This window comes from Odocoileus virginianus, chromosome 3, assembly GCF_023699985.2.
Source record: "Odocoileus virginianus isolate 20LAN1187 ecotype Illinois chromosome 3, Ovbor_1.2, whole genome shotgun sequence".
NCBI classification, from domain to species: domain Eukaryota; kingdom Metazoa; phylum Chordata; class Mammalia; order Artiodactyla; family Cervidae; genus Odocoileus; species Odocoileus virginianus.
In genome coordinates this window covers 61,347,767-61,419,855 of record NC_069676.1, presented here as the reverse complement: position 1 = coordinate 61,419,855, position 72,089 = coordinate 61,347,767, and positions in this window count along the sequence as shown.

The window sequence follows — 72,089 nt, the reverse complement described above, 5'->3', positions numbered from 1 at the left end:
TGTGCCAGTACCAAACTGTCTTGATGACTGTGGCTTTGTAGTATAGTCTGAAGTCAGGGAGGTTGATTCCTCCAGTTCCATTCTTCTTTCTCAAGGTTACTTTGGCTATTCGAGGTTTTTTTGTATTTCCATACAAATTGTGAAATTATTTGTTCTAGTTCTGTGAAAAATACCGTTGGTAGTTTCATAGGGATTGCACTGAATCTATAGATTGCTTTGTAGTATAGCCATTTTGACAATATTGATTCTTCCAATCCATGAACACGGTATATTTCTCCATCTGTTTGTGTCCTCTTTGATTTCTTTCATCAGTGTTTTATAGTTTTCTATGTATAGGTCTTTTGTTTCTTTAGGTAGATATACTCCTAAGTATTTTATTCTTTTTGTTGCAGTGGTGAATGGTATTGTTTCCTTAATTTCTCTTTCTGTTTTCTCGTTGTTAGTGTATAGGAATGCAAGAGATTTCTGTGTGTTAATTTTATATCCTGCAACTTGACTGTATTCATTGATTAGCTCTAGTAATTTTCTGGTAGAGTCTTTAGGGTTTTCTATGTAGAGGATCATGTCATCTGCAAACAGAGAGAGTTTCACTTCTTCTTTTCCCATCTGGATTCCTTTTACTTCTTTTTCTGCCCTGATTGCTGTGGCCAACACTTCCAACACTATGTTGAATAGTAGTGGTGAGAGTGGGCACCCTTGTCCTGTTCCTGATTTCAGGGAAAATGCTTTCAATTTTTCACCATTGAGGGTGATACTTGCTGTGGGTTTGTCATATATAGCTTTTATTATGTTGAGGTATGTTCCTTCGTTCCTGCTTTCTGGAGAGTTTTAATCATAAATGGATGTTGAATTTTGTCAAAGGCTTTTTCTGCATCTATTGAGATAATCATATGGTTTTTACCTTTCAATTTGTTAATGTGGTGTATTACATTGATTGATTTGTGGATATTAAAGAATCCTTGCATTCCTGAAGATAAAGCCCACTTGGTCATGGTGTATGATTTTTTTAATATGTTGTTGGATTCTGTTTGCTAGAATTTTGTTAAGGATTTTTGCATCTATGTTCATCAGTGATATTGGTCTGTAGTTTTCTTTTTTTGTGGCATCTTTGTCTGGTTTTGGAATTAGGGTGATGGTGGCCTCATAGGATGAGTTTGGAAGTTTACCTTCTTCTGCAATTTTCTGGAATAGATTGAGTAAGATAGGTTTTAGCTCTTCTCTAAATTTTTGGTAGAATTCAGCTGTGAAGCCATCTGGTCCTGGGCTTTTGTTTGCTGGAAAATTTCTGATTACAGTTTCGATTTCCTTGCTTGTGATGGGTTTGTTAAGATCTTCTATTTCTTCCTGGTTCAGTTTTGGAAAGTTATACTTCTCTAAGAACTTGTCCATTTCCTCCAAGTTGTCCATTTTATTGGCATAGAGCTGCTGGTAGTAGTCTCTTATGATCCTTTGTATTTCAGTGTTGTCTGTTGTGATCTCTCCATTTTCGTTTCTAATTTTGTTAATTTGGTTCTTCTCCCTTTGTTTCTTAATGAGTCTTGCTAATGGTTTGTCAGTTTTGCTTATTTTTTCAAAAACCACCTTTTAGCTTTGTTGATTTTTGCTATGGTCTCTTTAGTTTCTTTTGCATTTATTTCTGCCCTAATTTTTAAGATTTCTTTCCTTCTACTAACCCTGGGGTTCTTCATTTCTTTCTTCTCTAGTTGCTTTAGGTGTAGAGTTAGGTTATTTATTTGACTTTTTTCTTGTTTCTTGAGGTAGGCCTGTAATGCTATGAATCTTCCCCTTAGCACTGCTTTTACAGTGTCCCATAGGTTTTGGGTTGTTGTGTTTTCATTTTCATTCATTTCTATGCATATTTTGATTTCTTTTTTGATTTCTTCTATGATTTGTTGGTTATTCAGAAGCGTGTTGTTTAGCCTCCATATGTTTGAATTTTTAATAATTTTTTTCCTGTAATTGAGATCTAATCTTACTGCACTATGGTCAGAAAAGATGACTGGAATGATTTCAATTTTTTTGAATTTACCAAGACTAGATTTATGGCCCAGGATGTGATCTATTCTGGAGAAGGTTCTGTGTGCACTTGAGAAAAAGGTGAAGTTGATTGTTTTGGGGTGAAACGTCCTATAGATGTCAATTAGGTCTAGCTGGTCCATTGTGTCCTTTAAAGTTTGTGTTTCCTTGTTCATTTTCTGTTTAGTGGATCTATCCATAGTTGTGAGTGGGGTATTAAAGTCTCCTACTATTATTGTGTTACTATTAATTTCCTCTTTCATACTCGTTAGCGTTTGCCCTACATATTGCAGTGCTCCTATGTTGGATGCATATATATTTATAATTGTTATATCTTCTTCTTGGATTGATCTTTTGATCATTATGTAGTGTCCATCTTTGTCTCTTTTCACAGCCTTTATTTGAAAGTCTATTTTATCTGATATGAGTATTGCGACTCCTGCTTTCTTTTGGTCTCCGTTTGCGTGGAATATTTTTTTCCAGCCCTTCACTTTTAGTCTGTATGTGTCCCTTGTTTTGAGGTGGGTCTCTTGTAGGCAGCATATATAGGGGTCTTGCTTTTGTATCCATTCAGCCAGCCTTTGTCTTTTGGTTGGGGCATTCAACCCATTTACATTTAAGGTAATTATTGATAGGTATGGTCCAGTTGCCATTTATTTTGTTGTTTGGGGTTCACGTTTATACCACCTTTCTGTGTTTCCTGTCTAGAGAAGATCCTTTAGTATTTGCTGAAGAGCTGGTTTGGTGGTGCTGAATTCTCTCAGCTTTTGCTTGTCTGTAAAGCTTTTGAGTTCTCCTTCATATCTGAATGAGATCCTTGCTGGGTAGAGTAATCGAGGTTGTAGGTTATTCTCTTTCATTACTTTAAGTATGTCCTGCCATTCCCTTCTGGCCTGCAGGGTTTCTATTGATAGATCAGCTGTTATCCTTATGGGAATCCCTTTGTGTGTTATTTGTTGTTTCTCCCTTGCTGCTTTTAATATTTGTTCTTTGTGTTTGATCTTTGTTAATTTGATTAATATGTGTCTTGGGGTGTTTCGCCTTGGGTTTATCCTCTTTGGGACTCTCTGGGTTTCTTGGACTTGGGTGGCTATTTCCTTCCCCATTTTAGGGAAGTTTTCAGCTATTATCTCCTCGAGTAACTTCTCATGGCCTTTCTTTTTGTCTTCTTCTTCTGGGACTCCTATGATTCGAATGTTGGGGCGTTTCACATTGTCCCAGAGGTCCCTGAGGTTGTCCTCATTTCTTTTGATTCTTTTTTCTTTTTTCCTCTCTGCTTCATTTATTTCCACCATTTTATCTTCTAACTCACTTATCCTATCTTCTGTCTCTGTTATTCTACTCATGGTTCTCTCCAGAGTGTTTTTGATCTCATTTATTTCATTATTAATTTTTAATTGACTGTTAAAAATTTCTTCTAGGTCCTTGTTAAACATTTCTTGCATCTTCTCAATCTTTGTCTCCAGGCTATTTATTTGTAACTCCATTTTGTTTTCAAGATTTTGGATCATTTTTATTATCATTATTCTAAATTCTTTTTCAGGTAGATTCCCTATTTCCTCCTCTTTTGTTTGACTTGGTGGGCTTTTTTCATGTTCCTTTAGCTGTTGGGTATTTCTCTGCCTTTTCATCTTGTTTAGATTGCTGTGTCTGGAGTGGGCTTTCTGTATTCTTGTGGTCTGTGGTTCCTTTTTATTGTGGAGGTTTCACCCAGTGGGTGGGGTTGGACGATTGGTTTGTCAAGGTTTCCTGGTTAGGGAAGCTTGTGTCAGTGTTCTGGTGCGTGGAATTGGATTTCTTCTCTCTGGAGTGCAATGGAGTGTCCAGTAATGAGTTTTGCGATGGGTCTATGTGTTAGGTGTGACTTTGGACAGCCTGTATGTTGACACTCAGGTCTATGTTCCTGCGGTGCTAAAGAATTTGCGTGGTATGTCTTGTACTGGAGCTTATTGGCTCTTGGGTGGTGGTTGGTTTTGGTGTAGGTTTTGGAGGCTTTTGGATGGTCTCTTATTCCTTAATGTTCTGTGTAGTCAGGAGTTTTCTGGTTTTCTCAGGTTATGGGCTTAAGTCTCCTGCCTCTGGATTTCAGTTTTATTCTTCCAATAGTCTCAAGACTTCTCCAACTATACAGCACTGATAATAAAACTTCTAGGTTAATGGTAAAAAGATTCTCCACCGTGAGAGACAACCAGAGAGGTTCACAGAGTTACATGAAGAATAGGAGAGGGAGGAAGGAGATAGAGGTGAGCAGGAGGAGAAAAAGGGGACTCAAGAGGAGAGAGACAGATCTACGCAGTTATCTGTTCCCAAAGTGTTCTCTGTAGCCCAGACACCCACAGAGATTCACAGAATTGGATTGGGAAGAGAAGGGGAAAGGAGCAAATAGAGGTGTTCTGAGGTAGAAAACAGAGAGTCAAAAGTGGGAGAGTAATCACCACACTCCTGAATAGAAATGGGAACTGAATATTGGATTCTTAAATGTCCAAAATTTATATCATATACTGAAAAACAAAGATTAAAAATCTAGTGTAGAGGTTAGACTCTTTGAAATACAATATTTGAAAGCAAAAACAAAAACACACAAAAAATTTAGAAATATATATCAAGTTTGGTTTAAAAATAGGGTTTCTCTCTCTCTCTCTTTTTTTTTTTTGGCAAGGTTATAGTGAAACGAAAATGAAAATTAAGGAATAATAGAGGAGTATTAGAGGACTTTAAAAGGAAATAGGAGAGAAAAACAAGAAAAAGAAAAAAAAGAAAAAAAAATTTTTTTTCCCTAATTAAAAAAAATCGTAAAAATATATGAAAATGAAAGTTGAGTAATGGGGGAGTAATAGGGAATTTTAAAAGAAAATAAAAGAGAAAAATAAAAAGTAAAAAAAAAAGAAAGAAAAAAAAATTTTTTTTTTAAATTAAAAGAAAAACCATATATATCTAGGAATTTCTCTGGAGTTGTTGCGGTCAGTGTAGGTTCAGTTCAATTTCAGATAGCTCCTCTTTCCAGCTTACACTTCTCGATATCTATAGGCCCCTTCCGGTGTAGTCGGTGTTACCTTCAGGGATTTTAATCTGTTGCACAGGTCCTTTCTGAAGCGGTTCCCTTTGTTTATTTGGCTTCTGTTTGCCGTCTCTTTGGTGTCTAATTTCCGCCCTGACACAGGCGGGCGGAGGTGATCTCTTATTTAGGTTCGCCAGTTCGGTTCAGTCCTGCTACGGGGAGGGCGGGGCGCTGCAGACAGATACCGCTCTGTGTGGATAGCACTCACCGTGTTCCGGTCACACTGGGTTTGCCCCGCTCACAGGTGTGCTCTCCCCGTCTATGCTGCACAGGCTCCCGACTGCCCTATATGGAGCGTGCCCTGCATTGTGTGCGGTTCCAGTTTTCAGGTACTCCACAAAAGCGTGGACTCGGTTGCGCCTGCGTTTTGTGCCTTCCCCGGCCTGAGCGGCTCAGGCAGCCAGAGGCTTGGGCGCACTCTCCCCGGGTACGGCGCGCTTTTTCCCTCCGCGGCCCCAGCGCACGCCGCCAGTCGGGTCTCAGGAAGTCTTTAGATAGGAACCGGGGGCCTGTTTACAGTGTGGGAGGGGGTGGCTTCTCAGGGGCTAAGTTTGCCCTTTCCCCCTCCCCCCTGCCTCCTACCTCCAGCGGGGATGGGCCGGCTCTTCTCTGGAGTTTCTCAGTCCCTTTGTTTTGCGAACCGCCGGCAGTGTGTTCGGGCTGGTTAATTTTGTCCCTTGCTATCCCACAGTTTAAAAAAAGCTCCCTCGGATTGCTCTCAGGGTCTTCGGGCCAGTCCTTACCCTAAGCAATGCCGCCTGCTCCTCTCCGTTCCGCTCCCGCTTGTTGCTGGCGGGTGCGGGCGTCTGGGGTACTTTTATGCTGGGAGTTGCTTTTAGGCATGTAATCTATGGGCCTTATTTAATTTTCCCTCCCAGTTAGATTGCCGAAAACTTCCCCCAGTCCCGCCAATGCGAGGGTTTCCTGGTGATTGGAAACTTCCTCTATCAAGACCCCCTTCCTAGGACGGGTCTCCATCCGTAGCTCTTTTGACTCCCTTTTTGTCTTTTATATTTTGTCCTACCTCCCTTCGAAGACAATGGGCTGCTTTTCTGGGTGCCTGATGTCCTCTGCTAGCGATCAGAAGTTGTTCTGTGAAATTTGCTCAGCGTTCAAATGTTCTTTCGATGAATTTGTAGGAGAGAAAGTGGTCTCCCCGTCCTATTCCTCTGCCATCTTCTAAATAGTTGATTCTATCAGTTTTCATCCCTATGAATATTTTCTTTTTTTTTCTGATTAGATTTGGGTTATCTGAATTAGTTTTTGAATTACCTTTCTGAAATTTAGGGAAAACATGACTTTGTTGAAAGATGGAGGACGGTGGATAATTTGAAGATAACAATAGAAACAGTTGTGCTGTACATGGAGCTTAACAGGATTAGTCTCAACATTTTCTGATTTCTAGTTTTTTTTTTTTTTTTTTAAATGGCACCTCCATTCTCCTGGATAAAGGCCTTGAAAATAATTTCATCTGTATTTCCTCATTCCATACATTCAGTGGGTCAACTTCTTCAGTTTCTTCCTTTGAGTCATAGTTTGGATTAGAACTTGACTTTCTTTTTCCATCATCATCTGGGTCTGAATTACTGCCACCTTGTGCATGTCTGTGTGTGTGCACACATGTGTATGTATGTGTCTGTGCATGCATGTGGGTGAGTATATATGTATACAAACAATTCTAAGAGGGCAGATCTTTGGTAATCTACTGATTGCTGTGTCCCTGCACTTAAAACAGACCTCAAAACCAAGTAGGTGCTCAAGTGATGTGTTTTGAAATGAAGAGATGGTTTGGGGAAGGAGGATGGGTGCTTTATCTGCTTTGCCCATCAGAGACTGCCCTTTTAGGAGGGTATCAGTCTGTCTACCCTCTATCCATCTGATCATCCATTCTTTATTCATGGGTGCCTGAAACCCCTTGTGAAAAGAGACAGGTTTAAAAAAAAGGAATTAATTGCAGTTGTTAGCTAGAACTCTGTCCATAATATTGATAGAAACTGACTTGAACTAGATAAAATACAAGGGCGAAACTTATTATAAGGCTGTGGGTTGTTTCTGTGGAAATCACAGAGATGTAGCTGGACTTTAGGAAGGGGAATGAAAGGTTTTTGGGGTTTTTCTTCCTTTCTGAATGTCTGCTTTTGTCTATTATTTTGTATTAAACCTAAAGACCAGTTTGCTCTTCTTCTTGGACCATAGGAATGCAAGATAGTAGCCATGGGACAGTTCCTGAATTTGCATCTCCTCTATTCAAGTGCCCAGCCTAGACTGTATCAGAATCTCTCAGTCTTATTTCCGAATTTTCAGAAGTTCCAAGCAACTGTGACTTGGGGGCAGGTCCATGCTGGAGAAGCACAGCTTGTGGGGACCTGTGGCCTGTCGAGTAGTTAAGGGGACTTTGAAGTGTTTGCAGTCACCACGAAGGGGTCCGTAGTTACTATCATGAGCCAGGCTGTCGGCTGCTGCTTCTAACAGGCTGTCTTTATCAGTCAAACCCTACTAAACCTTTCACCTTAGGACTGTCTATCTGGACTCACTCCATGTTGTTTCAAGGATTTCACAAGACTATCCCAGAGAGGGAAATGTTTGTAGGACTAATGAAATTCCAAAGATATGGGAATATATGGGGAAGTGTGGAAAAATTAACACATGAGCATTGGGATTAATGGTAACTTTCATTAAGGACACAGCTCTCCACTGTGTTTAATTACTCTCCCTTCAACTGGGATTGATGGCCTTAGCTGTTCTGTGAGGTTATTTATGTTATATGCAGTATTTAGGATATACTTGAACAAAAGAATATTCATTGTTTGAAGTTATTATTTAACTGGATATCCATTATTTTATCTGCAATCCAGTATTTTATCCAACACCCTTAATTATACCTGGAGAGGAATGTTTGAGTGAATTGGAATTGATTAATCATATTTTTGATGTTCTGGTGTTTTGGCACATCTCAATAAATAAATGTGTTTGGCATCAAATTTTAAACCATTTATTTTAAACCATAGGTACATATTCCTGGAAGGCAGGGTTGAGGGCAATGCAAAAAAAGGGGTGATCCATGGGGTAAATATTAGATTTTGAGTTAAACATTTCAGTGTTCTCTTTTCTACCTAAAAGCTAAACAAATCAACCCTCAGAAACCCCACTCAGCTGTGTTTGTACCTTTGCCATTAGAGATTTATTCCTTTGGCTTAAATATCCTGCCTGCATTCTGAAAAGGTGAATAGCTACTTAGAACAGCAACAAATCTCATCTTTATACCTTATCAGAGCCTTTCAATGAATAAGTCATATAGTTCCAGGTGCTTGCTCTTCCATCTACAACCAGTCAAAATTAATTACTCCCCCTTCTGCATTCTGTTAGGTTCATTTATTCATTCTACAAACCTTTGTTGAGTACCTACTATTTATTGAGTATCAGGTTTTTTGTTAGACACTGGGTGGAGAGTGATGCCAAAGCATCCTTGTTCTTGCCTATCAGCATTCTCAGCACTGTACATGGGTATCTGTAGGCTTGGGGCTCCTTGGAATGGGGACCGTGATTTACCCATCTCTGTAAATTGGGCTTCTACCATAGAATTACATGGTTGTCAGATTAATGCCTGGTGCTTGAAGAGTTCAAGGACGGAAAGTTCCAGAAAGTGGCTAAATGAGCTGAAGATGCATTGGCTCCATACATGGTCTGCTGATAGGCTGTCCCTTTCTAGAGAGCTGGCTGCCAATCAGTCTCGAATCTCAGCCCATAATCCCTTTGAATGTTCCATGGTGATGTGGAATTCTCTTGCTCCACAAGTGGACTAGTGTTGGGAACAACAGTGTGGGGAGGGGCATGGAAGTGAAGAGAAGAGTCTTTAGGGAAGAAAAGCTATTTCATTTAATACAAGGCTTGGATTATTATTTCCTCTAGCCCAGCAGGTGTCTCAGAAATTGTCTGGCGGCTCAGACATGGCTTGGAGAGGCATTTTGCCAAGTATTACATTTGATATACTATAGGAAAAGGCAATTCACTTTTTCTGAAGGTGTTGATGACTGCTCTGATTTCTGGGGAGAGTTCTCTACATTCATGACAGTTTGACTCCTTCCCTCTGACTGTTCCCTTCTCCATCAAAAGCATCATAAACTTCCAGAGCCAGAGGGAACTTTGGACATCAGAAAGGTTACCCCTTTTATTTAGCTGATCAGGGTGAAAGGGTTTAGAGAGTTGAAGTTACTTGCTGGAGGCCGCTTAGGAAATTACACTTTTGATTCCTAGTCTGGTACTTCATTGTTTCCGTAAATGATTTATAAACTTTATTTTTATTGCAAGAGTCTTTTTTTAAAAATCAATCATATGAGGGATACATATACACACATGCATATACATACATATATACATGTGTGGACATACATACAGATAAGGGTGGAGTGACTCTGATTAAAGTAGGGATAATGGTCAATTCTACCATTTTGATTTTCCTTTCATCTCCTTTGGAACACCTCCAAAGACCAGGAAATATTGGGAGGGTGGACCCATTTGGATAACCACTACACTATCCTGTATTTCGTTCTACCTCTGACCCTGAAAGATTTTTTTTCCCACAAGAAATATAATAGATTTCTGGCCATAATGATTCTAGAATGTGAAAGTATGCTAGGCCTGCTTCATTTTGTCTCTAAAGCAACTCAGAAATCTGGTGCGGGGGAGAAATTACAGACAGCCAGGAAGATGTCTAATATGGTTTGGGAACCAAGAGGGTGATGGGAAAAACTGTCATCCCCCAGCCTTGTTGAAAGATGAAGATAACTTGATCAGTGTCTCTGCACCCACCCACTGCTTTCCAGCAGGAACACAATCTAGTTTCTTTCCTCCGTGTTTTGTGTTTTTACACTCAGATTTATGGTAGATAGAATCATTAAGTGCAGTTTAACATAACAAAACTTCCCCCCAAAGGTAAATGCCAAATAAAACTCTTTCTACAACTTGTTAGTGATAGGGAAGATGGAGGAAGACACAAGACACCTGCAATGATAAAAGCTTTGAGAGCTTCTTTCCCATGAGTACAGGACACAGAACTGTGTACTGGATGATTACGTCTCCAGACAGACCCCTTTATCACTCATAGACTGAGGCAGACTTTTCTTCTCTTTTTGGCAATTCCCTAGTTCCTGTCTAACCTAACAAAGATATTGACTCCCCTTGACTTCAGATATTCAACTTTTTAGTCTTTTTAAAAGCAAATTGCTAATAGATGATTATCAGTATAATAGAATCAGAGACAGTGAGTAAGATGTTCTTTAGAAACATTATTTATACCCTCCCAGACTGCAAGCCTTTGCTTTCAAGCTAACAGATGGGCCCATCTTGCTTTTCAATCTTTCCCTGGGGTTGGTATCTAAAGGATTTTTCTGATTATAAAAGATATTTACATGTTTAAAGGGAACATCCTTTTAGCTAAAATGCAAAGACCACTGGGGCATAAGCATACAAATCTCTTCAGTCCAAGATTAAGAGCTATCAGTGCCATCCAAGGCATTTTTGTATTTAGGTTTGTTTTATCCCTGAGATTATGCTCAGATGATGGCAAAAATGGTCAAGCAATCACTTTTCAATAATAATAATAATAATCACCTTTTAAATATACATATTTCCAATCCTAAAGCATGAGGGGCTTAATCTCATGACCAAACAAAACAAAGCTATTTCTGCAAATGCTCCTTCAATTACAGGTGAGTTTTTAATTTTATTTTCTGAATGACAAAAAGGAGAATATTTTACTGAGACCAAAGAAGCTCTAGTAGCAGCAAATTCTACTCTATTTAGCATCATTAAGACTTGGTGCCATGAATAATTCAGTAGTCATGTCCTGAAGATCAGTTCACTCAGTTGCAAGTGTTTGTTAGCTGTGTTCCTTTCTCCTGTTACAACCTGCAACATTTATCCATCTCCTTAACTCAGGCTGGGAGGCTCAGTTCTGCTCAACCCACTGCAGGCAGTCCATGCATGCTTTTAGGACGTGGCATTTCTGTTTGAAAGGGGATCACTAGTGTGAGTAGGACTTCTGGGTCTGCTCACTGAATTGCTCAGTGAGGACTTTGTGATCTCTGTCCATGTGGTCTGGCTAAGTGGTCATATTCTCTGGGAGCTGGTAAGGTCTGCCACCTTCCTTGTGTGACCATCAATGTGTCTGGCCACACTCTGACCCTCCACAGGCTTCTGCATTGGCAGCAGCGTAACTTGAAACTCCTTATACTGCGGCAGAGGGAAGTCCAGCACTTGGTGCAAACTTCTGTGACTGAATTTCATTTTTCCTACATCCCTTTCTGCCTTTTCTGCATCGTCATTTCATCACACACCCAGCAGGAAATCTTTGCTGCTTGTGCAGAAAAAGGTTAAAAAGCAGCTTGGGAGTGCTTTCCTTAGACAGGCCTTCTGACAAAGTTGACCCTTGGCCAGTGCCTGAGAACTTGGATTTTGGGAGGTTCCCATCATTTGCCATCTGATTCTCTCACTGTGCCTTAACTGTTTGTACAAATGATGCGGTTTATGCCGCACCCTTGTATAGGGGGAACAAAAGTCACAACTCCAGAATATCTCTTTGGCATTCAGATTATTTCTAGATGGAAAAAAACAAGGCCCAAAGACTGAGGAAGAAACTTGGACCTTCACCCTAACTGCCTAAAAGACTCTAGATAGGGGGCCTCTTCCCAGAATAGAGCTGTCTGCGGAGAATGTGGGCTAAGTGTGCTCCGGGAAACTCAGCAGGAGATCAGAGTCCACTCTGTGTCCCATTGTCTCCTCGTGGCCCAGCAGACATTTATTCACCAAACATTTGTTTTTCATCACCGTGTCAATTGCCTTCCTCTCTCTTTGAAATCCCAAACCCTTACCCTTCAACATTCTCTCTTTAGCTGAAGATGGTCTGGCCATGTTGGTGAGTAACTCAGCTTTTCTGGATCTCTATCATGTACATGTTGTTAAACTTTTTGTTTGTTTGTCTTCTGTTAATCTGTTTCATGTCAACTTAACTCTTAAACCAGCCAGGAAAATCTAGGAGAGAGGATTTCTTCCTCGTCTATACTAGCTTTCCTTCTGGGAGTCTGGAATTTTGGTGGCAGAGAGTACCAACATGAATAGTCCCCAATAAAAACTTTGGGTGCTGAGTCTCTAAAGAGCTTCCCTGTTAGACAACACCTCATACTTGTCACAATTTGCTATAGGGAGGACTGGGAGAGATTAAGTGCATCATATGTGACTCCTCTAGGAGGGCACTCTTGGAAGCTTGTTCCTGGTTTCCTCTGGACTTCATCCCATGTGACTTTTTTTCTTCACTCATATTGCTTTGTATCTTATAATAAATTTCACTGTAATAAATTCTAGCTGGGAATACAACTATATGCTGAATCCTATGAGTCATGCTAGTGAAAGATCAAACCTGAAGGTGATCTTGGGAACCCCACCTCCCTGGCATAGTGCTCCTCAACTTGGGGCTCTCAAGTCTCCAGCTGAGCGTCTGCTCAGGGCCCGCAGCTGTTCTAACAGATGTAGAAGTGCGGGGTCCAACTGTAGCCACAGCCAGTGTGGCAATAGCATTGCCCTCATTATACTTCTTTTTTAACTGAGGTGTGGTTTACGAAAGTGAGAGGTTCAGATCCCCTTGCTTAACTTTTGTGGTGAGTTCATACAAAAACCTCCAGTTCCTCCTGGGTAGGAGTTGATGATGCCGATGTTCTGAAGTGGAGTTCTGGGGTTGTAGCTGGAGATGCAGTTTGTAGCTGGCGCCAACGTGTGAGTGCATTGGTAACAGGTTGGAAGAAAGCCCTAGTTATGCTTCATTTTATGTGTCAACTTGATTGAGTCATGGGATGCTCAGACATTCTGGGTGTTTCTGTGTGAGATCAGCATTTGAACTGGTAGACTGAGTGAAGAGACTGGCCTTCATGATGTAGATGGGTCTCATTCAAACAGTTGAGAGTCTTGAATGGAACAAAAGGCTACCCTTGACTGCCTGACTGCCTTAAGCTAGAACATCAGTCTTATGTTGCCTTTAGACACGAACTGAAACATCAGCTCTTCCTGGTTCCTGATCTGCTCCTGTTTGGGCTGGAATTTACACCACTTTCCTGGGTCTGCAGCTTGCCCACTCACTCAGCACATCTTGGGGCTTTTCAATCTCTATAATCATGTGAAGCAATTCCTTGCAATAAGTCTCTATCTATCTGTCTTCTATTAGTTATTTTCTCTGGAGGACACTGATATGGTCCCCAAGCTAATCCTTCTTGCACAGGGTGTTGAGAGGACCAAGCCTGCAGGAGCTATGCTCACTGTCTTTGCAAGGTTCACGGGGATTTTGTGCACAGAAACACAGGGCCTCCAAAGTTAAATCTGCTCCTGACTCTGAATTCTCAGCTACAGCTGTTGTTCCCACTCCAGACCCCAAAATACAGATCAATTTCTTATAAGTAAGCTGAGTGTTTTTTTTCCTTCCCCTTTGCTTTGTGTCTCTATCTCTTCTTTAAATCTTGTTTCTTTTCTATTTTCTTTTATTTCCTCTTTGGATTCATATGTATATGTATGAGTTTCAGCTTGGCTGGTGTTCCCGTGTCTTTATGCCCAAGATTGTGATTCTTGCTCCTTATTATTTCCCTCCTTTACTTTTTACAAGAACCCATGGCCCCTTTTCTGTGGTTATTGTCTGCCTTTCTTTATTTTCTTTTCTTTAAACTTTTTTATTTTGTAACCAGGTGTAGCTGATTAACAAGGTTATGACAGTTTCTGATGAATAGTCATACATATACATGTATCCATTCTCCCCCAAACTCCCATCCAGGCTACTACATAACATTGAGCAGAGTTCCATGTGTTATACACTAGATTCTTGTTGGTTATCCATTTTAAATACAGCAGTGTGTACATCCCAAACTCCCTAACTATCCCTTCCTCTATTCCTCCCCGCCAGCAACCATAAATTTATTCTCTAACTCTGTGAATCTGTTTCTGTTTTGTATGTAAGTTCATTTGTATCATGTCTTTTTAGATTCCACATGTAAGGGATGTCATATAACATTTCTCCTTCTCTGACTTACGTCCCTCAGTATGACACTCTCTAGGTCCATCCATGTTGCTGCAAATGGCACTGTTTTGTTCTTTTTAATGTCCTTAGTTATTTTCTACAACTGTTGGTACAAAGCTCCGTTTGTCTTTCGTGGGGATGCGTTAGGAGACAACGTGCTCATGAGTGTTGTAGAGTGTGCAATGTGTTCTAAAGAAAAACACGGGATGTGGGAATTTACACAGTGATACAGAAATGGGGGTCCAGCTCATATGACATACCATCCTCTGGGGGGGGCTCAGGCTTGCCCTCCTCTGCTTCTCCCTCAGTCTTGTTGGGGAGGAAGAAATTTTCCTCTACCCTTCTATGTTCTTCTGACTCGCCTAACAGTCAAATTGACATGAGACAGATTAACAGAAGATCAAACAAAAGTTTAATAACACACACACACATATATATATATGGGAGAGACCCGGGAAAACTGAGCAAGTCACCCAAATGGCCAAAGACCTTACCTTAAATACCCTCTTCCGCCAAAGAGGAGGTTGGGGGTAGTGGTTTGGGACTTCACAGAGGAGGAAGGCAGTTTACATAGAGATGGAAAGGCAAATGTTTGGTGTATAAATGTTTGCTGGGCCCTTCTGAGGCCATGGGACACAGAGAAAAATTTTAACAAACAGGCTTTACTAGGTTCCTCCCCATCTACACACCTAGTTCATACTGTAATTATCTGTGATAATGGCTCCCTCCCTGGATCAGGTCTTCTATCTACATTCCTTTAGGGAATTGGAGGAAGGTCACAGATTCTTCCTGAGTCTTTTGGGCCTTGATTGTTTTCAGCTTGAAATAATCTGCAGAGATATTTTGGGGTGGCAAATTTTGCTTCCATACAGTATTCTCCCTATGTTTTCCTTTCCAGACCTTTGGTTATATTTTCCCCTGTTTCTCAAATGGTAGGGTGATCTCTATGTTTAATAACAAGATCTTGTGATTCTGAAGTGCCTGGTCTGAGGGCCACACTATCTGATCTCTCTGCCTCCCCCACTCCCACCCAGTCCTTTTATATTGAAATCTAGCCAGTGTACTTGGAATAAGAAAGCAGGGAAGGACCATGGGTAGCATCTAAACCTTGAACTGTGGGAAATCAGGGCTGTTCCTCTGGGTGCCTTTTGGTTTGAGAAATCAGCTGAATAATATTGATAAATTCTTGGGGACTTAGGTGAATTCATTCATTCATTCCAACTATTATCTACTGAGAACCAGGGCTGAAGCAAAGAATTAGAAGGCCTTGTCTCTGAGACTATTGCTAGGTCAGAGAGACAGGCGATGTGAACCCTAATGTTATTCCACTCTAAGAGATGAGATGTGAAACAAACAGCACCAAAAGAAGTTAAACAACAACAAAAAGGCTCTCTGTTAACATCACCAGATGAGAAAATATGAAGCTGATGAAAAATGAAATTGGAATCCCAGGAAGAGAACATTATGAACTGCCTTGTATCAGGAGAGTCTGGATTGAGAGAAGCCAATGTTTTCAAAGTTGCAGATTTAAGGCGGGATTTTTTTTTTTTTTTTTAAAGAGAGATATCAAACTGTCTCTAGCATAAAAATAAATGAATCACAAATTTCATGTACACAGGACATGTTGTCGATACCCTCTTGGCATTTGCTTTGTCAAGAATTCTACTACTGAAAGTCTTTGGCATAAAACAATTGTATCACTTTGTGAAGACTTTAAACAGTTGGCTCAAGAAAAGAAAAAAGAATGTAGCCAAAAAAACATTTTTATTATAATAATGACTTTTTTTTTTTTTTTAATAGTGATGACTTGATGCTTCCTGGAATGATCAAGCTAGAGGAGAGAAAGTAAATTGGAGGGTCTGTCACTCAACTATCTGGGTCTGAGTTTGCAAAACTTTCACCCAATAGTGAACTCACTAACAGAAGTAGGAGACGAGCCACAAATATAAGACAGAGATTTTCAATTTTCTGGCATAAGCCAGAAATGTGAGATACAAATTTTCAATTTTCTTAGAACAGGAAAGAAACAGAAGAAATTAATTAAAATATGTTTTATTTATTAAAAAAGTTATAATTTCTCTCTCTATATATATATACTTCATTGATTCAGTTTGTCAGGCTTTCATTAGTTGACTGAAACACAGCTCAAACTATCTAATCTTTAAAGGGGCATTTACTGGCTCTTATAACTGTGAAGTCTGGAATACATGGCTTCAGGCATACTGGATCCAGGAGCTCAGATGAAACCACTGGGACTGCGTTTTTCTCTACCTCTCAGCCTGGAGTCTTACTGTATTGCTTCACCCAGGCAGGAATTTTCCATGTGCTGGTGCTATGGCTTACAGCCTATCAGCTTAGCAACCCACGTGAAAATACTTTTTCCCCTATGGGTTCTCTAAGGATTTCAGGTGGCTCTCAGTGGCCCTGCTGGAGTTATATGCCTATCCATGAGAGATTCAGTGTTATGAATCTATCTTGAGTCACATGTTCACCTCTGAAACTATGGTAGAATTCATCCTATAATTGGCACGCAATCGGAAAGTAGAGGAGATATATGGAAGAAAGCAGACTGGTAGCTAAGAGGGAAAAAGTATTTACTCCAGGGACTAGCTATGAGAGGTGACATGATGTGCCCTAGCCAAAAAACTCAGGTCTGGGTGCTCTGTATTCTGTAAATTACTAAGGGACTACTCTGCATTCTTAAATGTCAGTGTCCTCACTTTTGGATTGGGGATAATATCTGTACTCTTCTTAATTTACATGGTTGCGGGGAGGATAAATTTTGTTCAAAGATGCATGAGAGATTTGCACATGTTAAAGAACAGCACAAATATTTTATAACCCATAATCACTGATTCCTTTATCAACCGATTGCAATTCAAGTGACTAGATGAGAAAGTACTTCCTGCTCAAACACTTTGAGTTATGGAAATTATAGTGATAGAGGAACTAAATTTTTAAGACACTTAAAATAGAATTTAGTAGGGTTTTAAACAAGGGATATAAAGTAGCTCCAATATAGTAAGAGATGGAACATAATTGAAGGAAGATTTTTCAGAATCTTCCTCCCAATTTCTCCCTCTTAATTTCCTTTTCTGTTTAGAAGCAGTTATTTGCCTGTCCTCTCCTTTGAATTCAGGGTTGCTTAATTTCTGCCTTGGAAGGAAGTGCATAAGAAGACAACACCAAAGTATTAAGATGTTGTTATTACCCAGCTTGGTTGATGGTACCGTGAGTCTTTCACATTAATCTGGGTCTTTCAAGAAGTAGAAGCTAAGATGGCATTAAATGTCTAAGCACTTCATTAGGTGAAACAGTTGGGAGAAAAAATGGGGAGGGAGGAAGGAAAGCCTGGGAGAGCTGTCAGACTGCAGCACAAATCTGACTCCTAATGCAGGAAAGAAAGAAGGAAGATGCTTGGCCGAAGCATCATAGACTGACAGGTAGTCAAAGGCAAGCTCGACAAGGCCATCTCCAGGAGTGGGTGGCCATATTATCTCTGTCATACTCAGTCTTGGTTGGGAGCAGAGTGGGTAAAACTTGGTGGATTTCATCAGCAGAGGCCCTTGGTGAATTATGTTCCCTGTAGTTGAAGATGTGTGAGATATATTTGTATGGCAGCCACATCTTCTGTTCATTTTTTTCCCACTTGTTTATTCAGTAGGTGTATGTGCATGTGTGCCAAGTCACTTCAGTTGCATCTGACTTTTTGCGACCCCATGGACTGTAACCCGCCAGGCTCCTCTGTCCATGGGATTCTCCAGGTAAGAATACTGGAGTGGGTTACCATGTCCTCCTCCAAGATGTCTTCCCAACCCTGGGATCAAATCCCCACATCTCTCATGTCACCTGCATTGGCAGGTGGGTTCTTTACTACTAGTGCCCTGGGAAGCCCTCAGTAGGTACATATTGTGTATGATCAGGCACCATGATGGATACAGGAGAGCTAGTAATAAAGGTGACTGAAAAAGTCCGTGATTTCATGAAGCTTACATTCTAATGATCGGATTATCAACTTTCCATTAGACTCTCCTGGGTTTTATGTTTGTCTCTCATGAACATATAAATTATCTACTCTTACCACTGTGTACTCCTTATACATATTTTCTCTGGCTTGATGGCTAAACCCAGTTTTAGATAGTCTGGTCTTTGGGATGAAGCTATAACTAGAGAAATCACAAGGTTGACTAGTTCCAAGGATTAAGGTTCAGGGTTAGTCCAGAGGAGGGGCAAAGCCCTCATTCCATCTGTAGGCCCTACCTGGAAAGTCCTTGTTAGCAGAGTTATTTCATCACATTTGGAAAGAACTGAGATCTCTTCCCTAGCTTAAAAAATCCTATTTTCATTATGCCTCTTCTTTCCTCCCTGATCTTGTTTCTTTCCCTCACCAAGCTGCACCTACACAGGTTATGTTTCTTTTCTTGAATATATCAATCTCATTCTCCCCCAGGGGGATTTATCTGCCTGGAACTGCTCTGAGTTTGTCTGGCAGATTCTTATCTCCATCTCAAATATTACTTTCTCAGAGAAGTCCTTCCGACTATCCAAACTGAAGTAGTCCCTTTTTCATCTACCTTGTCACCTTATTCTAATTCTTTAACTCTCTTATCTTTATCACAGTTGGGTATATCTTTTTCCTTTCTGTGTCTTCAATGTCTTTGTCTACAACTGGAATGTGAGGTCCAAGAGGTCAGAGTTATTATTTATCTCATTGACCACAGTGTTTCTCATCTAGAGCCTAGAACAATGCTATTATAGGAGTGAAATGAAGTGTTAGTCTCTAACTCATTGTGACTCCATGGACTGTAGCCCACCAGGTTCAGCTCCTTTGTCCATGGAATTTTCTAGGCAAGAATACTGGAGTGGGTACCCATTCCCTTCTCCAAGGAATTGTCCCAAACCAGGGATCAAACCTAGGTCTCCTTCATTACAGGCAAAATTTTTTACTGTCTGAGCTATCAGGGAAGTCCGCTATTGGACACCAGTAATTCCTTATTGGATGAGTGCAGAGAAATGGATAGATGAGAGTTGGTTTCAGGACCATAGGAATCTTCCATCAAGTCATGACTTAAAACTTCCATGAAAAAGATCCAGTTCCTGACTGTCGTCAGAGGGTAGAAACCATTGGAGAAGTTGACACCTTTAAGTACCTTGATTGGACGGGATGGCTCAAACATAGCAGCTGCCAGATATATTTTTTTTCCTTCTTTGGTCTGTCTTGTCACATTTTGTTTCCAGTATCAAGTCTGGCCAGGTCTCTTAGGGAGACTCAGTTCAGTTCAGTTCAGTTGCTCAGTCGTGTCCGACTCTTTGTGACCCCATGAATTGCAGCACGCCAGGCCTCCCTGTCCATCACCAACTCCTGGAGTTTACTCAAACTCATGTCCATCGAGTCAGTGATGCCATCCAGCCATCTCATCCTCTGTTGTCCTCTTCTCCTCCTGCCTCCAATCCCTCTCAACATCAGGGTCTTTTCAATGAGTCAACTCTTCGCAGGAGGTGGCCAAAGTATTGGAGTTTCAGCTTCAGCATCAGTCCTTCCAATGAACACCCAGGATGGATCTCCTTTAGGATGGACTGGTTGGATCTCCTTGCAGTCCAAGGGACTCTCAAGAGTCTTCTCCAACACCACAGTTCAAAAGCATCAATTCTTCAGTGCTCAGCTTTCTTCACAGTCCAACTCTCACATCCATACATGACCACTGGAAAAACCATAGCCTTGACCAGACGGACCTTTGTTGACAAAATAATGTCTCTGCTTTTTAACATGCTGTCTAGGTTGGTCATAACTTTCCTTCCAAGGAGTAAGCGACTTTTAATTTCATGGCTGCAATCACCATCTGTGGTGATTTTGGAGCCCCCCAAAATAAAGTCTGTCACTGTTTCCACTGTTTCCCCATCTATTTGCCATGAAGTGATGGGACCAGATGCCATGATCTTAGTTTTCTGAATGTTGAGCTTTAGGCCAACTTTTTCACTCTCCCCTTTCACTTTCATCATTACCTTGATCCAATTTTTCTTCTCTATGTCTTGTGCAGAGAGTGTCTTTCTTTTACTTAAAAGAACTACCAATTATTGAGTACCTCCTATGTGCCAGGAATTGTGCTTGCTTTTGGAAATTCATAATTGAATAAGCAAGGCCTTTGTAATTGAGAGTTTTACTCTCCTTTCAGAAAAACATGCTAGAAAAATGAAAGAATAGGCCATGAGGATAGGGAGTATAAAATGCCTACATCATGATTTCTCAGTAGAGAAACATTTGATCTGTGTTTTCAACAACTGACAGGAATTTAGAAAGAAGAATATATAGAACGGGCCTTCTAAAGAGGAAAACATACAAAAAGGAGGAAAGTGTGTGGTGAATTCGGGAACAGATTGGCTAGAATATGCATGGTGGTGAGAAGCAGAAGGAAATGGAGCTGTGATGGTAGGATGAGGCCTAATTACAAATGTTCTGAAGGTCATACTTTGGACATTTTTTCCTGAACTAGTGGATAGGCTTAGAAACAGTTTTGAGCAGGGGAGAGATAGTTTAAGATGGTGCTTTAAGAATGTCACTGTGTTGTAAAGGCTGAAGGAGATAGGGACCAAGAAGGGCTTTTAATACAAAACTACTCTCCTATGGTAAGGGGACATTGTTGCCAATCTCATTGTTGCAAATAAAACCCTGACTAGGGACTGTGCAGTGAAAATGTCTTTGAATCAGTTCAATTATAAAAAGCAACTTTTTTTTTTTTACACAAGTAATGCAAGTTTGTAATAGAAAAAAAAATACAGATGAGCAATAAGAAAACTAAATCCATCACTCGGAAATAACAACAGCTAGAACCGCGTGCGTGTGTGGAGGAGAGCTATTCTGAGTGTATGTTTTGTACATATCCTGTACACATGCTTTTTTGATTTATGCTATAGCATGGATTTAATTCTACATCATATCAATAATTATATATCTCCCTCATTATTTTAATGGCTACCTTACTTCCACTGAGCTTGCCTATTGGCTCAGTGGTAAAGAATCCACCTGCCAATGCAGGAGACATGGGTTTGATCCCTATCTTGGGAGGATGCACTGGAGAAGGAAATGGCAACCCATTCCAGTAGTCTTGCCTGAGAAATCCCATGGACAGAGGGGCCTGGTAGGCTACAGTCCATGGAGATGCAAAAGAGTCGGACACGACTTAGTGGCTAAAACAACAATACTTCCATTGGGCACCTCAAAGTCTTGAACCAATTTCCTCTTATAAAATTTATCCCATATTTTATAAGGAAAACCCAGTGGGAAATGAGCAAACTTTGGACAATGGGAAAATTCTGAAGATTTTTCAAGGAGAGGATTAACATGACTGGATACCAGCTTGGCACAAAATTTCAAACTCTGTGAAGCTTTCCAAATAGCCTATAGCCTGTTAGACTTGAGATAGGGCTGGAGGGTGACTCTTGGGGTTTTCTCTGGACTCAGGGAGCTCAGAAGTCTTAGTTGTTCTTATCTGTCTGCTGCCATAGCCAGAAGTTGGCACTTGAATCTGAGCTGCTCTGACTCTAGCAAGAAGAACTAGAGGCCAGGACTGCCACTGGGCCCTGGGTTTCTAAGCTTCTAGCTGTGAGTTTTAAGACCGGAAACCTCCAAACTTTTTGGGTCAGTTTGCTTCTCAGTAAATTGCTATTACATTTACTTTAAAATTATATTCAAACTCTACTGTACTAGGTATTTGGTACATTATAAAACATGCAATAAATAGAAACTTTAAAAACATGAGTGGAAATAAGCATTTAAAAATAAAAACAAAATCCACTTTGCTTTCAGTTAAATATTATTATTCATATGGCATATAGCATAGTTATGTATTATTAATATTTTGGGAGATCAATGTGGTTGATATGTTTCACTATGATTTTTTTTAAATTGGTTTCAGACTTTAATATTTATGAATTCTTGTCCAAGTTCAATTCATTTTGATACTTGAATTTTACTGACTATCAAAATCAAAAAGATACTGCCAGAGATGTGTTGATCCAAATAGAAGAAGAGTATAATTGGATGTACTTTGTAAATCATGATGTTCATTTTAAATTTCCATCCACCACTTTATGTAAAGATTTTGGTTGAAATTCAGCTAATAGATGTCTATCTCCTTAGATGTCAGTTAATTGGTTTATTTTTAAAGCTGTGGTGAAACCACTGAAACTCTTCATTTGAAAGAGTTTTGAACAGGTTAGGAAGTAGAGTTTTTATTCTACTTTATTTATTCATTTTAGAAAATACAGTAGAGAAAAATTTCTGACATCTGTTTTCAAAATGATCTCTCCATAGCAAAAGTTGTTGTTTTTAAAGCAAACTGGGAAGTTTCTAATTTTTTAAATAAAAAAAATTAGTAGCTTAGCTTTAATTTAGCAACTCTTAAATATTTTCCCGTAAAATAATCAGCTTATCTCAGTGGGGCACTCAAGATTTTCATGATTACTTCCTACCTCATTACAAAGTTGTATAAATATTCCATTATTTGACAGTCATTTCTTTTTTAAATTATCAATCTTAGTGACATTCTGAAGCATGCAAATTTCAATACGCTGTAATACTCTAAGACTGAGAAAGCAAGAGGGGTCCTGCTTTTGATTCTTCTGGGTTGTGTAATTCCATCCTTCTTTCTGGATCCATCACATACTTTCAATAATAAGTGACCTCTTGACCTCAGACAAAGGGAACCAGTGCCAGCTTGCACATTATGTAGTAACAAAGCAAAGCTTAATTTCCTTCTCTGTTTCAACATAAAAAAATGAATTTAAGAAGAGTTTCGAATTCATCTTCTTCCTCTACTGCAAGTCTGCACACTCCTTAAGATTCATGGACACTGTGAAGTTCCTTCTCTTCAATAGGACACTGTTTCTCATCTTTAAGTGAGGGGAATGGATAAGATTATGTATTCAAGACTTTCCTACTCTGACACTCTAGGAAGGATTCTTTCAATTTTTCAACTTAACAGGGTTTAACTAACTGAACCCTGTGGTGTTGGGATGCTGGATGGATCATTTGATGAGCAAGGTAGGTGTAGGAGAAGTATCATTGAACAAAGATGTGCTGTAATTGGCAATCCCAGGTGGAAGAGGATGGTGGAGGTGGCAGAAGAGACGTAGCTGTGAGGAAAGGATGGTCCTGAAGGCATTGCTCTTGCTTTTGACCTTTTTCAGTTGCTAAGTCATGTCCAACTTTTTGCAATCCCAGGACTGTAGCATGCCAGGCTTGTCTGTTCTCCATTCTCTCTCCCGGAGTTTGCTCAAATTCATGTCCATTGAGTTGGTGATGCTATCTAACCATCTCATACTCTTCTACTCCCTTCTCCTTTTGTCTTCTATCTTTCCCAGCATCAGAGTTTTTTCCAACGAGTTGGTGCTTCGCATTGGAAGTCTTGGAGCTTCAGCTTCAGCATCAGTCCTTCCAATTAATATTCAGGGTTGATTTCCTTTAGGGTTGACTGGTTTGATCCCCCTGCAGTCCAAGGGACTCTCAAGAGTCTTCTCCAGCACCATAATCTGAAAGCATCAGTTCTTTGGTGCTCAGCTTTCTATATGGTCTAATTCTCACATTTGTACATGAAAATTTTTGATCTTGGATAGGCTATTTTTGATTTTCTGGACCTCAGTGACCTCATGGTAATATGGAACGGGGAAGAGGAGTAGATTATCTTTCAGATCTCTTTCAGCCATAAAGGACCCTGATTTTGTGGGGTCCTTGGAAGAATAAGGAATAACAGAGCAGGCATCCTCACCCTGGAGCCCAAAAGCTCCTTTCCAGGGCTGGCACAGGTGATCTTGGTCAGGACTGTAGCTCTGGGGCCTAGGGGACTTTTCCACATGGCGTATCACACAGTGACTGGGAGGGTGGCCTCTGGGCTCAGAATGTCCCAGTTCTGCCACTTACTCTCTGTGTGACTTTGGGGAAGTTTTTTACTCTACCCATCTCTCATTTGCATCTTTTGTAAAATAATGGTAATAACAGGACTTTACTCCTGGGTTGCTTAGAGGATTAAAGCTAAATGAAATAACATTAATACAAATGAGAGAGTTTAACACAGTGCCTGGCATATGGTACATCTTTAACAAACATCTTTAATTGTCCTGTAGTTCTTATTTATTTTTCTACTTAAACCTGGAGGGAACAAGCAAACTTCTTTGGTCAAACCCAAACTCAGCCCTACCAAACAAAACAATAACAACCAACTAAATGTGCAGAAATAGAAAAGTGTTTCTTCCCATGGGATCTGTTCTGAAATCGCTGAACAATCAATCCTTCCAGGTTTTTATCCTTAAATATGCCTTCTTTCCTCATCCCTTCAAATACCACCTCCTTGCACCGAACAAATCTCAATGCCAAATACAACAAAGTCTTTTCTTCCTTTTTTTAAGAACAGCTTGAAGCTTGGTTGAAGCAGAAATATTACTCTGTTAGAGCTTAGAATTTGCAAGTGTAAATCTCTTCCACAGGCAGGTGCATGAGCCCCAAAAGATAAGGGTGTTAAGAGGTACATTTTCATGTTGGAAATATTCTCAGATTAATTTGAAGGCACTCGTTAATAGAATTCTATTTCTCCACTCTTAGGCATGGTTTTATTGCTCAATTCACCAACTTGATGTCTTAAAATCAAACTCTTGATTAAAAAATGAGAGAAGGAATTAGGTATTTCCACTTCTAAATCACTCCCAAATAAATAAGTGCATGAAATAATTCTGGACACCTTTTTGGAAGAAAAAAGGTATTTTGAGAAAGAAAACAGGGTTTGAAGCTAAGAGTTTGCTTCTGCAGCAAGTGCAGTCAGATTGCCCATAGCTGGGTGTGGACTCCTGAAGAGGAGTTTATGCCTGAGGTCACCAGCCTGGGGGAACTGGCAGTTTCAGGAAGCTACGCAATTGCTCTTGGAAAAGATGTCAGAATAGCCCTTCATGAATTATTTTTGATTGACCTGTTTGATATTCTGAGTTTCCAGCTGACACCAGGGCATCCTCAGGAGGCTATGGCACTGTGCCCTAAAGCATGTGCAGTTGTAGAATAGACATGACATATTCTGTTGTACTGATCAGTCTCAGAATCCCCCTCTTCCTTTAAAGGTTAAAATGAATGAGGATAAAATTTGGAGGTTGTTTTTGCAAATATGGAGATTAGGAACACAGGCCTGTGGTTAGGCCAAACTGTATCAAATCCTGGCTCTGACACTTACAAACCTGAGCAAGTGACATAACCTCTTTGGATCTCAGTTTCACCATGTGTGGAATGGAATGGAGGTAATGATACCTGCTTCATAGGATTACAATGGGGATTATATCAAATTAAGTCTAGCTCTTAGTACAGTGCCTGTACATGTAAGGGCTCAGTAAATGGTGACTCCAGTAGGCTCTTGGTAAGGGCAGAATTAATTTGGTCACAAACAACAGCAGTCCACTCAGTCTAACTCAGATAAAGGAAGGTTTGTTAAAGAATATTGAAGGCAATCTCAAGGCAACCAAAGATAGGAAATATAATCCAGTTGGCTTTGCAGGGGCTGACCTGATAAAGACCCTGTCATCATGCTTTTATCTGTATCTTCATTCTATTTGTCTGCTAAAAGTATGTGTTAGTTAATTCACTTCTGACATTTGGAATCCTTTGGAAAAATTTGATAAAATCTGATTGAATGTATTCCTAATATTGTGGATATAAAAGAAGAGAAATGATGAACTGTCAGAGCAGAAGAACCTCAGGTATCTTTTAGTCCATGGAGGGATACAGCATAGCAGAGAGGTTGCTTCTCACCCTGCTTATGCCCATGGCAGACATCACCAATCGATCTTGACAGTCCTTCCTAGCACTGCACTTCCAGACAGCCACTAGCAAAAGAATGGATGAAGCTCATGAGATAGAAACTGATCTTCCATTCTTTATACAGCCACTCTGTTACAGATGAACAACAGAGGTTCTTGGAGAAAAAGTGACTAGTCCAAGGTCATGCTGCTGAGTAGAATTAGAACCATACATTCTTTGGTAGAGGGGTAAAACTATTCTACAAGAGAATCAAATGCAATGAAGAGTTAAGCATGTGGGAGCTGTAAACTCTGGGAAGGTTTTACAGGAGGAATTGGAACTCTCTGGACCTCAGAGTACTTGGTCAGGTAGAGATAAGAGAGAGAGAGAGAGAGAGAGCAGCAAGTCATAATGATGTACAGGTTTTCCAAGGTGAGGGGAGGATGGGAAGACTAGCTCTCTAAGGCAAGATTCTTCCATTAGCTGCTCTCCTGTCCAAGTTGCTGCTATAGGAGTCATTACCATCAATCTGTCTCTGTTTAGAGGCAAGAAATGCAGTCTAATGTGCTGGTTTATTGATGGTCATCCTGATGGTCTTTATCATTGATTAGGCCAATCATGACATTGCACAAGACACTGGTACCCTTAAAAAATATTTCCATTTTTTTAGCACTTTTTTTTCCCTACAAGAAGATATAACACAAAGTGGAAGCCAGAATTACTTCTACCTTTGCTGGACCACTTCAGAAAGGAGCACACTACTTACCTCCCTTCTCTCTTTAATTGAGCTCAAGGCTATAGTTCTGATTTCCATTTCTAAGAGCGTGCGTATTTTAGAAATTATTCACTACTGCAGGTCTTCAGGAAGAGCCTGTAAAGTAGGATGTCTTGAGACAATTTCTGCTCTGGGTTGGACATTTGGGTGAGAAGATTTCTAAGAGATGTTTTGGAGTAAAGCCTGGTTGAATTCTAAGTCCAGCTTCACCATTTACTAGCTGTGTAGTTTTGAACAGATTACTTAACCACCCTGTGCTTCAGTTTTTTCCCTCTGTACAATGTGAATAATACAGCCCATATCTTACAGGGTTGTTTGAGGAATCAATGGAATATTATGCTGAATTCTCAGCAGAGTGTCTCCATAAGTGATAGCGTTACATTTTTAAAATAATCAACTTGTACCTAGAATATTCTCTGGGCTCTTTAGGATTCTGGGATTTCCTATTTCAAAATGTTTCAATCTCACTTAAGGATTTCTGAGAAGGGGCAACACTAGATATTTTTCACTTTTAGAATGTTATTTTTAATCCCCAAAAGGCAGAGTGGCATTTGGTCATTAGAGGAAGGAAGGTATCTGGTACTGGGATGTTGGGGTTGGAAAGGCACTTCAAGGGCACAGAGCTCCAGTTCAGCTATTCACTTCTAGAGATACAGAGACTCAGTCCAAGACAGACTAAGTGGTTTCCCCAAAGTTACACACACAGCAAGTTTCTTACAGAAGAAAAGAAATGAAGCATGTAGGAAGTCAAGGGCTGTCTACCCCAGGAATTATGATTCTTTTTTTTCCTGCCTGGTGGTTAGTTCAGGCTCTGGTGGGAGGAGGGAGGATAAGAGAGACTTACACTCACATTCAGACTTTGCTAAGTGGCAGCTTCGTGATCTTGCAGCTATCTCTGAGCTTCAGTTTTCTCACTGGTAAACAGAATGTATGGTGAAAGTGAAAGTCACTCAGTTGTGTCCGACTCTTTGCAACCCCATGGACTATACAGTTCATGAAATTCTCCAGGCTGGAGAATACTGGAGTGGGTAGCCTTTCCCTTCTCCAGGGGATCTTCCCGACCCAGAGATCGAACCTGGGTCTCCTGCATTGCAGGTACATTCGTTACCAGCTGAGCCACCCAGGAAGCCCAGACACACTTGTAGCTCTTTATGAAACTGCAGCCAGGCAGGCAGGCGCCGGTGGAGTGGAGTTCTGGCAGTATGGCACGGGATGCTGGAGTAGGGGTACCAGGTTAAGGAAGTGTTAAGAAGTTGGGTTCTGATCAACCTGAATTTTACTTGGATTGGTGCTTCTTCTCTTTGCCTTTCTGTTCCTTACTCTGTGAAAAGGATGTTCATCTAATTCATTTGTGAACTGCTGGGCACTGCACCTGGTGTGGGATACAGCAGACACCCTGGCTCCCTTTCCACGTCCAGTAGAACAGTCTCCGTGGTGCTCATCACGTGGGGATGTTGTGAGGATCAGAAGCGCACAGAGAGAGAAAGGATTAGCAATTTACATTATAATTACCAATTTAATTATAAATTCAAATTGTGTTCTAAAATGAACAATGACACTAGAAAAGATAACAGACATCTAACAAATACTTATTAGATAGAGGAGAGAGGGTGTGAATGGACCAAGTATTGAATGTGTGAAAAATGCTTAATAACAACTCTAATAACCTTTGTTTTCTGGGCATATCAAGATGGCACCCCCTTGAGGGGAGGAGCAGTGAGGTAGGAAAGAGGTTATGGATGCTATTAGAGGAAGTGGCAAGATGCCCAAGATAAAGTTCACCTCCTCACCTGCTTGTTCAGGGCTGTGTTAACCTCAGTGAAGTACATATTATTTGCCAGTCTCACAAGCCATCATTCTTCCCTTTTTCTTTTCTTTCCTGGCTTTTCATTCTTCTGTGTTGAGTAAAACCCTTCTGGCACTTTCTCTCATGGGAACATTGGCTGTTAGTCAAATCCTTCTTCCCTTCAGGGAAACAAAAGCAAATCAATAGATGATATTAAACAGCCTGGAAGACCCTAGTGATTTAACACTTCCCATAAATGTCAGCCAGCCCTGAAGCTATGGCTGGTCTTACTCTTCACATCTGTTATTTTCTCTCTCTTCTTTCAGCTGCCCCTGGATATCTCCCTTGGAGTAGCTTGGAGAGGCAGGGGGAAAATAAGCTTGGAAGAAATACTCAGAGATATAGTGGTCCCCGTCACTGAGGCTAATCAAGCAGAGGCCTGATAACCTTCCTGTGTGGGACTGTATGTCATGCAGGATTCTTTCAATTGTGAGTGACAGAAAATTCATCTTACAAGTAGCTAAAAAAGAAAATTTAATAATTCAGATCATTTAAAATCCAGGAATAGGGATGCTTCAGGGATGGTTTGATACTGAGGTTCATATAATGTCACTGGGGACCAGTTTATTCCCTCCATCTCTTGACTCCATTTTCTGCTGCTTAAGCTTGCATTCAGGGTCCAAAATGAGAGCAAAAACTCAAGACCTACTTCTCAGCTTTATATCCAGCAGGGAAGAGTGTACACTCTCATGCCAGCATTCCCAGCAAAATATAGTTTCTCTCACTGTCTCTTCTGGGGTAGATGTCCACTCCTGAACCTATCACTATATCAAAGGGGAATAGGAGGGTTTGATTGGGTTAGAGTGTGACTTCTATGTGGATCAGGAGTAGGATCCCCTCCAAAGCCTATTGGCTGAGAGTGAAGGAGACTGGTTTTCAGAGGGGAAATCAGGATATGACTCTCAGAAGAATGGGGAACCAATAAAGAAGATCACATGTCACAGATGGCCATGACCTGCTCTGTTGCTTTCTAGGACCTATGTTCAGGAGGACTATCTAGTGATAATTAGGTTATGTTGTGTGTATGACTCAGAGCTGTAAACCCCTGTTGGTGATATTTGTTGTAGAGGAAAGCCAGGACACTGTTATTTTATAACCTTGTGCTGAAGTGGAGGCCTAGGGAGGGTAGAGACGGGTCCAAGCTTACCCAGTGTGTGAATGGCAGGGCTGGCATGAGAATGCAGCCTTCTGGGCTCTTCTCTTTTTCTCATGCCTTTGTTTCCCCATCTCCCAGCCTGCTTCGAGGAGAGCTGTTCATCTGGCCGAGTCTTCCTACAAAGGGATAGATGCTTGTTTTGTAGAGTGGGTGATTCATGGTAACACTGGATGCACAGTGAGGGTGTGACAAGCATTGGAATAAACTGTACCCTTTTAGCACATGCTGATTGAAAGCCAGGGGAGATGGTGAAAGAAAGTGAGAGAAAAGTGGCCTTATTTCAAGGAAAGGAGCACAGGGAATTCTTTTCTCCTTTTCATTTGTTGATTCCATCTGTCCACTCTGCTCAAGGACATCCTTATGAAAGGAGATGGTATGGGGCAGAGGAATGAGCAGTGGCTTGGAGTCCAGAGATCTGAGTCCTCAGTCCCAATCTGCTCTGGACTTTAGACAACTCAAGCCCCATCTGTGGGCTTCTTTCTCTGTTGGGTAAATGAGGCAGCTGGACAACAGAGATCATCCTTGATGGAATATACTCTTATTCTATTTGGAGTGGTCACTGGTGCCAGTACAGCATGCCCATTCATGCTTTGTTACTCTTGTATCCCTCAGCTCTGGGGCCCACACCACGACTACAGGGGCACCACCTACCCTGGAGATGTGCAACAAGGCAGACTTTGATCCCTGGAACTTAGTAGGTGCTCAGAAAATATTTCTAAAATGACTGAATATAATTTGAGCAGAGACTTAAAAATGCTGGGCTGGATGAAGCACAAGCTGGAATCAAGACTGCCAGGAGAAATATCAATAACCTCAGATATACAGATGATGCCACCCTTATGGCAGAAAGTGAAGAAGGACTAAAGAGGAGAGTGAAAAACCTGGCTTGAAACTCAACATTCAAAAAGTGAAGATTATGGCATCCAATCCCATCACTTCATGGCAAATAGATGGGGAAACAATGGGAACAGTTTCAGACTTTATTTTTGGGGGCTCCAAAATCAGTGCAGATGGTGACTTTAGCCATTAAATTAAAAGATATTTGCTCCTTGGAAGAAAAGCTATGACCAACCTAGACAGCATACTAAAAAGCAGAGACATTACTGTGCCAACAAAGGTCCATCTAGTCAAGGCTATGGTTTTTCCAGTAGTCATGTATGGATGTGTGAGTTGGACTGTAAAGAAAGATGAGGGCCAAAGAATTGATGCTTTTGAACTGTAGTGTTGAGGAAAACTTTTGAGAGTCCCTTGGACTGCAAGGAGATTCACCCAGTCCATCCTAAAGGAGATCAGTCCTGAATATTCATTGGAAGGACTGATGCTGAAGCTGAAACTCCAAGACTTTGGCCACCTCATGTGAAGAACTGACTCATTGGAAAAGACCCTGATGCTGGGAGAGATTGAAGGCAGGAGGAGAAGGGGACGACAGAGGGTGAGATGGTTAGATGGCATCACTGACTCGATGGACATGAGTTTGACCAAGCTCCAGGAGTTGGTGATGGACAGGGAAGCCTGGTGTGCTACAGTCCATGGGGTCACAAAGAGTTGGACATGACTGAGCAACTGAACTGAACTGAATGGGAATCATTCCACCATTATAACCTTCTGTCTTCAGGTCTTAAAAGGCCTTCTTATTAGGGTCTTCTTTTAAAATGCAAGCCATCTGAGGATTATTTGCATTTTAAGCTTGAAGTAAATAGCATCTGTTTATTGAAAGGAAGCATGAGACTCAGACTAGGGGTTTGCGGGGGTGGGGGGGGGGGGGTGGGGGAGGGACAGGGAGAAATTGCTAACCAGAGGAAAGGCTGAAAGGCCGGATATGGTGTGGAAATTGAGTCTCCAAGGAACTAAAAAATAATGAAATCTTCCAAGTATCCTAAGTGAATTGACAATATAATGAACACCATGTGTTTACCACCAAGTTTTGGAAATTAAATATTACAAATAAATGCCAGACTCCTATGTGGTCTTTTCCATTCTCATCTAATCTCAGAGCTAACCATGATCATGACTGAAGTGTTTAATATTTCTGTAATATTTTTATTGGGTTGACCAAAAAGTTCATTTGGTATTCTCTGCGTATATATGTAAGCCTAAACAATGTGCAGAAAATTTTCATATTATATAACTTTTCAGAAATGGCATCATACTGTATGTATCATTCCACAATTTGCTTTTCCCCTTTAATACTGTTTTGATGCTTATCCATAGTGAAATATGTAGTTCATATTTGATCTAGTTGAGTTGATCTAGTTGACCTAGTTATAGTTTACTATATAGTAATGCCTTGAATGACAGTAATATACAGTCTATTTTTCCATTTTCCTGTTGATAGAGTTTGCTTCTTTGCATTTTGTTATAACCAACACTCTGTGATAAACTTCCATGTATGTCCCCCCTTGTTACATGTGCGTGAGTTTTTCTGGGGCATATTGCTGAGGAAAGAGATTGCTGGGACATGGTGAGGCTACATCTTGAGCATTATTAAATGTTGGGACAAGCCTCCAAAGGGTTGGTACCCATTTGCACACTCCATCCCCTGTCCCAAACAGTGTGTGAGAGCTCATTCCTGAGTGATGTCAACTCATCTCATGAAACACCCAGGCCTACTTCTTCAGGCCATGACAAAGAACTGTACTCTTATTCAAACACCAACGGCCCTCCTAACATGGATTGTCTAAGAGGAAGGAGGTAGAAGGAACAGTCTTTGGGTATTTAATTGGGTTACACATGAATACAGAATTTTTGGGAATCAGCATTTTGCAAACTTAGAAATTTGATGGATTTGAGTCCTGGTGCTGCCACTTATTAGTTGTACGGTTTTACACAACATAGTTTGTCCCTCTTGCCTCAGTTTTTCCCTCTGTTAAATGGGGGGTTTTGTGAAGGATTTGTGAAGGATCACCTCATGGGTTATGTGAAGGATTAGATGAGTTAATACTTGCAACACAGGTAGCCTAGCATGTAGCCTGACTCATTGTAAGTGGTCAATACATGGTAGCTATTAGCGTTATTACAAGTGGCACAGCCTAGGCATTACTGTTTTTTTCCATCCTTGAGGACTTCTTTTCAGCCAGGAAGTTCATGTTTTGAAATTTTTTTATGCTGAGCAAACTGCATGAATTAAGCAGCATTTAATTCTTTATTTCATTTCTAGCCATCAAGGCCATATGTGACTGCTAAATAGCTTCTGACTAGCAGAAGGGAACAGTGTTGACACACCAGGTTGTATCATGGCAGCCAAAAACAAGGGGAATTGGTTTTTAGCTATCTAGTGTGACTTTATCACAGGTAATTGTGCAGCTTCCATCAGCTTTTCCTCTAATATTTCTCTAATATTTTGAATTGGCTCCAAATATTGACTTCCATGATGACCTCTGGGCTATAACCCTGATCTAGCCCTACCTCTGTGTTTCATAGATGAAAAAACAGAGGCCCAAAGAAGAGCAAGAAATTTTTAATTGTGCCTTCATGGAGACTCATCACTAACTTAATGGACAAATCTCACCTTGGTTCACACATATGACTAATTCGAAGAGAGGTATCTGGTTATCTATTGCCACATAACAAACCTCCCCAAAGTCCCGTGTCTTTTTTTTTTTTTTTTAAACCATACATCCTTTTTATTGTTAAGTCATAAAGAGGTATCAAAATTAAAAGCAAAAATTACTAGGAGGGTCAAAGGAAGTGAAAATGGGACTAGGCGCCCGTGTCTTAAAACAAACACTTATCCACTCTCATGTTTCTGTGGGTTGAACGGGTTCAGCGGAGTGGTTCTTGCCTGAGGCTGCTTATGCTCACATGGCAGCTAGGACTGCAGGCATCTGAAGGCTGGAGTGGACAGGATATCCAAGACAGCTCTCTCACATGTTGGCACTTGAGGCTGGTTGTCAGCTAGAGTGCCCACACATGGTGTCTCTGATGGTTGGGTGTCTCACAGCATGGTGGCTGTATCCTGAGAGGGAGCATCTCAGGATGAGTGTTACAAGAGGAAGGAAGCAGAAGCTGCCAGGCCAGGTAAGGGCTGAGCCTACTTCCCTTCACTTTTACCATATTCTACTGGTCCACGCAGTCACAGGCCCACAAAGATTCAAGGAGATCAAGTAGATTCCACTTCTTAATGAGGGGGTGACAATGTCACATTGCAAGAGAGCATGTGGCATGGGAGATGTTTCAGTTATCTTTGGAAAGGAGTCAAAATTTCTGTCATGGCATTCCCATCCTGCACCCCCTGCCCCCCCGACCCTACCAAGGATTTGCAAACATCTGTGTCACCTGCCGAGGGAAGTAGATGAAACTGTGGCCTTTTCTCCCCAGCTCTGTCAATTCTGGGGGCAGGAGGAAGATACAACCTAATCTCAGTTGAAAGAACAGAAAGGGTGAAAATCTCTCCACTGCATGGCAAGGCAGGAATATTAAATATTTTTTAAAAAATACCTTCCTGGAGCAACTGAGTGCATATTAATAAGAATGGATTTTTCTTTAAAAACTTGGGTTTTGGGGAGTGCACATGATAAAACATCCTGTTCTTGAATTATTAAAAACAATGTTGAGTAAAGAATTGCTTAATTTAGTAAATAATTTTAAAGCAAGCCATTATTTTCTCCAAACTCAAATTTGCTGAAAGCACTCCAAGAATTTTATTACCAGCACGACTGCATAATGTAATTGTGTAATTAGTAATACATCTGACACTTTGGGAGAGATTTAGTTTTACTTAGGGCAAGAATGAAATGTAGTACTTTATTATTTTTTAAGATGGCATTATGGACACTGCCCTGTTTTGCTGATTGAAGTTTTGTTTTGTTTTAAATGGACATTGTATGGCTGAAGTCACAGAGGACCAACATTGACTGATACTGGATCTGTGGACAGAATATGTGGTCTAAAATTAGAGTGGTCTTGGGGAATTCGCAGGCAGGCTGGTAGTAAGGACTCTGCACCCTCACTGCTGGGGGCCTGGGTTCAATCCTTGGCCTGGGAACTAACATTTCATAAACAACACGGCATGGCAAAAAAAAAAAAAAAAAATGGAGTGATCTAAGTTTGAATCTTTGTGCTTCCTTTTGATATATATGTTTTTCTTGAGTAAGTTACATAAACAAAGTCTCAAGTTCTTTATTTATAAGATAGGAATAAGAATGTTTATTTATAAGGTTGCTTTGACTCTTATGTGGGATAATGCTCACTGAAGGCCTGAGATTTTACGTATAAGGGGCAACAGGGCTCAATTATCAGCCACATTTCACTGCAGCTTGAGGAGGCATAGGCAAGGTTACAAAGCACAGAAGAGGGAGAAGTGGAATCTGAACCCTGATCTCTATCTTTCCCAGCTGGGATCTTAACCACTAAGCATATTGTCTGGTGTGAAACACAGAGTCTATTTATTTCTGAAGTCTCAGAACACTGTTGAGCACGTGGTAGATGAATAAGAAACATATCTTGGTGATCAAATTCTTCCCCAGGTACCCCAGCTCCCCACTGAGTGCAGGCAGTTTTTGTGACAATGAAGAGGGAGAAGGGGGAAGCTGGTGAGGACCTTTTCCATGAAGAAGCTCTTTGTCCTCCCACACTTTCCATTGCATTTTGCCTCATTTGCTTTTTTTTTTTTTTAAATTTTATTGGAGTATAGTTGCAAGCTAAATGTCCCTCAGCAGAGGAATGGATAAAGGAGATGTACTGCATATACATAATGGAATATTACTTAGCCCTAAAAAGGAACACAATTGTGCCACTTGCAGAGACTTGGTTCCCTCAATTTGCTTTTTATTCAAAGGCCCAAACTGCCGAGGCTTGCCCCTCACTGAGGTTCTGCTTTGGTTCAGATATTTGGCTGAGATTGTCCCAGCTGAGCACCACACGGAATACACAGACGAGGAGATGCAGACTTTCAGAGCCGGGATTGAGGACAGGTGTGTATCGGCTGCCTGACTCTCCGCAGCGGCCGCCTCACGTGGGCTGAGCTCACCGCAGCCACGCGCGCCACACGGGACGCTGCTCCCTGGCTCTCGCTGCGAAAGCGTGGGCAGAGGGCTGGAATCCGGGAATGGAGAGACGGACCGGGTGGCTCCTGGAGCTGAGTTCCCATACTGGCCGCACTTTGGTAAGAAGGCCCCCAGGGCCCCCTGCCTTTTCTGATACTCTAGCATCTTTTCACTAAATTTCCTTTATGACTTATGACTCCAGAGTCAGATCCTGTTCTCGGTAATCCGAAGAACCTCTGCTAGTGGAGGAGCAGACTTTCAGAGCTGGAACGGGCCTGGAATGTCGTCCTTCTCACTGTGTGGCCTGGTTGAGCCCGGCAGGGCCCTGCAGGGATCCCTGATGCCCACAGACTCTAGGCTCACTCATGTCCTTCCGCACCGTCTGGGATAACCACCCTCCCCCAGCCTTCCCAAAGAACTCAACTGGAGAGGTCATACAGGCCCCATCTCCATGTCAAAGGCTTCAAAAAGTTGTGCCATAAATATTTAAAATATCTCTCCTCTTCTATTCCACCCCTTATCTTCTCTACCGTCAACTTTCACTGGCTATAAGTGTATTCTGAAGGTAAGATAAATGTTTTCTTTATGAATTGTTGCAAATTCCAACTTTGTGGCATTGTCATAATAGCTAATATTTTTGTGCTAATGGCTTAGAAGCCAGGATACTAAATATGTGTTAAGTGCTTCATGAAGTTTGGTTTGTTTACTTTAATCCTCTCAAAAAATTTATTGTGGTGTAGTTATTATTACTCTTTATTTCACAGATGAAGAGATTGAGGGTTTTAAGGGTTCTAAATGAATAAGGTTATATTTCAGAACTGTCTGCTTGAATAGTGATGGCAGAATCAAATTGTGAAACATCTCTATTTTTTCCTTCTATCATCATCTGTGCCATTATTTTGCACAGTAGAAAAAACACAAAGTGCTAAGAGGTTCAGAGTAGTGTGGATGCTGCAAGAAATTTGGACCCAAAGTGAGGGAATATAGCTTCTTGTGTTTGAAAGTCAGGGAAGACTATTTTAAGAGGTGGCACCTGGGAGGGGTGGTATGTTATATTTTCCAAAGAAGGCTGCAGTAATTCTCCCATCTTATGTGTTTTTTAGAATCTTAATTTTCTTCATCAAGAGGTAGAGTCTGTGTCCCCTCCCCTTGAACACTGGTGGGTCTTTGTGACTATGTAGACAGAGTGCAGAGCAAGTGATGGTCTGTGACTTTTTCTTTTTTTTTTTTTTTAATAATGTTAGTGTCTTTATGAACCAGGACTTTTTTTATTAATTTATTTTTGGCACAGACTTTAGTTGTGACTGTGGGGGTGGGGTGGGCTGCTCTTGTTGCGGTGAGCAGGCTTCTCATTGCAGTGGCTTCTCTTGTTGCGGAACACAGGCTGAAGGCACATGGGCTTCCACAGTTGCAGCTCCTGTCGCTCAGGGATTGTGGCTCATGGGCTCTAGAGCACTGACTCAGTAGTTGTGGCACTAGGAGCTTAGTTCCTCCGTGGCATGTGGGAACTTCCCAGACCAGAGATCAAACCCATGACCCCTGCTTTGGCAGGCAGATTCTCAACCACTAGACCACCAGGGAAGCCCCTGGTCTAAGTGACTTCTTAAGGCTAAGTCATATAAATGTCATCCTATCATATGTTCTTAAAATGTTCACTCTCCCTACCCAATCATTATGCTGCTAGGAAGCCCAGCCAACTCAGGGAGGGGAAGTGAGTCTATAGCTCTAGCTGAGTGCTAAGTCAATGGTCACACCAGTATTCTAGCAGTGTGAATGAGCTATTTTGAAAGTGGGTCCTTTAGTCCCTACTTGGGCTACCCCAGCTGATGCCACATGAAGCACAGGTGAATCATTTCCCGAGAGAATAAATGACTCTTGTTTTGGAACTCTAAGTTTTGGAGGGGTTTGTTAAATGACAGTGGATTAATGATAGAAAAGAGACTTTGAAAGATGGATATCTTTGCAAACAAGATTCTAAAGGTGCTGTGCTGATTATTGGCGATTGCTACTGCTGGGGTGGTGGTGGTGGAAATGGTAGTAATAATAAATAATAATAATAATGATGTTACTGTTAGTAATGGTAGCAGTAGGTAAGCCACTAAGTTTTTTTCTGTGCTAGCTCATGCTAATTGCTTTAAACTATATCTCATTTAATTCTAATGATGATTCAATGAAGTATTTACCAGTACCCTCATTTTACAGATAGGAATCTGGGTATTAGAGAATTTGAGTTTTCTTTAAGGTCATATCATACATTCTAAGGGATGTTGCTGGAAGAGTCATCCCCTTATCGAGGCAGGGCTCATGTGGCCCTTTCAAGGAAAACCATGCTTGTAATCAAATCCACACTAAAGTGAGAATGACTAGTAGCTAGCTAGCATTCTTTCACAAATCTGTTTATATTTTCAAAGTGGGATGCCTATTAATCAAAATGAATAGCTCTTCCATGGAGCTTGTCTACAGAAATATCTGGAGGCAGAAGACTTCTTTATAGCACTTATCAGGGCTTTCCTGGTGGCTCAGACAGTAAGGAATCTGCCTGCAATGCAGGAAACCTGGGTTCGATCCCAGGATCAGGAACATTCCCTGAAGGGGACGGTTCTGCACTCCAGTATGCTTGCCTGGAGAATCCCATGGACAGAGGAACCTGGCAGGGCTCCATGGGGTCACAAAGAGCTGGACACGACTGAGCGACTAACATTTCTCTTTAGCACTTGTGAAGTTATTGTGTCTTAGACAAAGGGAAAAGATCCAGCTGACATGGTCATGACAGCTGAGCAGACTGATAGATGTCATTCCCTCTAAGCTCTGTCCCATCCTGAGTGGCAACTTACTTGTGTTATGACCCTGTTGGGGCTCAGGAGGCCACCCCCAAGTATGTTCCAATGGCATATTGATTATTTTGAATTAAACTTAAGAAATGGCCAACACAAGAGGGATGGTCTGACCCTCTTCTCTGTTTCCCTGAAAGCAGGAGCTAAATCTCATGCATCTGGAGGTAGAAGAACACCTTTATAAGCAGAAATGGGGAATTCAGGCTGAGAAGCCTGGGTAAATAAACCTTGTTTAATTTGCTACCTCAAGTCCAAACTTTGTTTAGATTTTTCACTAAGTGAACCTTTAAAACCTAAGTTTCTTTGTCCTGTCAATTCCTCACAAATTTGTTGTTTGTCTAAAAAGTAAAAAAGCTGCTTGTTTTGGCCACGTAAAAAAGTTTATTGGCTGCATCTGATCTTAGTTGCAGCATGTGGGATCTCTGTGGTGCACAGGCTTAGTAGGTATGGCTCATGGGCTTAAATCCCCCATGACATGTGGAGTCTTGGGGCTTCCCTGGTCACTCAGATGGTAAAGAATCTGCCTGTGATGCAGGAGACCTGGTTTTGACCCCTGGGTTGGGATGATCCCCCGGAGGAGTACTTGGCAACCCAATCCAGTATTCTTGCCTGGAGAATCCCATGGACAGAGGAGCCTGGCAGGCTACGGTCCATGGGGTTGCAAAGAGTCGGACATGACTGAAGTGACTAAGCATCCCTGCATTGGAAATACTATTCTTAACCACTGGACTACCAGGGAAGTCCCTGGCCATTTTTAAAGTCTCATTTCTATGAGACTTCTGTGTGCACAATTTAAAAAAAATTTTAAAAAATTTCTCCTGTCAATCTATATATTGTTAACTTTAGTAATAGCGTGGCCACAAGAACTCACAAGGGGTAAAGGGAGACTGTTCCCCTCCCTGAAAACCTCTATTTACCCATGGGGAAACCACAGCTCAGAGAGGTCGATGGCTTGCCCTGGATCACACAGAACCAAGATGCAAGACTCTGGGTCTCCTGACTTCTGAAGATGGATCCAGCCTGGAACTTGACTCTTTCTGTATCCCCCACACCACATGAAAGAGTCAGGGAGGTGGGTGATAAAAAACCGCCGCTGGCAGAAGGAAAGCAGTCCTCTGAACACCTAAGGGAAATCCTAAACAGTGGAGAGAAGAACGCAAACATTAAAACACCCATGGATAGGAAAAAGAATAGGGAGAAAAAAAATCAAGCCATTTGGAAGTGCTCATTGAGTTGCTGCAGTGGATAATTTAATAAGCCGTCTGTTCAGATCTGTATTGCTTCCCTGATCTCAGCAGGGTGCCGTATGGAAGCTCCTACGCAGTAATTACAAAGAATGATCTTTCCCCCTGTCTGGGATCTTAGGCTGTGATCTGGGGAGTTGGAGCTGTTAAGCTGTTTTTCTTGGGAGGCCGAGTTTGGAGGAGTGTGTGTGAGCCCTTGTGTGTTTGTATGTGTGTTGCAGTGGTAAGGGACTGAGTCTGGGATTGGTCCTGAAACTCTCTTTGTAGCAACCCTTTTTCTGCTGCTTCCTGGGGCCTGGTGCCAGGGTAACCTACCTGCCTTGTACCTGATCAATTCTTTCTGGCCTGCAGCCTAAGGATTCAGCTCCCTGCTAAGCGTCCGTAAACATATCAAATAAATCCTTCCTTAGCGGACGTGGTTCCCACTCAGTTAAGAACATTCATTCATTCAACAGGTAATTATTGAAAATCTGTAAGTACCAGGCCCTGTTCTAAGAGCATCCCTGCTCTTGTGGAATGTGTTTTAGTAAAGAAGATTGGTGGAAATCAAGAAAGCATATACGAATTTCAGAGACTGATGAGAATACTATGAGGGCATGTGTTTGGTTTGGGTGACAGGGGATCAGTTCTGAGGAGGTGACATTTGAGCTGAGACCTGAATGATGAAGGGGAGACAGGGTGGGAGGGGTATGCAGACAGGGAAAACTGTGGATGCAAAGGCTCTGAGGTGGGAAACTGGCTTGTGTTGAAGGTGAAGGTCACAGGGGACCATGGTAAAGATGAGACTAACAGAAGCTAAAATAATTCAGGACCCTAAAAGCCAGGGTGACCAGCTAGATAACATGATCTGATTTCTGTTTTACTGTGACTTCCAGTCTTTGGGTATTAGAGTTGGAGGGTGCTTTAAAGCTCAGAGCTGACTTTTCCAAGGTTCTGGGGCTGGTAAGTGATGGATGATTTTAACAGTCTCCTTTGTGCTTGAGATTTTCAGGCCCTCTGGAGGCAGAAGCTGAGTGTATTGGGAAGACTGGGGAGGTCTTTTCTTTTATTGCAACATAATGGCCATATAACATTGTGTGAGTTTAAGGTGTTGATTATACTTATCAGATGGCTTTGATGGTAAAGCATCTGCCTACCAAGCAGGAGATGCAGGTTCAATCCCTGGGTCAGGAAGATCCCCTGGAGGAGGAAATGGCAGTCCACTCCAGTATTCTTGCCTGGGGAATCCCCCCTGGACAAAGGAGCCCGGCACAACAGAGTCAGACACGACTGAGCGACTAAACAACAACGGCAACAACAACAACAACGTATTGATTTGAAAGTTTTAATTCTGCAACATGATTACCACTGTACCTTGAGCTAACACTCCTATCACATCATATAGTTATCATTTGTTTTTTGTGGTAAGAACATTTAAGATCAGCAGTTTTGAAGTAGGTGACACAGTATTGTTAACTATAGTCACGACTATAACTATAGTCACTACTATAGTACATTAGTTTCCCAGAACTTATTCATCTTCTAACTGCCAGTTTCCCTTTGACCAATGTCTTTTCAGTTCTTCTACCTTCCAGTCCCTGGTGACTATCACTGTACTCTTTGTTTCTTGGAGTTGGGCTTTTTTAGATTCCACATACACATGAAATCATATAGTATTTGTATTTCTCTATCTGATTCATTTCACTTAGCAGAATTTGCTTAAGCTCCATCCATATTGTTGCAAATGACAGGATTTCTTTCTTTTTTATGGCTGAATAATAATCCATATGTATATGATACACACATATCACCTTTGTCTATTTATCTGTTGATGGACACTTAGGCTTTTTCTATATCTTGCCTATTATGAATAATACTGCAATAACCATGTTTAAAGCAAACATCTTTTTGATATCCTGTTTTTATTTCCTTTGGATATATACCCAGAGATTGAGATTGTTTTATTATATGGTAGTTCTATTTTAATTTGTTTTGAGAACCATCCATATTATTTTCCTTAGTGCCTGTGACATTTTACATTCTACCAACAATGCACAAAGCTTCTGATTTTTTCACATTCTCACCCACATGTTATCTTTTTTTTCTTGGTAATAGTCATCCTCACAGGTGAGAGGTGATATCTCATTGCAGTTTTAGTTTGCATTTCCCTGACGATTAGTGATATTGAGGCTTTATTCTGTTTATATGGTGTACTGGTTATATTAGTTGACTTTCAGATGTTAAACTAACCTTGTATTTCCTGGGATAAAACCCACTTGGTTATGGTGAACAGTACTTTTTATATATTGTTAGATTCAGTTTGCAAGTATTTTATTGAGGATCTTAATGTAGCTATTCACAAGGGATATTGGTCTGTAATTTTCTTGTGATATCTGACTGGTTGGACTTTAGAGACCTCGTAGAACAAGTTGGAAAGTGTCCTCTACTGTTTTTGTGTAGACATTATATAGATTGATATTAATTCTTTATATATATTTTAAGAGTTCACTAGTCAAGTCATCTGGGTCTGGGCTTTGTTGCTGAATTAGTTTAAGAATTATTAATGCAATCTATTTATTATAAGTCTATTCTGATTACCAAATTTTTAAACCAGTTTCAATAATTTATGACTTTCTAGGTATTTGACCATTTTGTTTAAGTTATCTAATTTATTGGAATATAGTTTTCATAGTTGTCCCTTATTATTCTCATTATTTCTGTAAGGTCAGTAATTATTTTCTTTTGTTGCTAATTTAAGTAGTATGAGTCTTTTTTCCCCCTTAGTCTGACTAGCTAAAAGTTTGCCAACTTTATTGATCCTTTCAAAGAGCCAGCTTTTGGTTACATTGTCTTTTCTCCATTGTTTTCCTGATCTATATTTCAGTTGTTTCAGCTCTCAACTTTATTGTTTCCTTCCTTCTGCTTGCTTTGGGCTTGGTTTGCTTGTCTTTTCCTAGTTTCTTAAAGTGGAAAATTAGTGTATTGATTTGGGATCTTTATTAATTTTTTAATATAAGCATTTACAGCTATAAATTTGCTTCTAAACATTCCTTTTTCTGCATCCTGTAAGTTTTGCTATGTTGCATTTTTAATGAAGCCCCCCATGCAGTTGATTCTCTTTGTTGTCCACAAAGCTGCTGGCTGCTGGCCACTGGCCACAAGGACTTTGACTGGGGAGGGACGAGGATGGGAATAGCCCCAAGTTGAAATACCACAGGCTCCACTCTTTTGCTGATGTTCAGTAGTCTCTCTTGGAGAGTTGATTTTAAGTTTCCCTGGTGGCTCAGATGGGTGAAGAATCTGCCTGCAATGAGGGAGACCTGGGTTCAATCAGTCCCTGGGTTGGAAGATGCCCTGGAGAAGGAAATGGCAATCCACTCCAGTATTCTTTTCTGGAGAATTCCCATGGATGGAGGAGCCTGGCAGGCTACAGTCCATGGCGTCACAAAGAGTTGGACATGACTGAGCAACTTCACTTTTGTAGCTTGATTAGTTGTCAGAGTTTAAAGTAGTTGATTTTCATTGTTTTGCCCACATTTTCATTGTTTTCAGAGGGAATGAGAGTTCGTTGTGATCCTTGCTCTGCTATTCTGGCCTTTGGTGACTTTTAACTGTTCTGACATCCCTTTGCGGTGGGTACTATCTTGATGTGCTCTTGGCACAGAAAGATTCAGTGACTTCCTAATGAAGCCGAATCAGGCCCCTGTACCCCATAGTGATTTCATTCTTGGAGACAGAGTTTTGGATGAAATAGAAAAGATTTATTGCTTTGCCACGCAAAGGAGGCCAAAGTGGGCTAAAACCTTTAAAACTGTGTCCTAAACTGGAGCGGGTAGTGAGGGTTATAGTAATGGTTCAGAGAGGAGGGTGTGATCAGCTCGTAGACATTCTTCTGATTGGATGGTGGTGAAGGTCTGACTGGTCTGTGGTCTTTGTGCTTGTGGGCAGCATACAGTTAACTTCTTCCACCTGGTGGGGGCTTCAGTCTCTGCAAAACAGCTCAAAGATATTGTTATGTGTATCCCTGAGGGGGATCCAGGGCCCTGCCCCAAGGCAGCACTATTGTTTCTCACTTCTCCTCTCTAATTTCTGCATCCCCTCCCTTCCCTAATTAGCAACTGTTCGAACCTGCCCTTTGGAACTCAGGGAAGGTCTTGGTGGCTGAATAAAGCCTATTTCCTACAAACGGAAACAAAGGACACAGAAAGGCTTTTGTTCCCAGGAGCCCCACAGGATCCGATATCACTAAGGCCACATAGCTAGTAAATGGTGAAGCCAGGATTTCGACTCTGTAACCTCTTAGAACTTTCTGTCCAACCATTTCCTTTGCCACAGATGTCTTCCTTGGACAACTTCTTTGCCTCCTTCAAGTCTCCTTTCAAGTCTTACTACTCCTTGCACCCTAGCTTGCCTTGCACCCTAGCTTGCCTTCTCCCTCTGCTGCATTTGTGCCCAATTTCTCCTTAGTCTCCTCTGCTGCTTTCCCCCAGCAATATAGCATTTAGAAATATACTGTATCTGTACTGTGTTTATTGTCTTTCCCTTCTTGCTAGAGAGTCAGTTCCATGGAGGCAGCCAGCCTCGTCTATTGATTTTCCTTGCCAGAGTCTGAAAAGTATATATGAGGCTTTCAGTAAATGTTTTTGGATCTGACCCAGAGTCCCAGCTCTCAACTCTTAAGTTAGCAGCAGGTTTTTTGTTGGGGGCAGTGTGTAATTTCCTTGGTTCTGTCTTGCCACAGCAATGATTTGAAATGGCGGACCAGTGTTACAGCTTGTTTACAGCTCAGTTTTTTTAAGCAAAGGATAGTACACCCTCGAGTCCTGAGGGCAGACCAACCCAAAAGGAGAGGCCTCAGTCCATCTTGGCTTCTTCCTTTTATACAAATTGTCTCCTCCCAGCCCTTGAGCCTGCTCTTTGTAAGTTGGGCTAGCTGAGAAGGGGCATGTTTGTTTCACCTGAAGTTCTCACTCCAGTTCGAGGATTCAGTGTAAGGATTTTCTTTTATCCATTTTCGCGGGCCTTTCTTTGTCTTTTGGCCTCCTTTATCCTATTCTAACTATCTAACATTACCCCCTCAAGAGATGGGAGGCCCAATTCTTTGGGAGTAGGGGTGTCGAGGTCTCTCTGGCTGCTTCCTGCTGAGCTGGGATGACGAGGGGCATTGGGCCTCCCCCTCTTGCTAGTCTCAAGCCTCAGAGTCCTTATAGTGGTGTCTGTCTAAGAGAGAATGATATTTTCCATGGTCGGTTGTAGTTTTATATATCCTTGTTGAACTGGCACTGCATGTTGTAGCTTGTTGACCTGGGCAGAGACAGAACAGGTTAGACAATTGATAATACATGGAGCAATCATAAGCAGCATCAATATGGTGATAATCAAGGATTAGTAGGGGCATTAGCCAACTCCAAATTCTGCCTTGCCAGGAGAAGGATCCCCCAAAGAGAGATTGTAGCCACCCTGAGAACTCTCCAGCTCATTCTTTGAGATCCTGTAGGATCTGAATGTTTTTCTTGAGGACTGTGAGACTTTCTTTAACTTAGCTGGAGGTATTTACCCCAAAACAATATGTTTCATTTAAGATGGCTCAAGTCCCTCCTTGTTCAAGGATCAGGAGGTCTATCTCTTGTCTATTTTGGAGTACAACCCCTGCCAAGCTGCGTTGGTTCTTTAGAGCTATCCTGAGAAATCTTATCCCCAGAAACTTATTTTGGGGGTGTTTGATAGAATGGCACTCAATTGTAGTCCTGAATAGGTATCTGAGATCTCCCAGGGGCTCACCAGTGTATTGAGTGTCCTTTTCTGTTTTCTTCCATGGCTTGACTCATGAATAGTGAATCCAGGAGTCAAGTCCTGGTACCTTGACTGCTGTGGGGGTAGAAAGTATTACAGGGTAGGGACCCTTCCATGTGGGCTGGAGTTGAGCCGTTGGGGACCCATCTTTCCAGACTTTAATTAGGACTTGAGTCCCTGGAACATATAGTGGTGGCTCTTTAGAATCTTCTGGGTCCTGGTTGACACCCTACAAGCATATTTCTTGTTGGAATTTCCCAACGGCCATGGTATAACACCAGAGAGTCTGAACCGCTGGATCTAGGAAGCAATCATTGACATAAACAAAAGGTCTCCCATATAGCATCTCCTAAGGACTAAGACCAACCTGTTCCTTAGGGGCAATACGTTATTGGTAAAGCCTCCTTCCATCTCAGGGAGGTCTCCTAGGTTATCTATTTTATCACTGATTTTAAGAATTGGTTGGCTCTTTCTACTTTTCCTGAAGACTGAGACCTCCAGGCACAATGGAGATAATAAATAAGGCCCAATGCTTTAGAGACCCCTTGGGTGACCTTAGAAGTAAATGATGTCCCATTTTCACTTTGTAATGACCTGGGCAGACCAAATCTCAGAATGATTTCATGGAGCAGTTTTTTTTTTTTTTTTTTACCACCTCCTCAGTCTTCTCAGTCCAGGTTGGAAAGCCTTTAATCCATCCTTTGAATGTATCTATCATGACTAGTAGGTTTTTATACCCTTGAGAAACTGGCATCTGGGTGAAACCCATCGGCCAGTCCTCTCCTGGGTAGGTCCCACGCCATTGGATGGGCTGGGCCAGTTGGCGTCTTTGAGCTCCTTGGGGGTTAATTGGCAGGTGGGACACAAGGAGACCACTTGACATATAGTCGTTTGGAGGCCTACACTCTGAAGGACCTTCTTAGTAATCTTTTGGAGGGCCTTCTCCCCTAAATAAGTGGTGGCATGTAAGGAGTTAACCAACTTCCATTGGAGGTTCCCAAGCAGAAAAGGAGTCCTTCCTTTTGGAACCACCCCATATGATCTTCTTGAATTGCCCTCACTCTTAGCTTTAAGAGTCTTGCCTTCAGTATATGAAGGAGTTTCAGGCATATTAGTCTGTGGAAGTAAGGTGGCAGCCCCTATTAGGTCATGGTTCTGTAATGCTGCTCTCTTAGCTGCCTGATTGGGTGCTAGGTTCCCTTGTGCCACTTCCATGCTCCCTTTTTGGTGTCCTTTACAATGGGAGACTGAAACCTCAGCAGGAAGATGGACTGGCTCCAAGAGCCTAAGGATTTGATCACCGTATTTGATTGGGGACTCTCAGGTGATCAAGTGGCCTCTTTCTTTCCAAATAGCAGCATGTGCATGTAGCACCAGAAAGGCATACTTGGAGTCAGTGTAAATAGCTACTCTTTTTCTGTTCCCCAGCTCTACAGCTCGAGTCAGCCAATTGAGCTGAAGTACCTGGTGGCAAAGGTTTAGCCTCTATAGTCTCAAAATTGGAGACTACTGCATATCTGCTCTTCTTTTTCCATCCAAGACAAAGCTGCTTCCATCAGTGTACCAGATTTCCTCAGGATTGGTCAGAGGATCTTCTGACAATCCCTCTCAGGGTTTTGTCCATTGGTCCAAAGTTTCTAGGCAAGAAGGAAAGGGGAGAGAGCCCTCGGGGATAGGTAGGAGAGTAGCTGGGTTAAGAACCTCACAAGGGGATATAGTGAGGCCTGGATTTTCTGTCCGCACTACTTGATATCTGAGCATCCTTTGATCAAAGTAAATGGCTTCTCCCATTTAGGAGTTGTTTCACTTGGTGGCTGGTAAAAATAGTTACTTTGCCCCCAAAAGAGAGTTTTAAAGCATCTTCTATCAGGACTGCAATAGCTGCAAGATTTCAAAGGCAGGGAGGCCAGCGTCAGGCATTTGGGTAGAGCCTCTTGAATAAGTAAGCTACAGGCTGGGGCTCAGGTCCCAACCTTTAAGTTAACACTCCTATGGCTATTCCTTCCTTTTTTTGGACATAAAGTTGGAATGCTTTTTCTGGGTCTAGCAATCTCAAGGAAGGTGCTTGAGTTAACGCTTGTTTTAGTGTTGAGAAGCCTCTGCTTCTTCTGGGCTTTCCTAGTGGCTCAGATGGTAAAGAGCCTGTCTTCAGCGCGGGAGACCTGGGTTTGATCCTTGGGTCAGGAAGATCTCCTGGAGAAGGAAATGGCAACCCACTCCAGTATTCTTGTCTGGAAAATCCTGTGGACGGAGGAGCCTGGTCAGCTACAGTTCATGGGGTTGCAAAGAGTTGGACACAACTGAGTGACTTCATTTTCTTCCTTTCTGCCTTCTTTTGGAGAGTTCCCCACATCAATGGGATTGAATCATCTTGTCCCTTCAAGCTTTCATGTAAGGGCTGAGCAATTAGACCATGGTTGGGTATCCAGATTCTACAATACCCAGTTAGAGCCAGGAAAGCTTGCAATTGTTTTCAAGTTGTGGGAGATGGCAACTGGAGGATTCCTTGTACTGGATTGGAGGACAGCCTCCTGGATCTGTGTGTAATCTGAACTACCAGTAAATGACCTTTGTCTCAACCATCTTTGCCTTAGCATGGGAGACTTTATATCCCCCCTCTGCCAAAAAATTTAGAGCCTGAATTGCATCTTGTTGGGCATTTTTCTCATCTAGAGAGCAGATTAGTAGCTCATCTCCATGTAGTAATATTTTCCCATTAGTTTCCAGGTCCAGATCTAGGAGATCCTGGCTAAGAGCCTGCCCAAACCGGTGGGGGCTATCTCTGAACCCCCGAGGTAATACTGTCCAAGTCATCTGTTGGTATTTTTCTCCTGTAGCCTCCCATTCGAAGGCAAAAGGATGTTGGGATTTTTTAGCCAGTGGTATGCAAAAGAGATCCAGGACTGTAAACCACTTGGCACTGGGCAGCATTTCTCTCAAGATTACATAGGGATTGGGTACTGTGGGATGGAGGGGGACTATAGCTTCATTTATGATCTGGAGATCTTGAACCATTCTTCAGGTCTCATCCTTTTTCTTTACAGGGAGGATTGGAGTGTTACATGGTGAATGGGGGGACCAATAGCCCACAGGCAAGGAATTTATTTATTAGAGGCTGTAGTCTTTCCCAAGCTTCTCTTCTGAGGGAGTATTGTTTCTGGTTTGGAAACCGAGTGGGATCTCAGAGGACAGTGATGACTGGTTCAGCTCGGTGGGCTTGTCCAGGAGTCCCCTGGTCCTACACCTGGAGGTTAATTTTGTCCTCCCATAGTTTTTGGTCCCTCCTTATTGGAGAGGGTGTAATGGGCTCCTCAGTAGTAACCAGAAGCTGTAGGGCTCTAGGGGCTGAAAAGCTTCCCATCACAAGGGTGGTCCCCAGTTTCGTGAGTATATCTCTTCCCAATAAGGGAGTAGGACACCCAGGGACCACCAGAAACTGGTGGGAAAATATTTGTCTGTCCCAGCAGCAAAGAAGTACTCCAGTGAATCTTTTTGTAATTGTTTTTCCTGTAGCACCCAAAATAGTACAGGTTTGGGAGGAGAAGGCTCCAAAGTAGGAGGTCAGGACAGAGTAGGTAGCTCCTGTGTCAACCAAGAAATTCTTGGACCTACCTGCCACATCCAGTTGTACTCTTGGCTCCAGCCCCATGATGGTTATTTGTGACAGGCGGGCTGGCTGAAGTGGGCTGCTTCAGTCCTGTTGAACCATCGTGAGGGAAGGCTTGGTGCTTGACCTTGAGGCTCTTTTTTTTTTTGACCTTGAGGCTCTTAAATCCCAAGGGCAGAGTGCCACTCAGTGTCCCAATTGATGGCATTTGTAGCAAGCCATTTTAGGAGACTTGCGATGGTTTGGATACTCTTTGTCCCAATGTCCCACTTGTCTGCAGATTAAACATTTGCCTTGTGCCTTGTCCTTCAAGGGCTCATGGTTTGCCAGAGGGCTTCCCTGGAGGGCAGTCAGCATCTGGGCATGCCTTGTCTCTTTCCTTTTCTCCCTTTCCTGGGCCTTGGCCTCCCTCTCCTGTTCTCTGTTATAAAAGGTATTGGGGGCTGTCTGGATCATCTCATCTCAAGAGGCAGCAGGGTCCTGCTGCTGTAGCTGTTGTAACTTTATCCTGATATCTGATGTACATTGGGACAGGAATTTGCCCTTTAAAATCACCTGTCCCTCATAAGAGCCTACGTCCAGACTGGTAAACTTTTGGAGGGCCTCTTTTAGCCTTTACAGAAAGGCAGTGAGGTTCTTGTTGGACTCCTGAGTTATTGCTGAGACTGGGCACAGTTCCACAACTCATAGGCTTCCTTCTGTTTCCATGGGTGGACTTCCTTAGGGCTGAATCTTTCTGAAGTTTATCCTACCCAGTACTGTTGCAACCTGAGAGCCAGGTATCCCTGCTCCCTGGGTCAGGGTGCAGATCCTAAGGCAGGCTGAGGAATGAGAGCCTCCTGGAGATTGAGTCCCCAGGCTGGTTGAGGCAGGTTGGCCTCCCGAGAATTGGGTCCCTGGGCAGGTTGGGGCAGGTCGAGTCATGTTGACCTCCTGGGACCACTGGGCAGGTGGATCCCCAAGCAGGTTGAGGCGTGACAACCTTCCAAGGACCAGATCCCTAGGCAGGTCGATTTCCTGGGACCCCAGGCTGGTGTATCACTGAGCAGGCTGAGATGTGACAACCTCCCAAGGACCAGATCCCTAGGCAGGCCAAGGCAGGTCAACCTCCTGGGACCCCCAGGCTGGAGTTGGGTGTCCCCAAGGTCTCCAATATGACCAGTGCTGGGTAGGATTAAGGGGTTGTAATCTTAATTCATTGCTGGTTTGTCCACCCAGAGGGGAATAGATACCATGACGTAAAGCAATCCAAGCCTGTTCCCTGAGAGTGGGAACCTGGCAAAACAGCTATAAGCCTTATCCTCTTACTGCTCTGAGGGAATGTAAGTCACTGATTTTTCCCCCTAGTCCTCTATAAGAGAAGTTTAGGGTGTTTCCAGTGGTAAACATTTCATTGTCATAGACCCACTTTAGGTAATAATAGAAGTAATGACAAAGGAGTGGGTTATCTGGTCCTGTTAGGGGCATTAAGAGTATTTTAATAATAAGTTGACTGGAGCTAAGTCCAGATGCTCCCTAAAAGTGGAGTGGAGATTTGATCTGGGGGTATGTTTGTTTGCTAGCATGTGTACTTCCAGCCATAAGGGCAAGGACCTCCTACTTTAACTGGAGGTCTTCTGGAATCTGAAACTGAGCTGCGTGAGCTTTCTGCTGAGTTTGTTTTTGCTGTCCTGGTTTCCAGCATGCTGGGCTTCTTGTCACTTCCACTGTGGGAGCTTTCGCCGAGTTGGGCGTCTGCTGTGTTTGGCCTCCACCTCACAGGGGCCAAGCCAAGGTTGTTTCAGCCAGGTTAAATCTGAGTCACGGCACCAGAGATGTCAGGGGCCTGTGTAATTTCCTCAGTTCTGTCTCCCCACAGCAAAAATTTCAAATGGTGGATCAGTGTTACAGCTCAGTTACAGCTCAGTTTTATTAAGCAAAGGATAGTATACCCTTGCAGAGAAGGCAATGGCACCCCACTCCAGTTCTCTTGCCTGGAAAATCCCATGGATGGAGGAGCCTGGTAGGCTGCAGTCCATGGGGTCTCGAAGAGTCGGACATGACTGAGCAACTTCACTTTCACTTTTATGCATTAGAGAAGGAAATGGCAACCCACTCCAGTGTTCTTGCCTGGAGAATCCCAGGGATGGGATAGCACAGAGTCGGACACGACTGAAGTGACTTAGCAGTAGCAGTAGTACACCCTTGAGGCGTGAGGGCGGTCTGACCCAAAAGGAGAGGCCTCAATCCATCCTGGCTTCTTCCTTTTATATATTTGTCTCCTTCCCCACCTTGAGCCTGCCCTATGCAAACTGGGCTAGTCAAGAAGGGGGTGTGTTTGTTTCACTTGAAGTTCTCACTCCAGTCCGAGGATTTTCTTTTATTCCATTTTCACGGACTTTCCCCTTTTATTTGTCTTTTCACCACTGCCATTTTGGACTCCTTTTCCCTATTCTACCTACCTAACAGTTTGAACTTGAACTCTACCCTGCCTTTCTCTGAAACCTGGGTTCTGAATACTAAGTCCTGTGGCTTCCCTAAGGAATGAGGTTCACCCCAGCCCAGTCACTGTTAGCTTTGCCTCACCCTAGGTAATACAGGCTTTATACCCAAATCCCCCTTGAGGGAGCTGCTCCGTGTCCCTCCCTGACTCCCCATACCTATTGCAGCAGCATGTCCTGCAGGGAGTGGATCTGCCAGAGGCAGAGAAAGTGGTGTGTATGTTCCTGTTCCCAAGGCATGCATATGCACACATGGTGTGTGTAGAAACAGTAGATGTATGTGCAGAGTCTATGAGGTGGGAACTGGCTCAGGAGAGCTGAGGAACAGGATAAGTTCATTCTGGGTGGAGCAGACTGGATGAACATGAGGAAGGCAGGGGAAGTGGGGGGCAAGGCGCTGCATCCCTGAGCCCCAGGGGAAGGGGAGTGCTGGGCAGAGCCTGTCTCTTTTGCAGCATGGGTGTGAGCACAGCTGCCTCTCTTCTGCTGCCCTCACCCTCTTGGGTCCCCCCTCCTGTGTGGCTCTGAAACACTTTCACAGTGACCAAGGAAGTCTCGGATAATGCATACAGATGACAGACCTAGAAAGCCATTTAAGCACATCCTTTTGTTGCTGGTTTCTTCCTTTGACATGAAAGAATTCAGACATGAAATGATAGTAAGAAGAGAATTTATTTAGTGAGAAACACACTCTGTAGAAAGAGTGTGGGCCATCTCAGAAGGTGAGAGAGAGCCCCAAAACATGGTATGGTTAGTTTTTATAGGCTAGGTAATTTATAGGTTAATGAGTGGGAGGATCATTCCAATTATTTTGGGGCACAGGAGGGGGAGTTCCAGAAAATGGGCACTTTCTGACCTTTTATGCTTGGCCTCAGAACTGTCATAGTGTTAGTGGGTATATCGTTTAGCATGCTAATGTGTTACAATGAACTTATAATGAGGCTTAAGATCTACTGGAAATGGAAACTGCTGCCATATTGGACCTAGTTGGTTCTAAGCAGTTTTTGTCATGTCCTATGGCCATGTCATTCTTTTAAAGGTTATGCCTTGCCCCCTTCCCTCCTGTTTCACTTTCACATGACAGAAGAAAACTGAGTCCCTGAGAGGTTGAGTGACTTGTCCAAAATCACAGAGGATGTTGGTGGCAGATTCCTTCCTCTTAGGCCAGAGCTCTATCATGGGGGATTTTATTTTTCATTACTTTCTCTTATCCTTTCCTTTCTTTAAAAAATGTTCTTTGTATAGAGTGGGTGGGGCTTCCCAAGTGGCTCAAGTGATAAAGAATTTGCCTGCCAGTGCAGGAGATGTGGGTTTGATCCCTGGATCAGGAAGATCTCTTGGAGAAGGAAATAGCAACCCACTCCAGTATTAGTGCCTGAAAATCCCATGAACAGAGGAGCCTGGCAGGCTACAGTCCATAGGGTCACAAAAGAGTTGGACATGACTTAGTGACTGAGCAGGCACACAGAAGGGGTAAACATTTCCCACCCATTGCACCCATTAACTCTTCATGAATGAGGCAGGCATTGCAATTAACCATACCTGGCAGATGAGAAGCTGAGACTCAGAGATGTGGGGTATCTTTCCCAAAGTCACGAAGTCAGCGAGTGGCAATGTCAGGATTCTTACCCAGGTCATTTCACCTTCCAATCCTGTATCAGGCCCCCTGTCCCTCTTTTCCCTTCACTGGCTGACAGACCAGTTAGATTGGTGGAGGCTGTTTTGATCCCTGAGAAGTCAGTGGGTGGAGGTGGGGTGCAGGCAGAGAGGTGGAGTTAGTTAGGCTGATCCAGGATGCTCTCCTGGGCCTCCCCTAACCTCAGAGGAAGTGAAGCACCTGTCCACCCAGGTGCTTCAGGTGCCTCGACCACAGCAGCACCTTGGCTCCAGGATCTGAGTGAATTAATCTTATCTGATGGATGTCTCTGCGAGAGTTCCTGCCCCTACTGAGGGATCAGCTTTCCCACTGCCTGCAAGCCCCCAGCGTTGCTGACTCACAATTGCCTGATTCCCAGTCTCCATCTTCACGGTTGCCAGGACTTCCTCACGGGACCCCCTCGCTGCAGTTCACGAAGCTCGTACAGTGTTATAGGCAACCACCACCACCGTTAGCAATCCCACTTGAGAGTTTTCAAAGTGCTTTTCTCATGAAACCTTTCATATTCTCTTCTGTGGGATTCATATCATTGTTATCCCCATTTTCCAGTGAGGAAGACTGAACTCTGATGTTAAAGATACATTAAAACACCCAGGACCACAGGGCTGCAAAACTGGCAGGAGGAGCTGAGCCTCATGGTGTGGTCTTTATTCTCCCCTAGCTGTACCAGTGTTGCACAGTAGTTGTTGTTTTGTGACTGTCTATGTGTTTCTTAATCCTCTAATTTTTGGAGCTGAGAAAAATGGTGCTCAGAGGGGTCAGGGCTGGCTCTGGGTCTCATAGCTGGTGGGCAGACTTGGGTATGTGTGAGCCACGCAGTATGTGTGTACTGAATTGTGTGCCCCCCCCCCCAATCCATGTATTGAAGTGTGAGCCCACAGTATCTCAGATGTGACCTTATTTGAGACCAAGGTTGCTGCAGATGTAATCAGTTAAATTAAAATGAGGTCATACCGGATAGGGAGGCCTGTAATCTATTATGACTGATGGCCTTCTCAAAAGGGGAAGTTTGGACACAGACATGCACACAGGGACAATGCCATGAGATATTAAAAGCAGAAATGGGGATGATGCTCCCAAAACCTGAGGAATACCAAAGATTGTCAGCAGACCACCAGAAGCTGGGAGAGAGGCAGCTTAGACTCTCTCTGTGTTAGAGAAGAACCGACCTGCCTTTTGTGGTCGTCTGAGAATGCGTTGGAAAAGAATTTCCAGACACAGAGTATTTCAGAAAGGAGCAGAGATAATGTAGGCTCTGCAAATGCAGTGAGTGGGCTGGGGAGAGCAGATGCTTTTTGTGGGCTAGTAGCCAGTTTTTATAGCTTTAAGACAAAGAAAATTCCTGCTGGAAGGGTGGCATTAGGTGATTGGTTAGGACACTATAGGGTGAGTACCAGGGTGGGCATTTTTGCCTAATAGGAGTCAGGGAGCTGGCCAGTAAGAAGGAGGGGGGGTTTTGGCAGCAGTTACAGTGGGGTTCCGTCAGTTCTGGAGGTGACTTTGGTTCTGGGCTCCATGTCTGTGGCTTTGGTAGAAGCCCTTGCACCTGTGACTTTGGTATGGTGCTCCATGCTGCCAACACCTTTATTTCAGACTTAGAACTTCTTCTAGTTTTCAGAACTATTAGACAGTGAATGTCTGTTGTTTAAGCCACCCAGAAGCCTAGGAAATGAGTATGCAAGGCCATATTCTTAATGAATCCAGAGCATTGGCTCCCCTGTTTCCCGGAATCTTAAGTTTTATAGTTCAGAGAATTTTACTTCTAAGTTCCAAACAAAAGGAAAGACAACAAACCCCTGAGTGCCACTGTGACAGCCAGCATGTGAGAGAGGATGTGTCAGTTCAGCCAGGGGTGCTGGTGCCTGTGCTGTAGAAGCGAGATGCAACCATGCAGTCTCGGTCCGCATGGTGCCTGCCACCAGGTAGGCAGACAGCTCCTCTCCACCTTGCTCCAGAGAGGCTGGGTTTTGGAATGTTGGTTAGATGGAGCATCTGATGCTTGAGGGGCCCAGGGAGGCCGCAGAGATGAAATTGCAGAGATGAGGATGCAGATGATGAAGCTCTAGACTGAGAGCTAGGAAACCACTCTGCCACTCATCCTGCTGTGTGGCCTTAGGAAAGTGTCCTGCCCTCTCTGGGCCTCAGTGAAAAACTTTGTGATAATGTTTAAGGGCCCTGAGAAACTCTGTCTCTGATCTAAAGTGGGAACAAAGGAAATCTTGTCATGCAGAAATCAAAGAACTCAGGAGTGTTCCTTTGCAGTTTGGTTTCATGTGTATTGACGAACGAGGCTGGCTGTCCTGTTATTCAGCATGCCAACCACCAACTCTTTCTTCTCTTGACTTGCAGAGATCTCATTTCAGGATGATGATGATAGTGGTGATGATGACAATGAATAAACACCATGTACTTGTAGGGGAAAAAGAACTTAAAATATACATTTGGGGCTCACTCCCAAGAGCCTTGCCTTGGTCTTTTTAAATGGACTTTTGCTGACTCATGAGATCATGGGCACGTCCCTGTCCCTCTCTGCTTTCCGTGTCTGTGAAGCAAGAGTTTTGGCCTAGGTCTGTCGTTTTTCAAACTGTGGTCCATGGACCACAGCATCAGCATCATTTGGGAACTTGCTCTCCATGCAAATTCTCTGACCCCATCCCTAACTTACTAATCAGAAACTCGGAGGAGGGGACCCTGGCTATCTGTTTTAACGAGTCCTCCGTACAAGTTTTGGGCACCCTGAGGTCTGAAAACCACTGGATTAGACAGTCCCTTTGGTCTCTTGGCCCTGACTACCTTAGTTTGCATTTAAGTCCTCCGATGAGAGGGGCCTTCCGTGGGATTTTCGGAGAGAGGGGTGAGAAGTGGAGAAGGGGCCCTTCCTTGACTTCCCCTCCTTCTGAAAGTTTTAATGTCTCCTTTCCACCCCTCCTTTCTCTGTTGTCCTCTGATGACAGGAGCTTATTAAGATGGGGGATTTTCCACAGGCCTATTTCAGAGGTCCTAGGGAGGAGTTTTAATTGCCAGACTTCACACCGAGGGTGTTAACATTTATTAAAGTCAGCTCCTCTGATTGCCTTTTAACAAGGTGGTGACTGTGTATAGGAGATAACGCTGGGCACAGCCTGGTGGGGCCTCAGCGGAGGCTTAAAATAATCGGGTCCAGGGAAAATAGGAAGGCAGCCTGGTGCAGCGGTGACAAGCCTCGGCTCTCTGCCCAGCTGGAGGCGGAGGGGTTTGGGCTGCCCTGGGAGCAAGGTGGGCGTGGGCCAGGGAAGTGGGGGGATGGAGAGGCCAGTGCTGGCCTGTCCTTCTGGGAATAGAACTGTGGCAGGGCTGTGGTCCAGGGAGCCAAGGCTCTGAATCTGGGCTCCAGCCTTTTTGCTGGTTGAGATTTCATACTTTTGAGAGGAGGAGGGGTGGGAGCATCCCTATTGCGTAGTGGAGAGTGGGAAACACAGCCAAGGCCCTGGATCTAATCTGGATTTACCACAACCGCCTAGTGCTTTGGTTCTAGGCCATTCCTCTCGGGCCTGCTGTTGGCTTGCATGGCATAGCAGTGATTCAAATCGCATTCAACTGGTTCTAAGGGCCCAGCTTCCCAGTCCCTGGGTTGAGGACTAGTGGAACTGAGGAAAAAACCTGGATGCTAGGAAAGATTGAAAGCGAAAGGAGAAGAGGGCAGCAGAGGATGAATTGGTTAGATCGCATCACCGACTCAGTGGACATGTATTTGAGCAAACTCCGGGAGATAGTGAAGGGCAGGGAAGCCTGGTGTGCTGCAGTCCATGGGGTCACAAAGAGCCCGACGCGACTTAGCAACTGAACACCAACAATAACTGATGGGTTCTCACTTCTCTAGGTGTGTTGAGGAGCTGAACAGTCTCTGTTCTTCCCTTCCTTTCTCCTGGAGGGGCTCTAATTTCATCCAGTTTGTGCCAGGAAGCTGGAAAAGACATTGTCACAGAGTGAAAAGAAGAACAATGTTGTTGCAACCCTCTCCACGCTGGCAGCTGTTGCTCTGAACTGAATCCACCTGCTCTTGCTCAGGGCTCCCCCTTTTGGTGGAAGGCGGGTCCAGCCTGCAAGTGTCCCGTCTCTCTTGGCCCCATCCCAGCATCCCGTCTGTCACTACCTGCTGCTGATTCTCCTTCCCAGAGCCTGCAGAATCTGTCCTCTTGTTTCCTCCTGTCCGTTTCCATCACAGCTTAGGTCTGGATCCACAGTGGAGGCTCTGAAGTGGTAGGTCTCTTTCCTGTCCTGTTCTCTCAAATCCTCCCTCCTCTGACCAGAGTGATCTGGCCTCACGTTCTTCCCTTCAGTGCCTTTCTTTTGCCCACCAAGTTGAAGCTTCCATGATTCTGGGGTCTGGGACCGTTCATCAGCTGCGTTCCACAGCCTTACCATGTGCTGCTCACCCCTCTGCTCTGTGACCAAACACCTCTGGTTCCCTCAGGACATTTCAGGGTCAGCTCACATGTCACTTCCTCTTTGGAGTCTTCCCTGCCTCCCTGGGCAAAGTGTATAATTCCCTGGTCTGCCTGTGCCTCTAGTAAACCTTCTATCCCTCAAGATTGCATTTGTTTGCATAACTGACTTCCCCAAGAAGTCTGTGAATTCATCACAGCAACAGAAAGCATGGACGATTCAACATTGTTTCCTTGATGTATAGAAGCTACTTCATCAGGACTCTTGAATTCTGCATGGATGCTCAAAAAATCTTTTTCCTCCACTCTCCACTGCTGCTTTCAAAGTGCCCTGAGGCTGCCATGCTGCTGTATTGGTAAATGTTACGAACAGCTGGTGGGCCCTGAAGGGCTGAATTTTGTTTGACTTTTCTCCTTAATTGCTGTGTGATCTTGGATTGGTCCCTTGACTTCTCTGGACGTCAGTCACTCTGTCAGTACGTTTGATAACTTGGTGTCTTTGGCTCACAAGGATCGAGCCGCAGTGGCAAGTTCTCCATGTATCTCCCCGCTACTAATTATTATTTATCCAGTTGTTGAACATATGCCAGGCACTGTGCACAGGCTAAACTTTTTATTTACTTAGGCTTATCTAATTCTCCAAATAACCCAAGGAAGTAGATGTAGTTACCCTCATTTCCTGAGGGCTCAGAAACATGTGACTTACATGAGGTCACACTGGTTGAGTCAGATTCTAGCCCATTTTTGGGGGAGATGAAGAGAATGATGTAACTACAAGGAAAATATGCTCAAGTGAGAGCTAATCACCCAACTCACACCCACTCACCACGTGGACTACAGAGGCCCTGGCTCCGTCTCACCTCCCCTCATGCAGTCTCTCTTCCACTGTGTTCTGGCCCCATGCATCCTCTTGCTGTTTCATGCACATGCCAAGCTTGTTGCTATCTCAGGACTTGACAGTTGCTGTTACCTCTACGTGAATGCTTTTCCGGCTACTCTTTATGGCTACTCCCTTGTGACCCAGCTCAACTGGTACCTCCTAGAAAAGGCCTCTCCTGATGACCCCATTTAAATTATTTCCCTCACTCCTCAAGCCCCACCCATGAGTCATTGTTCTGTTACTTTCATAGCACTCTGCATACTTTGTACTTAGTCTCTTCACCTTTTAAAAAATGTCATGGATTCCCTCCTCCATCAAATGTAGGAACACAGAGGGCTGGGGCTTTACATGTTTTCCTCATGGCAGTATCCTCACCCAGTGCCTGACAAATGATGATGATAAAAAAATACTTGAGTGAATCACAAAATGTCTGAAGGATGGCCAGCCCTCCTTGGCTTCCTCTCTTCCTGTCTGGGCAACACTCACATTCATTGAATAACCTTGGCCAGTTTCCTGGTCCTCTTTGGGCCTCAGTGTTTCCACCAGGAGAATGAGGGATTTGGAAGAGACCAGGGATTAGCAAATGCTCTTAAAGAGTCAGAGAGTAATTATTTTACGCTTGTGGGCCACGTGGTCTCTGTCGCAACTTCTCAACTCTGCCATTCTCATGCAAGCAGCCCTGGACAGCTTGTAAACCAAAGGACATGGCTGTGTTCTAATAAAACTTTTTACAAGACCAGGAGGCCAGATTGTGGGTCATAGTTTTCTGACACCTGGACTAGAAGGCCACTGAAGACCTTCAGACCTTGGATATTTTAAAATCTTTATTGGTCGTCTTCTAAGGAGCCCTGTTTGGCTTGGTTTCTTGGCCTCTGATGTCAAAAATCCCCATTCTGGAAGCATGTATGTTTGGGACCCTCAAAGAGACGCTAATGTAGAAAGGTATAATAGACCCATGAGGACTGTGTGGCCTGCCAACAGGTTACAATGTTTGAAGGCTTTCCTGAGATGGTTATAAACATTCCTCTAAAAATACAGAAGATTGTGAAATTTGGGGACTGCTTTTGGAAAGTGTCTGGAGGATGCCTTTCCCAGGCTCTCTTCCTCCCTTTCCTGAAGATACACTTTATCTTCTCCACCCTTACTGGACCCCTGGACATTCAGTGTGTGTGTAACATCCCATCTCCCTTTAGAGGCACTGGTTTCCTACCCACAAGTGGGTCTTCTTTCTCCACGGCATTAAAAATCTCCTCAACAGAGAAGCTGATTTCTTCCTTTTCCCCACATAACATCTCAAATCGTTTTGTGCACATAGAAGTGCTGAATAAACATTCAAATTTACATCCCAGGACCCCTTGCCGTCCCTTCCCATCACACATCATTCAAGAGGCTTGTCCTGCTGTGATGATGGATCTCAGTGGCTTTTCTGTTTGTTGGATTCTGTTTTCTGTGTCATCTGGGATCTGGGTTATCAGATACACAGCAGTGTCATTTATAGTCAGGCCGTGTGGCTGCAACGGTCAGATGGGTATCCTCTGATACTGCGGGAGTCAGAGAGGCCGGCCGTTGCGTGGGAGGGAGTTGGAGCCCTGTCTGGAAATGGAAATGAAATGTGGAATGAAAACATCCTGAATTTAAGATACAGCTCTGCCACTAACTCGCTGAGGAAATTTAAATAAGTCACTTAACAAACCACTTAAGCAATCCAAAGCCTTGGTTTCTTAGTCTAAGTGGGAAGGTAAAACTCTGGTTTTTGTGAAGATGGAAATGAAATGATTTATGTGAAGGCATTGGTAAAGAGGATAGGACCATACTAACATAATAAAAATTACTAATAGCAAACTACCATAACCAACTAGGACCTATTATATAGCACAGGGAACTAGCCTCAATATTTTGTAATAACCTAGAAGGGAAAAGAATCTGGGAAAGAATATATATATATATACACACACACATACACATATACACACACACACATATATAAATGTGCATATAAACTGAATTGTCATGGTGTACACCTGAAATTAACATGGTATTGTAAATCAACTATACTTCAATTAAAAACAAAACAAATAAAAACAAACCATTATCCTCTCTCACCTCCTAACTGGCCTCCCTGTTTCCACCCTTGCCCACCGAGTCTGCTGTCCAAGTGTCATCTAAAGTGATCTGTAAATAAGAGTTGGATCTTACTGCTTCTCTGTTAAGTCCCCAAGGGCTCCATCTTACTCAAAGCTCAAGTCCTGAAAATGACTGATAAGGCCCCACCTCACTTGGCTCTGTGGCCTCTGACCTCATCTCCTACCCTTCTCCACTGTAGCCACAGTTCTTGTTCCTGCCTTAGGGCCTTTGCTCATCTTGATACCTGGCATGTTCTTTCCCTAGAACAACATGAATCTCTGCATCCCTTACTTTAGGATTTTACCCAAAGGTCACTTTTCTTTCTCAGTGAGCCCTTCCCAGGCCATTCTTTTAAAAATTCCATCCTATCTCCCTTGCCTGCTTTGATCTTTGTCTGCAGCACTTACTACAAGGTAACATAATATTTATGTTACGTGTTCTGTTTTTGTCTGTTCCTATACGCAGTAGATGCCTCATGAGGGCAGGGATTTTTATATTTATATATTCACTACTATATTTCCAGGGTTAAGCACTTGGCTTGATACATAGTGGATGCTTAATAAATATTTGTCAAGTGAATAACAGAAGTTATAATTTCATTAGCCCAATGAGGCTGCCTGCTGGGACATACAACTCTATAGCATTCATTGACTGATATGAATTCACTCATTTTCTATAGCTTGGTCCCAATTAATGCTAACTTTTCCCCACTGGGGTCTATGGAAACAGAATACAGTAAGTCCTCTACACATTAACCTTTAAGTTGTGGGCTTTCAAAGCAGTGAATGGGCTACTACTATCACTGAGTCATTTTTTTCAAGAGGGTAGGTATATCAAATCCAGCAAGGAACCAGAACCTGTGTCATTGGCTTCAGACGTGAGTCAAATTGCAGCTTGCCCTCCATCTCCTATTGCTCACAATCCTTCAGCTCTACCATCTTCCACTTTCTTTCCCTCCTCCACTCAGTAACTCTTCTTGCCTGTTCACTCAATGCCAGCTGCAGTACTGTACTACTGAACTTTTCAAGGTGCTGTTCTGTAAGATTAAAAATGTTTGCTTCATTTTTTGTGTTTGTTTTTTATGTGCTGTTTGTGGAAAGTATTATAAACCTATTACAGTATAGTGCTATATGGGCTGTGTTAGTTTGGTACCTAGGGTAACTTTGTACAAACAAAATTGGACTCAACGAACATGCTCTCAGAATGGAACTCATTCATATGTAGGGGACTTACTGTATTGAAGTGATTAAGTCAGAAAGAGAAAAATATTGTATCTCTCTCTCTCTATATATATATGGAATCTAGAAAAATGGCACTGGTGAACCTATTTGCAAGGAAGGAATGGAGACATAGATGTAGAGAATGGACTTGATAAAAGGGAAAGGAGAGGGAGGGACAAATTGAAAGAATAGTACTGACATTTATATATGACCATGTATGAAACGTGGCTAGTGGGAAGCTTCTGCATAACACAGGGAACCAGCCTGGCTCCCTGTGACGACTTAGAGGGGTGGGATTGAAGGTGTGTGAGGGAGGTTCTCGAGGGAGGGCATGTATGTATATAAAGAGGGAGAGTTGCGACTGATTCGTGTTGTTATATGGTAGAAACCAACACAACATTGTAAAGCAATTATCCTGCAATTAAAAAATTTAAGAAAATGATTAAGAGGGTGGGTTTAGTAATCAGACAAAGGTCAAGACTGGTGTTTACTTCTCACTGCGTGTGTGGAAGTGAAGTAAAAGTGTCAGCTGTTCGTATCAACTCCTTGCAACGCCTTGGACTGTAGCCTGCTAGGCTCCTCTGTCCGTGGAATTCACTAGGCAAGGATACTGGATGGGTTGCCATTCCCTTCTCTGGGGGAATCTTCCTGACCCAGGGATTGAACCAGGGTCTCCTGCATTGAAGGCGAATTCTTTACTGCCTGAGCACCAGGGAGGCCCCACTATCTGTCTGAGGTTCAGCAAATAATCTACCTCTCTGAACCTGAATTTCTCAACCTGCAAAATGATCATTTCTACTTAGTAAGATTGTTGTGAGGAGGAAATGGGGCTTATTATTTGTGAAAAGTGTTTAGACACATCTTCAGTTTATTGTATTATAAGTTGTTGGCTAATGGTTGGTAATTTTATGTCAGTAATGCTGTAATAATATCAGCATCCTCTCAGAGTGCATAGGAACAAGCGTAATTTTAACAGCCACTCTTTTTGTGTGAATTTGCTTAGAATTGTTCCAAGTAAGTCTTTTGCCTCTGAATTTTCTGTCATTTTCCTGCTATTTAAAAAAGTATGTTGTTTCCCCTTTTCCTCCTCCTGTCCACCCTCCTCATATTTCCTCAACTCCAGGAAACCTGTGTTTTCATCCTTCTATGCCACTCGCTGGCCCTGGGTCTTGATTCCAGTCACTTTGCCACCGTAAGCCTCATCAGTGCAATGGGGCTGAAATCTGTGCCCTGCCAGCCTCCCTGACACATTGAGAGGACAAATGGAGAAGATGAATGTGAACAGTAAAACACAGCAAGCCCAACAGGTAACAGGCCTGCTCCTCATTTTTATGACCACTTCCCAGCTACGGGAGTTGTGAATGCCCAGCCAAGCCTCTCTGTTCTTGCCCATCTGGAGGAATTAGATGCAGTGTGTGCACAATGGGAACAGCTTGCTTTTTTTGTCTCTGATTTTGTGGGTTTATTATGATCAATGCCTCCCTGAAGCCAAGATTGAGTTTATCTTTGGAGAACCGTTTTCAAGAGTGTTGTGTGGGGCATGACGTTCAGTTCAGCACAATAATTTAATCTGAATTATTGATGTGACTTGAACCTGGCATTTTGGATCTGTTTAAGCCTCGTGAAAGCTTGAAGATTTTTCAGCATTGTGAAGCCTCTAATTAACTATCTAGCCAGAGGTTTTCTGCATCCAGTAAACATAATGTAATTCTATTATGATAGTTCTCTGGAGAAGTCAACTGTATCCTTGGTGCTAAACTGGAAAATTCATCAGCCAGGAGAGAGTGGTGGTGAACACAAGCCCAGAGATGGCAGTTAGGGGCGGGGAGTCCAGCTGGTTCCCTTTCTCCTGGTTTCCTTTGTCTGTAGGGCCCTACAGAGTTCAGAACTTCAGTTCTCTGTCCCATTAGATTTAAAATATTAGAATGGAAAACAAAATAACCCTGTTGGCAGTTAGCTAGTTCAGGGATGGTGAATGGATTTCTTTTCATGTTCCAGTAGGTGGTGTTTGCCTGCAACAAGTCATTAAGGTTTTGAGTTCATACTGCTTTATTTAGCAATTTATTTTGTACTTACCATGCTCTAGGCACTTTTGTAGGCCCCTCCATTTGGGTTAACTTAATTCTAGCAACAATGTGATGAGGCAGGTACCATTAATAATCCCTCTCTACAGATGAGAAAACTGAACTACCTTGCTTCAGATCACACGGCTTATAAGATGTAGAGCTGGGGCTCAAGCCCAGAAAGTTGATTCCATTGAGCTCTAGTAGTATTCTGTTGTGTTTGGCCCCAGGTCTGACATGTGATGAAAACTGGATGAATCTGGCTTGGGTAGATACTGCTGTTGTTGTCAATGGAAGCTGTGATAGATAACCACACATTTCCCAGCAGAAGAGAGAGTTAAGAAACACACTGTCTGTTTGCTCGGCTTCACTCTGTTCATCCTTTAGATCCAGCTTACAGTTCATTCAAGAGGGGCTTTACCCGATCTAGCCTAGCCATCTTCCTGGTCCTGAACAGGTGCCCTCATTATGATCTCCCATGACATCCTTTGTTCTTTCTTTTTTACATCTGCCTCAATTTGTAGTATTTCATATGTATTTGTGTGATCCTTTGTGAAACACCTGTCTCCTCCACAGTTTGATGCTGTGTTTCCAGAGCCTGCAAGATGGCAAGCACTGAGTTGTTAGATGAACAGCTTGGTTGGCTAAGTAACCAGGGTACCCTAGAGTAGTGTTTTTTAAACTGTGGGTCATGACCCCTTTTGTTTTCAGTCACTCAGCTGTGTCCTACTCCTTGTGACCCCATGGATTGCAGCACGCCAGACTTCCCTGCCCTTCACTATCTCTTAGAGTTTTCTCAGACTCATGTCCTTTGAGTCGATTATGCCATCTAACCATCTCATCCTCTGTTGCTCCCTTCTCCTCCTACCTTCAGTCTTTCCCAGCATCAGTGTCTTTTCCAGTGAGTCAGCTTTATGCATCAGGTGGCCAAAGTATTGGAGCTTCAGCATCCGTCCTTCCAATGAATATTCAGGGTCGGTTTCCTTTGGGAAACTGATTTGATCTCCTTGCTGTTGAAGGACTCTCGAGTCTTCTTCACCTCCAGAGTTCGAAAGCATCAATTCTTTGACGCTCAGCCTTCTTTATAGTTCAATTCTCACATCTGTATGTGATCCCTTAGTGATTCTTGAAATCCATTTTGTGGCTCTTGATAGAATTTGTGAGTGAGAGTAGCTCAGTAATGTCCGATTCTCTACTATACAGTCCATGGAATTCTCTAGTTCAGAATACTGAAATTGGTAGCCTTTCCCTTCTCCAGGGGATCGTCCCAACCCAGGGATCGAATCCAGGTCTCTCTCATTGCAGGTGGATTCTTTACCAACTGAACCACAAGGGAAGCCCAATGATAGCATTAAATGCATGAAAAAGAAGAGCAAGTATTGGAATACTTCACACGTGGAAATGATAAATATTGAGAAACTTTCACTATAGCTGTGTACACTGTCAGTTCAGTTGCTCAGTTGTGTCTGACTCTTTGCGACCCATGGACTGCAACGCACCAGGCTTCCCTGTCCGTCACCAACTCCTGGAGCTTGCTCAAACTCATGTCCATTGAGTCAGTGATACCATCCAACCATCTCATTCTCTGTCATCCCCTTCTCCTGCCTTTAATCTTTCCCAGTATCAGAGTCTTTTCCAATGAGTCAGTTCATTGCATCAGTTCATACACTGGGTAGGATGTAAATATATTTCTGTGCATTCTAGCCAGAGATTTTTGAAAGCCCTGGTCTAAAGTGGCTTCCCACATGGGACAGGGAGTGAGACTGGGTGACCTCTGATGTCTCTTCTTGCTGATGCTAGGGCACCTACAGTTCAGGCAAGAGGTTTTGGAGCCCAGGGCTTGTTCCTCTCCATCTGATGCATTATATTTTTCAAGGCTATTTGATTATGCCTGGGTGATTTGGAGGCAATCTCTCTCTTGTTCAATTAAACTCGTGCTTTCTTTTCAGTCTGCTAAATGAAGCCTTTGATCACAGTTGAGAATTCACTGTTTCCATTGGTATTACAGTTCTAAATTTGCCCATTTTCAACAGCCGCTGATTCTAATTGAAATGGAAGGGCTGTGGATTTTTTTTTCCCCCTTTGGGGTTTAATTGTGTTTTTTTCCTTATGTATTACCAACTGCTGGTCTCAAAGTGGGTATGATTGGAGAACAAGGTGACAGCTTTTCTAGGGGACAAGTTACAGCATTGAGGACCTGATGTTTCTACGACAGAGGACTAAAACAAAAACAAACTGGATTTTCTTTTCTTTCTTTAAAATTGATGTGCCTTAGTGGTAGGAGAAGGCAATGGCGACCCACTCCAGTACTCTTGCCTGGAAAATCCCGTGGACGGAGGAGCCTGGTAGGCTGCAGTCCATGGGGTTGTGAAGAGTCGGCCACGACTGAGCGACTTCACTTTCACTTTTCACTTTCATGCATTGGAGAAGGAAATGGTAACCCACACCAGTGTTCTTGCCTGGAGAATCCCAGGGACGGGGGAGCCTGGTGGGCTGCCGTCTGTGAGGTCGCACAGAGTCGGACACGACTGAAGTGATTCAGCAGCAGCAGCAGCAGCCTTAGTGGTAGATTGAGAACATTCCTGGACACGCTCTGGCATCTTATCTGCTTGTGTCTCTATAGTGTTGCTACTCAAATTGTGGTTAATGAATCAACTTATCAGCATTATCTTAGGGCATGGCAGAAATAGAGACCTGCTGCATTTGGGTCTATACTTCTATAGGTCCTGTGGGAGATTCCTGAGCACATTTCAGTGTGAGAAGTGTGGTCCTGCAAGACCCAATGGTGGGCATGACTGAATAAATGATTGAACTGTTGCGAAGTTGTTGGATGAAATGTGGGAATTGTTCTGCAGTCAGGAAGTTAGGTTGGTGTATTAGGAGTCTCAAGAGAGACAAAATCAATAGGATGTATATTTTTATCTGTCTATCAAGACCCACACACACATACACGCACACAAAGAATTTTATTTTAGGAACTTGGCTTGTGTGATTGTAGAGACTTGGCAGGTTCGAAATCTGATGGGGAGACTGGCAGATGGAGACTCAGGAAAGAGCTGCAGTTGAAGACTAAAGGCAGTCTCCTGGTGCTTCAGGAAGATCAATGTCGAAGGTTGTCTTAGTCAGCCTGGGCTGCTCTCACTGAATGCCATAGGGACTTCCCTGGTGGTTCTGTGGTTAAGACTTCACCTTCCATTTCATGGGGTGTGGGTTTGATCCCTGGTCAGGGAGGCAAGATCCCACATGCCTCAAGGCCAAAAAACCAAAACGTAAAGCAGAAGCAATATTGTAACAGAGTCAATAAAGACTATAAAAATTGTCCGCGGTAAAAAAAAAACAACCTTAAAAAATAAAAAGAATGCTAGAGATTGGGTGGTTTATGAGTAAGAGAAATTTATCCCTGACAGTTCTGGAGGCTAGAAATGCCAGATCAGGTTGCCAGCATGGTCAAGTTCTGGTAAGGGTTCCTTTCTTTTTTGCTGACCACTATCCTCTGTTGTATTCTCACATCCCTATGGAGCAGAAATAGAAGAAGCAAGTGCTCTCCTTACTCTTATAAGGGCACTAATCCCATTCATGAGGACTCTACCCTCTTGACCTCAGTTCAGTCAGTCGCTCAGTCGTGTCTGACTGTTTGCGACCCCATGGACTGAAGTACACCAGGCTTCCCTGTCGATCACCAACTCCTGGAGCTTGCTCAAACTCATGTCCATCGAGTCGGTGATGCCATCCAACCATCTCATCTTCTGTCATCCCCTTCTCCTTCTGCCTTCTATCTTTCCCAGAATCTAAGTCTTTTCCAGTGAGTCAGTTCTTTGCATCAGGTGGCCAAATTCTTGGAGTTTCAGCTTCAACATCAGTCCTTCCAATGAATATTCAAGACTGATTTCCTTTGGGATGGACTGTTTGGATCTCCTTGCAATCCAAGGGACTCTTAAGAGTCTTCTCCAACCAAAATTCAAAAGCATCAATTTTCAGCACTCAGCTTTCTTTATAGTCCAACTGTCATATCCATACGTGACTACTGGAAAAACCATTGCTTTTACTAGACGGACCTTTGTTGGTAAAGTAATGTCTCTGCTTTTTAATATGATATCTAGGTTGGTCATAACTTTTCTTCCAAGGAGCAAGTGTCTTTTAATTTCATGACTGCATTCTCTTGACCTCATATGATCCTAATTACCTCCCCAAAGCCCAACCCTAATACCTCATTGGGGGATAGGAATTTAAGATAAGAATTTTTTTTTTTTTTTTTTTATAGAGGGTGCACAACCATTCAGTCTACAACACAGATGAAGTCTGAAGGTCATCTGCTGAAAGAATTCCTTTTGCTAAGGGGAGATCAGTCTATTGTTCTGTTCAGGACTTCAGCTTTTTCCACCCACATAATAAAACTCAATCTGCTTTACACAAAATCCACCAATTTAAATGTAGATCTCAGCCATAAAATACTGTCACAAGAACATCTAGAATCATACTTAAACTGATACTGGCACTGTGGTTACAGCAAGTTCATATATGAAGTTGACCATCATGGTTTGGGGAAGAAATTATGATAAATGACAGGAAAAGAGATCATCCCACATCACCAGGAGATGTTATTTCCCAGGATTTATCTTTTTTATCAAGGAATCCGTGCCTATATTCTGGAGCTTGGACTTTATTCAAAAAGCCTGATGAGAAGAGCCAGACCTCAAGGAGAGTCACCCCAGCAGATCTAGAGGATGACTGGTTGGCTTGGTGCTCAGACTGTTGGTTCTGGAGGCAGACCACTGGCCCATCCTTCTCTGTCACTTGCTAGCTTTGTGATCCTGGACAAGCCTCTTAACTCTTGGGCCTCAGTTTCCTGATCTGTAAAATGGAGTCACTTTAGTTTTTAGAATTGTCATGAATATGAATGGAAAACTTGCTCACAGGGCAGTTAGTATAGAGCCTGACTATATCATGGCATCTGGTCCCATCACTTCATGGCAAATAGATGGGGAAACAGTGGAAACAGTGGCTGACTTTATTTTTCTGGGCTCCAAAATCACTGCAAATGGTGATTGTAGTCATGAAATTAAAACATGCTTACTCCTTGAAAGGAAAGTTATGACCAACCTAGACAGCATATTAAAAAGCAGAGACATCACTTTGTCAACAAAAGTCCATCTAGTTAAGGCTATGGTTTTTCCAGGAGTCTTGTATGGATGTGAGAATTGGACTATAAAAAGCTGAGCACCGAAGAATTGATGTTTTTGAACTGTGGTGTCGGAGAAGACTTTTGAGAGTCCCTTGGGCTGCAAGGAGATCCAACCAGTCCATCCTAAAGGAGATCAGTCCTGGGTGTTCATTGGAAGGACTGATGCTAAAGCTGAAATTCCAGTACTTTGGCCACCTCATGCGAAGAGATGACTCATTTATTGAGGGCAGGAGGAGAAGGGGATGACAGAAGATGAGATGGTTGGATGGCCTCACTGACTCAATGGACATGGGTTTGGATGGACTCTGGGAGCTGGTGATGGACAGGGAGGCCTGGCGTGCTGCGGTTCATGGGGTAACAAAGAGGTGGACACGACTGAGCGACTGAACTGACACAGGGTGACAATAAATAATAGCTGCCACGGCTGCCACTGTTTTCTCCTGCTGTTTGCTGCTGTGGCCTTGACTTCTAGTGTGTGTTTCTCTTATCTGGCCTAGGTTTTAGAATTACCATCTATACCTCACATGCTGATGGATGCCGCTTTAAGAAGCAAGGTAGGTGGGTCAAAATCTGGTGTCCTTACAAGCAGGTGGAACAGCCCTATTTTTATCACTACCGTTGCACTGGAATGAGTCATTCCAAGGTAAAGGAAGAAGTTACCCCCCATACAGGCAGACTCACTTCCAGGTGAAGCACATTCTCCAAAGACTGGAAGTTCCAGCCACTCCGAAGCAGCAACTGAAATGAAGCCCAGCCCTCATCGCCCCAGCCCCAGACTGTCTGTACGTCTGCTGTCATGTGTCTGCCCTGCCCCAGTTAGGCTCCTGCCCCATGGACTACATTTCAGTAGCCTAGTTTAGTCCAATCCTCTCAAGCAGATAAAGGGAAGTGTTTTCAATTAGCAGGATCTCATTGCTGAGGGCACTAAGAGACAGTTCTGGAGAGGAGAGAGTAATTGAACGTATGACGTGTATTTACTGGAGGAGGAAGCACCTCACTGGAGTCTTAGCGCTCTCATGCTTGCTGGCTTGGTGCCACTCCAGTGACAAGTGCATCAGTTAAAGACGGGCAGTCCAGGCTCCCTCAGGAGGCATCCATCCCCTCTGCAATAGCCCTGCTGGTGGCAGGAAGCTCCTCATCACAGGCTAAGGAGGGACTCACCTGCAGAGCAGCCTGTGTCTTGGTTGGACACCTCTGGCTATTGGAAATTTAGAGCTTTCTTTTTTTAAAAAATAATTATATTCATTTATCTATGGTGGTGCTGGGTCTTTGTTGCTGCAGGGGGCTTTTCTCTAGTTTTGGAGAGTGGAGGCTACTCTCTGCTCGTGGTGTGTGGGCTTCTCACTGTGGTGGCTTCTCTTGTGGAGCATGAGCTCTAGGGTGCACGGGCTAGAAAGCACAGGCTCAGTAGTTGTAGTATATGGGGTCTTCCAGGATAGGGATTGAACCCATGTCTCCTGAGTTGGCATGTGGATTCTTTACCACTTAGCCACCAGGGAAGCCCTAGAACTTTCTTTTTTATGTTGAGTACAACTTTGAGGGTTGATCACTCCTTGTTGTATTTTCCTAAAATCTTAACCATCACAGAAGTAATCACTCATTAATGTCCTTTGTTTTCCCATTTCTGCCCTTCCCTGTCCTGCCCCCACACACGTATTAGAAGAAGTAGAAATGAGTGGCCATATTGAATGCATTCCTTCACCTGCTATTCAATTGAGTGAAAATGATTAAGTGTCTGCTCTTTGTCAGACACTCTTTAAAGCTCTAGGGTTTGAGTGATGTACCAGGTTTCTAGTCACATGAAACTTTTGCTAGTAGAGTAGATTGGTGACAAAAATAAACCAATAGGATCATTATGGGGTGACAATGGTTTTTACAGAAATAAACGAGGAGAAATGATTGCGAGAACTCCTGGTGTATGGGGCAGGGATAAAGAGGAGGCTGGGATTAACTGGCTTTTCTTTAGATAGTCAGGAAAGGCTTCTTGGGGTGGTGATGTTTGAACTGAAATCTAAAAGAGTAGGAACTATGCCAGGCAAAGGATTGGGAGAAGACCAAAGACATTTAGGTGAGTGTTGGATGGACAGAGGCAGAGGCTTATTGAGCAAGGGAGAGAGCATGGTGAAAGATCTCATGAAGAGGAAGGCAGGGCCAGCTCTGAAAGGCCTGGCAAACTAAGGAAGGAGGTTTGGATTTTATATGAACTACAGGAGTAGGTCGTTGGAGGATTCTAATGGGGTTTGGTATGATTTAAGTTTTAAAAACAGCACTCAGTTATGTGTGGACAGTGGATTGTATGGTGGAAAGGGAATGATGGGAGTACCAGTGAGGAGCTAACATGGTTCTTAGTGATGGTTGAGAGGATGCACATCAGCTATGTGTTTAGAGGCAGAAACACTAGGACTTAGTGATGAACTGGACATTGTAGCTGAAGGAAAGGGTATCCTCTCTTTATCCCTGGGGCTCTGAAAGATATCAGAAGGATATCTGTGTAAGTACCATAGACTGAATGTTTGTGTCCCCTCAGAATTCATATGTTAAAATCCTAACCTTCAATACAATAGGTGGTATTAGGCTCGTATAAGGCAGGAAAGTCTCTTTGGGAAGTTATTACATCATGAGGGTGGATCCCTCTTGAATGAGGTTGGTGCCCTTACAAGAGACCTCAGAAGGAGTTCCCTGGTGGCCCAGTGGTGAGGAGTCCGCCTTGCAGTGCAGAGGACGCAGGTTCAATTCCTGGTCAGGAAACTAGGACCCCACATGCTGTGGGGCTGTGCACCACAACTGTAGAGCCCAGGCACTGCAACAAAGTCCCAGGGCACCCAAAAAAAAAAAAAAAAAAAGAGAGATTTCAGAAAGATCCCTTGCTCCTTTTATCACGTGACGACAGAGAGAGATGGCCATCTCTGAACCAGGGAGAGGGTTCTAACCAGACACCAAATCTG